Genomic DNA, 60948 nt, shown 5'->3' on the forward strand with positions numbered 1-60948 from the left:
AAGCTAAGAAGCAGAAGATAGCAATTTGCACACAAGAGAAGCACCGTATTTCCAAAAGCATGGCTGCTAAGTCTTCAGTTTACAAAGCACTCTGTTTGTGTGTCGTTCTGCACAGCTAATTAAAACAATAATAGCTAGAAAATACATTTTCCCTTCAGCAGAACGTGCTCTCACTCTGCTGTTGTCAGGTAATCCTGTGGACAGCTATTACCACTAAAAGAAACTACTTCAAAGGCATATTAATGAACACAGTGCAGTAATGAAGGAGTCTTCCTTTGGGAGAGTCTAAGAATGCTGAAGTAGTTTGAACAGTCTCATGCCTGTGCTGCTGCTGAGGGGGGTGAATAACTTAGGCTTCTCCATTTCATTCCAGATTAATGCTGATAAATGATTAGGATGTTGCCTGCTGTTAAGCAGCACATTGGTGATTGTGGGTTGCATGGAGCATAGCTGCGCCAGGGGAAGTTTAGGCTGAGGTGAGGAGAAAGTTCTTCCCAGAGAGAGTTGTTAGCCATTGGAATGTGCTGCCCAGGGAGGTGGTGGAGTCACCATCCCCGGAGGTGTTCAGGAGGGGATTGGATGTGACACTTGGTGCCATGGTCTAGCAGTCATGAGGTCATGGGTGATAGGTTGGACTTGAGGATCTTTGAGTCTTTTCCAGCCTTGTTGATTCTATGATTTTATGATTCTATAGCTTGGCTGGGTGTGGTTCTAGGACTAACAGTGAATGAACTCACAATTTGTGGCCAGGAGATTCCTGGCTCAGTCTCTCAGTTTTAACCTCAAGAAATTAAAAAATAGGTACTGCTGCTCCATGAAAAGTTTAAGGTTTAAGAACCTTAGTTCAATCAGGTAGTTCTTTGCATATGCTGAAGATGAAAGTGACACCCAAATTATGAACCCAAGTGACATGATAACATGACAAGAAAGTCTAGCAAGAATAAAAGTTTTGTCGAGGGAGGAGGAAGTTGTTTCTGTCAGATTAAGCTGCTGGTGATTCCATCCCTCAGTGGGAAACTGGGTTCAGCAAGATGAGGAACTGAAATATGGTCTAGAAAGCTGTAGGCTAAACAGAGAACTTTGTGGTATTTTTAGAAAGATCATAGAATCATAGAATCAATAAGGTTGGAAAAGACCTCAAAGATCATCAAGTCCAAACTGTCACCACAGACCTCATGACTACTTAGACCATAGCACCAAGTGCCATGTCCAATCCCCTCTTGAACGCCTCCAGGGATGGTGACACCACCACCTCCCTGGGCAGCACATTCCAATGGCTAACAACTCTCTCTGGGAAGAACTTTCTCCTCACCTCCAGCCTAAATTTCCCCTGGCACAGTTTGAGACTGCGTCCACTTGTTCTGGTGCTGGCTGCCTGGGAGAAGTGACCAACCCCCTCCTGGCTACAATCTCCCTTCAGGTAGTTGTGGACAGCAATAAGGTCTCCCCTGAGCCTCCTCTTCTTCAGGCTAAACAACCCCAGCTCCCTCACCCTCTCTTCATAGGGCTTGTGCTCAAGGCCTCTCCCCAGCCCTTCTCTGGACACGTTCAAGTGTCTCAATGTCCTTCTTCAATTGAGGGGCCCAGAACTGGACACAGTACTCAACGTGTGGCCTAACCAGTGCTGAGCACAGATGTGACAGATGAAAAAAAAATAAGAGAAAGAGGGAGAGAGAGAGAGAGAGAGAAAGACACTCAAAACTGGTGATGCAGGCAGGAAACTATGGGAAAAAACCACCCCAGTGTCACAGGTGTAAATAAGGATTTTGAAAAGTGTGTAGGATGCATCATTCCACAACAAAAGAAGCACTAAGGAGGATTAACTGAGGGTGTGGATGCCCTTGGAAGATGCCTTGAAGCGTCACTAAGATTGCAAAGATCCGAAGATTTCAGTAAAGCATTTTCTCTCCCTAGCCCAGGTGTGGATAGTGAGCACACAAACGGTACAAAAGCTTTGATGGTCCAAAAGTTTGATTGATTCAGGCCATGCTTTTTCTGCTTGAAGAACCTCAGCCATGAATTTGAGCAGTTGAACTTGATGATCAAAGGTCCCTTCCAAACACAGCAGTTCTATGATCCCACAAAAATCCCTATCTTGTCATTCCAGTGGTGTACCAATGGCTGAGCTCTCCCAAAGCCTTCTCATGAAAACCTGTAAAAGCTGTTTATTGGAATTACTGGAGGTACTGTCAAGAGACACAGTTATATTTTGAAGGTTGTTTCCATAGCACTAGATAAAAATAATGGTACAGACTGTTTGCAAAATAAATACTGTAACAATTAAACTAGGCACACAGTCATTCTTCCTGATTTAATAAGGATGCTCATAAAAAAAAAATATCATTCTAGGGCAAGCCTTTTTCTGCCTTACACTTTGTAGAACATAAATGATTTCTTCACCTCACAAGATGAACAGAAGCCCAAAGAGGGAACTATGCACTATTTTTTCTAGCTGCAAAAGCATAGTATAATATCACAGAATCAGTCAGGGTTGGAAGGGACCACAAGGATCATCTAGTTCCAACCCCCCTGCCATGGGCAGGGACACCCCACACTACATCAGGCTGGCCAGAGCCTCATCTAGCCTGGGCTTAAACACCTCCAGGGACGGCACCTCAACCACCTCGCTGGACAACCCATTCCAGGGCTTCACCACTCTCATGGTGAAGAACTTCCTCCTCACCTCCAGCCTGAATCTCCCCACCTCCAGCTTCATTTCATTCCCCCTAGTCCTATCACTACTTGAGATCTTGAGCAGTCCCTCCCCAGCCTTCTTGTAGCCCCCTTCAGATACTGGAAGGCCACAATTAGGTCACCTCGGAGCCTTCTCTTCTCCAGACTGAACAGCCCCTTTTTGGTTAAAGACAATCCATAAAATACTCAGAACATGTTTCAAATGAATATTTGAAACACCCCCCACACACTTAATTGCAAAGTTAAAGAAAGAATCCCCTCCAAAAGAGTAAATTCTGCACCAAATGACCCACTAGCACGACACCAGTTACTTACTGCTGTACATTGGAAAACAACTCTTCAAATTTCCTCAGAGGCCATCAGCACAAGCCCAGAAGAATAAAGGTTAATTACTCATCCTAGAAAGATTAATTATTTTTAACAGAAGTAATTTCATGAAGTCTCAAGACTAGAGCCTTGGGAAATTGAGTCCTCCTTTTATAAATGTCTCTGCATGCATAGATATATATGGAGAGAGTCATAGAATTGTTTTGGTTGGTGAGGCCTTCTAAGAGCACCCTTTGACCTAACACCGCCATAGCCATTAAACCACATCCCAAAGTCCCATGCCCACACATTTCTTGAACACCTCCAGGCATGGTGGCTCTACCACCTCCTTGGGCAGCCTGTTCCAGTGCATGGTAGTTGGCACAGGCTGCAAAATGTATCCCATCAGTTTGTAAGTTCACCTTAGAACTGCTTCAGGGATTGTGTGTAATAAAGATCTCTGCTTAAAGACTGCATAGCCCAGAACTTCTTTTTATTGCTGTAGTTTTATGTAAGCTTCTGCCCTTTGATTAAAGGCAATGAAGAAAGAAGGAAGAGAAGGGAAATTGTAATTGTCCCAACTGGGAGAAATTTAATCCACTCATGCAATAGCCACCCCAACTCCTGTGAATAAAATAACCCAGCTTTAAATTCAGACATGATCAGAATTGTGGCATTCAATGACATTTACTGTTTGAAAATACAAGTGCCTGCCCTGGATCTTAGCTGTGGAATTTAGAAATAAGACAGGAGTAAAAGGATCACCTTTTAAGCACACCTGCTCAACCCAAACTCTCCAATAGCTTTAGCAAAGAAGAAAAGAACAGTGGATTTTGCTTCACTCCCAGAGGGAAGCAAATCCAGGTTCTGGTGGCCAAGGGGACAGATTCATGGAGCTGCTCTGAGTCTTACGGGGCCTGCATGAGCCTGAGCTAGAAAGCTCAATGAGGTTGAGGTGACAGCATGCAGGCATCCTTGGTATTCCCCACTGTCATCTACTTCAGACCTTCTCTTCATCTAGCCCAGTCCTAAACCCTCTCAAGCACTGGAAAAGGCTGCTCAGAGAAGTGACCGAGTCACCACCTCTGGAGGTGTTTGCAAGACATGTAGATGCGATGCTGGTGAACTTGGCACTTCTGGGTTAAAGGTTGGACTCAATGAACTTAAAGGTCTTTTCCAAGCTAAACAATTCTGATTCTACAAGCAGAGCCACTGAACAACTTCTGACTAGCACTGTAGACAAAGTTCGGGCTGGAAACGCAACAGTTAAGTTACTGGTTAAGTTAAGTTACTTGGTTGCTGCGGGATCACTTCCATGACATCTACCCTACGTGATGACATAACTGATGATGTCAAGGTCTGGAGATAGTACCTTCAGGCAGAGGCACTGGCATACTGTCAGACTCTCAGAGCACCAAGTGCAGATGTTCCTCTAATCCTCCTTTTGGACCTAAGTCAGATGGATTTAGTAGTTTACGTTAATGTTGTGACTCTCACTATCACCTGTTTTCAGTGCACAGCTCTTACAGCAGCGCTACCTCTGCTCGCTGCGACTCGTCTTCCTTGGGGATGATGTTTAACTGGATGCTCACAGTTTGTTCGTGGGACATTACTCAACGTCTGTGGCCCCCTCCTATATTCCTCTCCCCGAGGAAAGGCGCAGAAGCGGGGCAGAGCCGAGGCGGGCACGCCGGCAAGCAGTGACTGTTTACGGGTGAATGAGGGGCGAGACCAAGGGACGCGGCGTCAGAGCGGGGCGGAGGCAGGCGGCAGGCAGGGGCGGGGCGGCCGCCGTAGGCCGGGGGCGGTGCGGGGCGGGCCGGGGCGGCTGCGAGGCGCGGCGGGGCGCGCTGCCCCCGCGGCACCAGGGGCGGCTGCCCGCGTCCTGCCCGGCATGGGGGTCTGGCTCCGGCCGAGCCCCCAGGGGCGCTGCTGACCTGACCGGCACCCGCCGCTCCCACAGCTCCGCGGGGAGGAGGAGGAGGAGGAGAGACGGTGGTCGTTGCCCGCGGGCGGGCGGCGCGGATCTCGGCTCGGCGGACCGCGGGGCTCGGGACCCGGAAGCAGAAGCGGGGCCGAGAGGCAGCTGGATGGGAAGGAGCGGCGGCGGCGGCGGGCGGCGATGGGGGAGCAGCAGAGCTCGCTGAGCGCCCCGCGGGCGGTCGCCACCGCCGCTCCGCCGAGCCCAGCCGGGAGCCCGCGGGAGCCCGGCCCAGACGAACCGCCTCCGCTGAGAGAGGCGGCTCCGGGCGGTGGGGCTGCCGGGCCGGGGCGAAGCGACGGGGAGCCTCCGCCGCCGGCAGCCGCCAGCCCCGAGCGACGAGGGGCCGAAGAGGAGGAGAAGGAAGAGGCGGCGGGCGGGCCGGAGCAGCAGCCGGCTGCGGAGGAACCAGCGGCCCTGGCGGAGGAGGGGCCGGGGCTGGAGGGAGGCAACGGCCGCCGCCGCCCCCCGCGGCGGCACGTGTACTGCACCGTCTATTGCGTGGAGAACGACCGGCCGGCCGAGGCCCCCGCCTCCCCCAGCGGCGGCGGCCCGGCAGCGGGACAGCCTCCGGCGCGGCGCGGGGTGCCGGTGGGCAGCGACCCGCTATCGGCGGGCGGCAGCATCGAGGTGGTGGACTTGTACCTCCTGCCCGAGCCCTTCTCCGGGCTGATCGCGGGGGAGTTCGGGCCGCTGCTAGTGCTGAGCTGCCGTGTGTGCCTGGAGGAGAAGCCCATCAAGCCCCTGTCCTGCTGCAAGAAGGCGGTGTGCGAGGAGTGCCTCAAGCGGTACCTCAGCTCCCAGGTACGGCCCGGCGGGCGCTGCTGGCGGGGCGTAGTGATAGGCGGGACAGCCCTCTGAGGACAGGCTGAAGGAGCTGGAGCTGTTAGCCTGGGGTTCTCGTTAATGCTGATCGATATCTAAAGGGCCAGTGTCAGGAGGATGGAGTCAGGCTCTTCGCAGAGGTGTCCAGTGGCAGGACAAGGAGCATTAGGCACAAACTGGAACACGGGAGGTGCTACATAAACATAAGGAAAAGACGATTCCCTATGACTGTGGCAAAGCCCTAGACCGGGCTGCCCAGAGAGGTTGTGGAGTCTCGTTCTTTGGAGGCGTTCTAAACCCGCCTGGACGTGCTCCTGTGTGATTTATTCTGGGTGATCCTGTTCTAGCAGGGGGTTGGACTCGGTATTCTGAGGTCCCTTCCAGCCCCTGCCGTGCGGTGATTCAGAGGAGCGGGGCAGTGGCCGGAGCATCGCTGCGGACCCGGCTTCGCGGGCTGCGTGCCTGGCCAGCCGAGCTCCGGTGGGGAGATGTGGGGTAGGAACCCGTCCCGTCCTGAACAGCCGCCTGCGTGTGTGCTGCTGACTTAATGACTGCTCCCCAAGTATGTGTTTAGTTGTTGTTACACTTTAATGTTTTCGGCCTCTTCTCATCTTGTAGAGGATCTTATCTTAGAATTCTCCAACGCTTACTGCTAAGTGGCTGGCACCAGTTTCCTTTAAAGAGGAGTGCAGAGGATGGTGAGGAGGGTTTGGGAGCGTTGCCAGCTGCCCCTGAGGTGACTCCTGGAGTCAGGAAGATGGGATGCTGCGGTGCTGGGATGCTTGCTTGCGTTCCCTTACACCACTTGGTGCTGATGCTGCCATGTCTGCGGGTGGGCGTTAGGTGCACCCCGGGTGGGGACACTCAGCACGAGAATACATCAGGTTTGGTATTCTGTCAGTTATATAAGGTTAAAATAGTGTGTGAAGCGGGGGGGTCTGTTGGCCTGTTTTCAAGGAATCACAGTTAAAACAGTAAACATAAACTTGGGAGGGAGAGGAGGTGGGAACTCAAATGCTACAACTTTTCCATCCTGGCTCGATAGCTGCTCACCCTGAGGAAGAACACCTACCCTACCCATTTATAGGCTGCTTATATCTTCATCTCTGTTTTGCTAATCAGAGCTGTTGCTTCAAACCAAAATCAGCAGCTTGAAAGGAAAGCTCTGTCTTCCAAAGTGTTTTTAGTTTAGCATCACAAAACACTTGTGCATTGTTTCTGCTGCTAGTGTAGGCATGCCCTAAACCCTGAGAGCAATGAGACAAATATGGGTGGGAAAAACAAAGCCAAATAAACCCTTTCCTTACCACTTTCCTGTTTGGTTTTTTTTTGTTGTTGTTGTTACTATTCAGCAGAAACTTTTGGGATGTGCTTGGTGGATATGTGGTGGTAGAATTAATTTTTCCACCTGCTGGGGCTGGGAGCCTTACTGAGGCTGCCTCTGGCCTGTGTGCATAGGGATGGGATGGATAGCTACAGCTACCCCCACACGCTATAAATAGTCATTGGCCTTTTTCTGACCAGGGAACGTTTCAGTGCTTGGAAATTTCACGTGCTGGCTGAAGTGAAGCATGTTGTTCTCCTCCTCTCTGGTAACCTATGTAACGTTTACTAGGTGGTAGCATTTGTTCTGGCTAATAGTAAACTCGTTAGTGGTTTTGTGCACCACCTTTGTTATGTTTCGGTAACAGAGAAAGGCTTAATGTGGGAGCTGATGGACATGGGAGAAGCAGAGTTGTGCTTTCTATGTTCTTGTAGCACTGAAACTCAGGAACACTTAATAAGCTTTCTAGAGACTTTGTGCCCAGAGCCCTGAATGGTTTGGTTTGTAGTTCAATGGTGGACTGGAAACTCTCAGGAAGTTTTTAGGGCATGTTGCCAGTGCACATTTGTGCCACTTCCATGTTTGAAAGTGAGGTCATGTGTCAGAATACTGCTTAGAAGCTGCAAAGTGGTGTGATGTCAGGGTGGTCGTCTTTAGCTTCTGCAGATGCCTGCACCTTATGGTCATCTAATGGAGGTTATGTGATTGGGTTGCTAAAGCCATTCCAAAGAACTCCTCTGCCTAGTTTAGGCTGGCCTCTTGGAGGATGATCCAGCATCTTGGTGGCTGGCCTGGGAACCAGGTGTATGCCCCATGAAGCGGGCTTAGCCCTGCCCAGCTGTTGGATGTGTGTACAGGGATGCCCTTTTCAAGGAAGCCACTTCTGTTGTTGGGCACTCTGCAAAGCTTATCCCAGCAGCTATTAAAAGGTGTGCTTGGCAGACAGCCATATGGGTACTTAATCCTGTACGTAAAAGATGGGACAGGGATGCAGATGCAGAGGAAGGAATGTCTGCAGCAGGAATGCTGCTCTTGTGAAGGGCAACTCACAGAGCAGTCCTGTGGGCATGTTGTTGCAGATGCTGCTGTTGGGACCAGGCAGAGCTTTAGCTGCTTGATAAATTTGTTTGGGGAAAAAGGAAACAAAATGCCCTCAGATACAGACCAGTGTGTTCTTCCTGTATCTTCCCTTTTTGAAAAGAACAAGAAAGTGATATTTCTTTGGGAAGAACAAGAAGTGATGTATCTTTCCTTTGTCCTGTGGAAGGCCCCCGTGACTCATCCCCAGGAGAAAGAAAAGGCTCCTCCATGTCAGTTACATTAGACGACTTTCTGGGAAGGATGAATGGAAAGGCAGCACAGGATAGCAATAAAGTTGCCTTTCTTCGTTGAGACTTCACACTTCATGTCGCAAAGATAAAGACGAAATTTACCACGAGTTCAGAAGGAGTGGATGTTGAAAAGCTGTTTCCGTTTACAAACGTTAGCAGAGTACAGCCAGGTTGATTTAGGAATGGACCTGAAGCTGAAAACAAGAAGAAACAACTGAAGACCGAAGCCTTAAGCAGCAATGTGGATTGTTTAGATCTGGTTTCCTTGTCAGAGAAGTAGCAATCTGTGCCCTTTGTTTGAGAGGACACTGGCTGACTTTTAAGTCTTTGAAGGATTACTCATGAAAATGAACCTGCAGGGTGGTTGTGGCCAGGTGGGGGTTGGTCTCTTCTCCCAGGCAACCAGCACCAGAACAAGAGGACACAGTCTCAAGCTGCTCCAGGGGAAGTTTAGGCTAGAGGTGAGGAGAAAGTTCTTCGCTGAGGGAGTTAGCAGCTATTGGAATGTGCTGCCCAGGGAGGTGGTGGAGTCCCCATCCCTGGAGGTGTTCAAGAGGGGATTGGATGTGGCACTTGGTGCCATGGCTTAGTCATGAGGTCTGTGGTGACAGGTTGGGCTTGATGATCTTTGAGGTCTCTTCCAACCTTGGTGATTCTGTGACTCTGAGTGGTCTTGCATGCTGAAAATGTGGAGTATGTTGGTAGAAATACAACACTTAAGATAATTCATATTACCTTTAGTGTCTGTGTGTTTTCCCACAGAAGGAAGCTGGATTCTCGATGGTGGTTTCATTATGATTTCTGGAATGAGGCTTAATGAAGTAGCAGAATGAAATCCCAGTTAATGCACGCTGCCCTTTTCTATGCAAACATGTAACAGCATCAAAACTTCTGCCTTGGAGCCCTTTATAGATCAGAAAGCCGACTGAAGTCTTAGACATTGTTGAAAAAGATGATTACCCAAATGAAAATGCACCGACTGCAGCAGAGTTCACTCCTAGTGTTAGTGGCAGGCTGGAAAATCAGGGTAATTGATTGGGGAATGTTGCATCTGAAGGGCCTTAGAGATCGAATCTAGTCCTTTTTATCAGCAGCACCTTGCTGCATAATCCCTTTCAAAGATTTAATGGCTGGAGCAGAAGCTTAGCAGGCAAGCCTGGAGCACCCAGGCTCATCTGGAGCCTGACTTTTAGTAAATTGCCTAACTTTATCTCTGCTTCAGTTTAGCTGTTCTTTGTCCCAGCCTAATTCTCACAGGCACCTCAGGGCTTTTCAGGATCTGGCTACAGTTTATCTACTAGTCACAAAAAAAATAAATATTCTGTGACTTTATTCTCTTTTGGACCCAGAGAAGTTAAGGAAGGGTAGGCTTAGCCTGAAAGTTGTCTCTTGCACCTCAGGACCTAGTGTGGCTCCCTCAGAGCCTGGATCAGGTCCCAAGAAGCCAGTCTCTAGGAATCAATGTAGCCCGAAGCTGTTCTTTGTTGATATGATTACTCATGAAAACAAACCTGAAGGGTGGTTGTGGCCAGGAGGGGGTTGGTCTCTTCTCCCAGGCAACCAGCACCAGAACAAGAGGACACAGTCTCAAGCTGCACCAGGGGAAGTTTAGGCTGGAGGTGAAGAGAAAGTTCTTCACTGAGGGAGTTGTTAGCCATTGGAATGTGCTGCCCAGGGAGGTGGTGGAGTCCCCATCCCTGGAGGTGTTCAAGAGGGGATTGGATGTGGCACTTGGTGCCATGGTTCAGTCATGAGGTCTGTGGTGACAGGTTGGACTTGATGATCTTGGAGGTCTTTTCCAACCTTGGTGATTCTGTAAAACATGAGGGTGACTATCTGAGATACCAATGCTCTTCTAGGACCATGATGCTTATGGAGGCAATCTCCATGGGCTCTTAGCTATGTGCCAAATGAGGTCTGGGTCAGAAAGGTGGATGAACCATTTCCACTTTAGCTGGGAGCTGTGGGCTTCTACCCTTGTGGATCCAGCATAAAAACTGGGGCTGGTAGGGCAGAGAACCAGGGCATTCTTGTCTTGCAGATGCAATACTCACATCTTCACTCCCCATCTTCCTCTCCATTCACCATGGCACCCAACCCAGGCTATTCCAGAAGCGGTGTGCGCACATAGGTTTGCTAAGTCGGTGATTCACTTCCTAACCTTTCCCAGCTGCTTGGATGTCTGAGTCAGAGGGAGCATTTATGCCTGGCTTTGCTTTTTGTCCATTTGTGTCCAGCTTGGGGGGGGATTGTTTGGAAATTCTATTTCAAAAGAAACAAAGTTTAACTAGGTTTTTATATTAAACTTATCCCAGACCAGCAGAGAGGCAAACATTTATATGTGTGCTTTCATCTCCCTAGTCTGTAAACCTGGCAAGTGCTGCTCAGAGCAGTCCCACTCTTCTTGGTGGCAAGTATTGACTGGACCAAAATAGCATTTTGCTGTTCTCTAACTTCTCCAAAGTACAGTGTGCCCTCTGATACATAGTTGAAGAGGTATGTGCATCATTATACCTGTTTCACTTTATAGGAAGAAAGTGGCTGTAAAAGTTTTATGGAAGTTTTGGGGGGTTGACTGCCTGCTTTTTCTACATGCAAATGAGGGAACCTGATAATCCAGTTTGGATCCCATGCTCATTAGCAATGCTTGCTTTTGTAAATCTTGTAATTCTCTTGGAGCAGTCATCTTAAAGGGCTTGGGGTGAGTCAATTTAAACAGCGTGTTGTATTGTCTGTCAGATATTATGGTGCTTTAATTATAGGAGCTCTAATGAGATTAGTGGCTGTGAGTACATCAGAAGGGATTGTTGGGGGTGGGAAGGGGCCACATTCAGCAGGGTTTTGTGCATGGCTGGTTTTGGTGGGGCTAAAATCCTGCTCTCCTCTCCTGAGCGTGAAATGTGGAGATTGTCTTTGCCCTGCCTGAGACCTGTTTCCAGTCTTGCTCTCTCTGTGACTTATAATCATGGTTTTGGCCCTTCTGTTTTCTGTGCATGATCTCTTTCTGAAAGACCTGGAGAAAAAGGCAGGAGACTGTCACACTCAGGACTTTTGTGGGATTGCAAAGCCACATAGCAAAGAGGTGAATTTCAAAGCAGGCTGTTGCCTAGAAGTAGTGCAGGCTTGGAGCCAGAGGGACTTGACACCTGTGTGCCTCTTCAGGTGTCTGATGGTATCATATAAATGATACTCCTTCAAGCTCTAGTCTGCTTGCTGATGAAAACCAGCCAGCATAAACACAGGCACCAAGTGCTGAATCATCTGATGGTTAATGAGCTGCTTGTGCCCTGAGTCAAACCAGAGCTCTGAAGGGCCACTCATTCAATTGGAGAGAAGCTCTGTGTCTGCAAGGATTATTAATGCAAAGCCATGCTCAGATGCATCCTAGTGATTTGCTAGGATGGCTGCAGACTGGCTACCAGCAGGCTGTGGCCAGCTGAGCAGCCACCCTCCAGCTGAAGGGGCAAAACAGAAGTACCAAAGGAGGAAGAGATGCATAGGAGAAGAGAATACCTTACCTGCTAGGTTATAGGCTTTCTAAACCAAACCACTGTAAGGTGGCTGTGCTCATGAGGAGGCAGATAGACCTGGTCATTCAGCTGAGAGCAGCCTATAAGCTGCAGGGGCACCTGAAATTCTTCACTCTCATTTTCAGCAAACAGCTTCTGAAAGCCTCCTGATCCTGATGCGTCATGTGCAGTACCAGTGTTGAAATGCTGCTGCCTGGCCAGCTGCCCAAGGGTTGCTCCCAGAGCTCAGGATGACACCCAAATACCTTTAAGATTGTAAAGCATTGAAGTTTGACTAGGCATATAGCTGGGTTTTAGTCCCTCTTGAATGCTTGTTGATGGATTCAGTTTGGGCCAATACTGGAGACGGTGTCACCTCTTGATGAGTTGCAGGAAGGGTTTTGCTAATGGAGGAAGGCCTGAACGGCTGGGTTGAGGATAAATGGTGCCATGAGTTGTTTGGTGTTGGTAGCAAGAGGTTATGGTGCATGGCAAGTCCTACAGTAGCGCTGTGAATGTGTTAGCATTGATAAGTAAAGCTGAAAGACTTCCTGTGGAAGTGCAGTGGGAGCTGAAGGAGAAGTGGTTTAAATCTAGCTTGGCTTCAAATCTGAATTTTGAAAATGTAGATTTTCTGTGAAGCAGAAGCTGTGTGTGTCAGCTGCCTCCTATAGAGGGGTGCACCTTGCTGGTCTGGTGGTGGTGTTGGCATTGGCACCATAGGCAGGCTGAGCCATGAGGAGATTGTCTGCCACGTGCCTGCCTTCCTATTGCTACCACCAGGAGCTACCAGGACAGGTAGGGACTCAGTCCAGGACCTTTAAAGTGACTCAGTCCAGGACCTTTAAAGTGAGATGAGTGAAAAACTGAACTCTTGGCATTTTAATAGCCATAACAAAGAGAAATGAAGGAGTTAAACAGGGGCTGGAAAGGCCTTCAGCTCACCCCTGCCCCACTCCCCTATTTCTCTACTCAGAACACCATTCTTCCAACTGCTCTGGGGCCTCTTGGCCCTTCATTCCTCTCTTCTTGTACAAATATCTTGTTTCCTGCTGTCTAAACCAGCCAGGCTTGTGGAAAGAAGATATCTTGCAAGGCCAGGATGTAAGGACGTTGTCAAAATGATTTAAGAGTTGTAAGGGATGTCATGTCTTCAAAAGAATTTGAAGCAGTGGAGATGGACATCACCTCCCTACCCTGTTGCACTGCTTTAGCTGTCTTTCAGTGTGCTTTTGCTGCTGGCACTTCTGCTTCTCCTGTGTTTGGTTGGGTATTTTTAATGCTTTCTTTATGAGTTAAGTGGTTTGTTTTTAAAGACCACATTGTCTGTAAGATTTCTGTTAGCCAATTCCCCATGACTTCCTCTAGGATAGGAAGCTGACAAATCTGTCTGGTGGTGAAGAGGCTGTTTAACTGCTGGGCCCTTGAAGAATTGTGAGTAAGGCAAATGAATTTCATTTGGAAGTTCACATGAACCCAAACCCAGCATTGCCTGTTGAATAGCTTGTCCTTAAATGGGTTTATTTTGCTGCTATGGCACACCTACATTTGCTGTGTAGGTAAATGAGCTTGGAGGTCTTTTCCAGCCTTATTGATTCTCTGATTCTAAATGAGACTTGTGAGAGCAGTTGCTTAGTATAAGTGAAACAAGGGGGGAAAGTCAGGATGAAGAACAAATTCAGGACTTTACTTGCAGGGAAGAAAACCTTACAGATTTCAGAAGTTTAAGAGTAGTTTAAGCCAGGTATGGAACTGAGCCTGAAAAGCTTTAGAGTGCACATGGACCTTAGTAGTTGCCTCAGTGCATCAGTTTGAGATTGGTGTATATTTTCATTGGCAAGCCTCTTGGGATGTCCAGTTGCTTCTGTTTATTTACTTGTGAGAAGGGCAGAAAGGCTGTGCACTTCCTCCAGCACAATCTCATGAAAAGATTAGTTTCTAGAGCCATCTCACTTTCTTTTCCTTATGAGCTTGCACAGGCATCCCTTTTGGAAGGAGTATCAGGTTGGAATAATAACAACAACAACAATAATTCCTTCTCCCTCTCTGTGGACTTCTTTTGCCCCAATATTGTTTGTATTAAGTGCAGTACAAACTGTGTTGGACATGGTAGTGGAGAAGAGAAGGAGCAGCTTTCTTCAGCCCAGTCATGCTGATGTCATTGTGTATTGTTTTCTATCACTGAGAACAAACGGAGGTACCTCTCTAGCTTGATTGTTTTGCCTCCCTGATCTCCTAGCAGTGGTGGCTTATCAGCTCAGGGGTGTAGGATGGGGCTCTGAATGACTCTTTCTCTTTAGCTTCTAGGAAAGGGAAGTCCTATCCAAACTGCTTCAGCAGTGGGGGTTGCTCACACAATACAAGGAAGGAAGAAGAGAGAGAAGATGATTGCCAGGCTGGGAAGTGCTTGATGATGTTGTAAGAATCAGTTTACCCCAGAAGGTAGGCTTGCTCATGATAAGCTTTCAAGAAAGAAAAGGAAATCATGAAGGCTGGTGGCCCTCTTGCAAGGTAGATCTTTGGCCTCTGTTCCAACTTGCAGGTTAATGACTGGCCAGTTATTCTGGTAAGTGGTGGCCAGAAAGTGAAATGGGACTAGCTCTGTTTCTAGGTTCCTAGTGGATGGGGGCAGACAGGAAATCTAACCTTAAAAAAGGAAGAAAACAAACAAACAAAAAAGGTAATGGATTTTAAGCACAGTTTGAAGTATGTAACTCCCAGGACAGTAATGGGTTAGTCTTTTACTGGACTGCTGGAAGACTCTTATAGGATCTGGGCAGTAGAGGGAGGTGAAGTGGGTAGGTGCAGGATGTCATCTGTGACAGAGTGCTGTGAGAAGTGTCCCTTTCCTGACCAAGCAAAAAGCAGTGCTTCACTCTTGGCAGTCCCATTGCTGCTGTGGGGCAGCAGAGAAGTGGGGGGAGGGCTTCTTAATGCTTTCAGCTCTTCTAATCTTGCTTGCTGTATTGAGTGTGCTTTGGGGAGAGGACACCTAGCACCTTCCCATTCCAGCATACCTCTGCAGTGCTGGGTATAATTTGTCTGCTCAGCAATGAGAGTGGTAAAACACTGGGACAGGCTGCCCAGGGATTGGGTTGAGGTCCCATCCCTGGAGACATTCAAGATCAAGTTCCGTGTGGCCCTGGGCAGCCTGATCTAGTTGGAGGTGTCCCTGCTAACTGCAGGGGGGTTGCACAAGATGATCCTTGAGGGTCTCTTCCAAACCAGTGCATTCTGTGAACATGCAGAAATGTTCCTTTTAACATGAGAACTGGGAGGAGAATTGACAAAGGGGCTAGGTTGGATGGGCACACCTTACATGAGCCTCTTAGTTTAGAAGAGAGGGACCTAGGAGTGTTCTTTCAGCTTTTGAGTTTGGGAAGCAGGGCACAGATCTGAGCTCTTCTCAAAGCCAGCACCTTTGATGCTGTCACAAAGCTGCCCAGGGAGGTGGTGGAGTCCCCATTCCTGGAGGTGTTCAAGAGGGGACTGGATGTGGCACTTGGTGCCATGGTTTAGTCATGAGGTCTGTGGTGACAGGCTGGACTTGATGATCTTTGAGGTCTCTTCCAACCTTGGTGGTGGTGATTCTGTGACACTATTATGTGCTGAATTTGGATGGAAGGGCTGCCCATGATTCTCTGTGTTCTGCTGAGAAGCTTGAGTCCACTGAGGAAGTGACAGAAGAGTTTCATTGTCTGATGTTAACTTTTTTTTCAACCATTGTAAACAGTAAAGGATTTTCTAAAGCCCAATGTGTGCCTGCAGTCAGTGCACTTCAAACCACGCTGCCTGACATGCTTTGGTCTCTAAGGAATCTGGAATCCAATATCTCAGGCTGTTGTTAGAAGTGACTTAAATTTCAGCCCTCTCTTTTGGAGACTGTTTTGGGTTAGACTGAATCAGAGCAATTTCCACGTGGTCCCTTCCATCTGCTGATGGAGGAGAGACTGCACTGCTGTTACCTGAGGTGACCTGGGTGTTGAGGATGCCTTTGTGAATTACACCTCCAAGGAAATTCACACAGGCTGTGGTATAAAGAAACTTAAGGGAGAGAGAGACAGAGAGACAACCCATTTGCAAAACCCAGTGATTGTTTGGTTTAGTTGCCACAGATGGTTTTTGCATGAAAGCAGGGAGCAGAACAGATGGTCAAGGTGCCAAAGGGAAAAATCTATGCAGCATTGAAAAATGGTCTCTGAAATTGGATGGTTTAGGTGTGGAGTTTGGTTTTATTCCCCCCCCCCCCCCCCCCCCCTTATATTTCTTTTTCTGTGTGTGAAACTACAGCTTCCAGCTGTAAATGACTGGAAGATGGTAGCTGGTGGCTGTCTTTCTGTTAGGCTTTGGTTTGGCAGTATGCATCACTTGGCAGCCTGCAGCAGCAGCAGCCTGCTGGATTTAGCTCCTGATGTCTCATTCTAAGGGCTTTTTTTTTTCCTTCCAGTTTTTGATACCATCATCTGAGAAGTGTTATGGAAGGGTTTGAAGCATCCTCAAAGTACTTACACTAGCTGCTGTGTAGTCTTCTGGTGGCTCAAGCTGGTTGCAAGTTGCTTTATTGGGGATTCTGGTGAAATCCAGCCTGGCTCAGTGCCTGGCTTAGCGTGCACAGGGGAGGGCTTTGCTGCTGAGGTGCAATCAGTGTTGAATTTTTGTGTTCATCACAAAGTACACCTGCAAGGCTTGAATGGCCTTGCTGAAACTGTTGTGCTCCTCTGTGCAGAAGCTGGATCCACAAGGAAAAATCAAAAAGCCTGGCACAGAGGTAGGGACTGGGTAGCCAAGGCCATGTGTCTTATGTCTTTCATGTCCTGTGTGTGCTTGCACCTGTGTAGCATTAAAGACTAGTTTTATTCCATTCTTGTGAAGGTAGGTTTATATCAGACTAAACAGATCTTCTGCAGGGCTTTAATTTTTCATAGTGTTTGAGCTCCCCAGTTAAGTCCATCTAGAAAGCTAAATTTTGGTTGGACTTGATGATCTTTGAGGTCTTTTCCAACCTTGGTGATTCTGTGATTTCAGTTTTGGCTCAGGAGGCAGTGTCAGGGACTGATGTGGTCACAACAAGCCTACTTCTGATCTGAGCAAACCTTCATAGTATCGTTCAGGGTTGGAAGGGACCACAAGGATCATCTAGTTCCAACCCCCCTGCCATGGGCAGGGACACCTCACACTAGATCAGCCTGGCCAGAGCCTCATCCAGCCTGGGCTTAAACACCTCCAGGGACGGGGCCCCAGCCACCTCCCTGAACAACCCATTCCAGGGTTTCACCACTCTCATGGGGAAGAACCTCCTCCTCACCTCCAGCCTGAATCTCCCCACCTCCAGCTTCATTCCGTTCCTCCTAGTCCTATCACTACTTGAGATCCTGAGCAGTCCCTCTCCAGCCTTCTTGTAGGCCCTTACACAAAGGTGAATACTGAAGACATACTGACACCAGCAGGCATTGAAACATTGCATGGATTTTTAATGGATTACTTCACATGTGTACACCAGGGTGGAAAACCTGATGAGAGCTGTCTCTGGAATGTATAAAATAATAGGATATCTTCTGTGATGGTCTGCTGAGACACTTGAAAAAAGCAGAATACTGCCCAAGGAATAAGAAAAGAAATAAGTGGCTGGCTGATAAGTATTTTGAATGGGTTATAAAGCCTTTATTTATGGCAGGAAGCTGAGCTTCTTCAAAAGGTATATGCTTATCTGAGTGCTGCGAAGGTCCTGGAGAGTGACCTCTGTTCTCACCAGCTTCCAACTTGTCCTCTCTCCTTCCCTTTCCTGGATGAGCTTCCTTTCCACTGCCAGGAGTTCTTTCTTTAATGGTATTTCCTTTTCCTAGGGATGCTTTTGCTTACAGTCCTGCTCTGAAAAGGTAGAGGTTTATACAGCTGAAGACTGACTTGGTCGTGTTATAGGTGATTCATCAATGCCACTGAAGTGATAGCTTTGTACTTTGTTGTATGCTGTTTGACTCTGGATGCAGAAATTGTTACTCAGCCATGTTATCGTCTTCATCATATTGTTGGAGTGTCTGTCTTGTTTTTCTTCCTGACAATGTATAATTGACCAAGAGAGAGAGAACTCCTTGCAGGAGGATCTTTGTGACCAGATGCCACATCCTTTTGACTGTTCATCTGCTTTTGAGCACGTGTGACCTGTGTAACAAGAATAAAGAATAAACCAAACCAGGTTGGAAGAGACCTTCAAGCTCATCGTGTCCAACCCATCAACCAATCCAACCCACCTAAACAACTAACCCATGGCACCAAGCAACCCATCAAGTCTCCTCCTGAACACCTCCAATGACAGCGACTCCACCATCTCCTTGGGCAGCCCATTCCAATGGGCAATCACTCTCTCTGTATAGAACGTCTTCCTAAACTCCAACCTAAACCTCCCCTGGTGCAGCCTGAGACTGTGTCCTCTTGTTCTGGTACTGGCTGCCTGGGAGAAGAGACCAACATCCACCTGTCTACAACCTCCCTTCAGGTAGTTGTAGAGAGCAATGAGGTCACCCCTGAGCCTCCTCTTCTCCAGGCTAAGCAACCCCAGCTCCCTCAGCCTCTCCTCACAGGGCTGTGCTCCAAACCCCTCACCAACTTCATTGCCCTTCTCTGGACTCGTTCCAGCAAGTCAACCTCCTTCCTAAACTGAGGAGCCCAGAACTGGAGACAGGACTCAAGGTGTGGCCTAACCAGTGCAGTGTACAGGGGCAGAATGACCTCCCTGCTCCTGCTGGCCACACTGTTCCTGATGCAGGCCAGGATGCCATTGGCCCTCTTGGCTGCCTGGGCACACTGCAGGCTCATGTTCAGCCTACCATCGACCAGCACCCCCAGGTCCCTCTCTGCCTGGCCACTCTCCAGCCACTCTGACCCCAGCCTGTAGCACTGCATGGGGTTGCTGTGGCCAGTGTAGAACCTGGCACTTGGATGTGTTAAATCTCATGCCCTTGGACTCTTCTCCACACTTCTCACGCTTCTCCAAGAGCTGGCTGTATTTTGCACTGGTGCTGTCACTTTGTAGTTTAGACTAAGACACTGAAACCAAGGCTGAGCTTTCTTGATCAGTTAGAGCTGGATTAAGAAGCTATTCACTGTTCCTTACCATCCCTGTCCACCTCTGGAAAGGGAGGTAACAACATTCACAGCTATGAAAGGACAATTTCCCCCCCTGCCCTTACTGCAGGGTCAGGGGAAGCGTTGTTACTTGTGGCTTGGAGCTGTGGATTGTTGTGTGGTACTCTGTTGCTCAACTGTTTTCAGCACACTGGTTAGGAAGATCAAGCTCAACAGCATTGTGCCTCTATTACACAGATATTTTTGGTGGTAAAGTGGAGCAGTTGTGAAATGTGGAGGTATAAAATCATAAAAGCTTGTGACAGAAGACTCTCTTATTTTTGCCTTGATGGTTTCAAGAAGTTTTTTCAGGGCACTGCTCTTCCCTGAACCAGAACAAAAGTTACTGATTTTGTTCTTCCTTTGCTGGCCAGTTTCTCAAGACCTACAGATGAGAAGAGGGTGGAGTAGCCATGAGATTAAGACTTCATTTGTCTGCTTTCCCTTCATTTTTCACCTTCTCTCTTTCTGTTGGGAAACAATTAGGGTATTGGTAAAAGGGGCAGAGTTCTCTGAAGCTGTAGATGTCCTGTCCAGAGTGTTTTGCAGGTGACATCCATCTGTGTGGTGACACAGGGGACAGGTTTGCTCAGCTGCAATATTCGTGTTAAACCTCTGTACTGTGATGGATGTAAGTGGAGGTGTTTTGATTCCATGTGCTGGTGCAGGAAGTGACTAACACTGCTGGGTAGGTAGGGCTGCACTAATGAGACCAGAAAGAAAATGAGCTTTATTTAAAACAGAGCAGCTGCCACCACCCAGTTTAGAGAACACATCACATGGCAGCAGGAAATTGAGTGTTGATTTAGCATCCTGGTGCTTTGAGCACTTACATTTTAGAAATGATATTTTGGGGGGTTAGGATTTTGAGAAGTTATCTGTATGTCACATCTTAGAATCATAGAATTGTCAGGGTTGGAAGGGACCTCAAGGATCAGCCAGTTCCAACCCCACGGCCATGGGCAGGGACACCTCACACTACAGCAGGCTGCTCACAGCCACATCCAGCCTGGCTGCAAACACCTCCAGGCATGAGGCTTCCACCACCTCCCTGGGCAACCTGTGCCAGGCTCTCACCACCCTCATGGGGATGAAATTCTTCCTAACATCCAGTCTGAATCTACCCATTTCTTTTTTCCATCCCCCCCCCAGTCCTATCACTCCCTGACACCCTCAAGAGTCCCTCCCCAGCTTTCTTGTAGCCCCCTTCAGATACTGGAAGGCCACAATGAGGCCTCCTCGGAGCCTTCTCTTGGTATCTACAGTTGTACAACAGAGATATTCATTATGCTAATACAGTCTGTTGCTAATCCTCTGTGGTGCAAGCAAGGAGTTGCTCATAGCTTTTAGTTTCTTTGATTTTTAAACTGGAAAATGACAGAATTAGGATGGTTGGTCAGGCTTAGATGTTCTGTAGTATCCACTGTGCAAAAAACCTTGGAATCATCCCTACTTGTAATTCCAGCTTACCTTCAACACCAAGTTTTGGCTCAGCTTCTAGGGTTTGGGGTTGTGTGTGATTTTATCTGAAACTAGTTCCAAACTTGTAGCATTCTTGAAGTGTTGTGTGTGTTTGGTTTTGTTTTGTTTTCATAGTATCAGTCAGGGTTGGAAGGGACCACAAGGATCATCTAATTACAACCCCCCTGCCATGGGCAGGGACACCCCACACTAGATCAGCCTGGCCAGAGCCTCATCCAGCCTGGGCTTAAACACCTCCAGGGCTGGGGTCTCAACCACCTCCCTGGACAACCCATTCCAGGGCTTCACCACTCTCATGGGGAAGAACTTCCTCCTCACCTCCAGCCTGAATCTCCCCACCTCCAGCTTCATTCCATTCCCCCTAGTCCTATCACTCCCTGAGATTCTGACTGTAAACTTGGGCAAGTAGCACCTAACTCTATGGATTTCCTTCCATCTGTAAATGGTGTGGTGAATAACACTGACCACCTTGACAGTGTAAATATCTGTAATGATAATTCAACCTTCAAACTGAAGTTAATCATACCATAGAATGGCTTAGGCTGGAAGGGACCTCAGAGGTCATTTACTCCAACCCCTCTGTCATGGGCAGGGATGCCTCTCAACTAGACTCAGCTGCTCAAGACCTTGTCCAACTTGGCCTTGAATACCTCCATAGAGGAGGCATCCACAAGCACTCTATGCAACCTATTCCAGAGTCTTACCACCCCGGTAGTGATGAATTTAGAATAGAATAGAATTAACCAGGTTGGAAAAGAACTTTGAGATCATCAAGTCCAAGCTATCACCCAACACCATCTAATCAACCAAACCATGGCACTAAGTGCCTCATCCAGTCTCTTCTTAAACACCTCCACTGATGGTAACTCTACCACCTCCCTGGGCAGCACATTCCAATGGCCAATCACTCTTTCTATGAAGAACTTCTTCCTAACATCCAGCCTAATCCTCCCCTGGCACAGCTTGAGACTGTGTCCTCTTGTTCTGTCACAGGTTGCCTGGGAGAAGAGACCAACCCCCACCTGATTACAACCTCCCTTCAGGTAGTTGTAGAAAACAATTTCTTCCTAAGATCCAGTCTAAATCTACTCTCCCTCAGCTTAAAACCATTCCCCCTTGTCCTGTTGCTAGATACCCTCATTGAAAGTCCCTCTCCAGCTTTTTTAATGGATCATTCCATTAATAAGTGTGTGTGTGTATGTGTGTGTGTGTGTATATATATATATATCATAGCTTCCTTTCTCCTTGCACATTTCACAGTATCATAGTACATTAGAGATTGGAAGGGGCTTCCAGAGATCACCAAGTCCAACTCCCCTGGCCTGCATCCTAGCCTGCATTAGGAATAGTGTGGCCAGCAGGAGCAGGGAAGTCATTGTGCCCTGTACTCAGCACTGGTTAGGCCACACCTTGAGTCCTGTGTCCAGTTCTGGGCCCCTCAGTTTAGGAAGGACATCGAGACTCTTGAATGTGTCCAGAGAAAGGCAACGAGGCTGGGGAGAGGCCTTGAGCACAGGAGGAGAGGCTGAGGGAGCTGGGGTTGTTTAGCCTGGAGGAGGCTCAGGGGAGACCTTATTGCTCTCTACAACTACCTGAAGGGAGGTTGTAGCCAGGAGGGGGTTGGTCTCTTCTCTCAAGCAACCAGCACCAGAACAAGAGGACATAGTCTCAAACTATGCCAGGGGAAGTTTAGGCTGGAGGTGAGGAGAAAGTTCTTCGTGGAGAGAGTCATTCATCATTGGAATGTGCTGCCCAGGGAGGTGGTGGAGTCTCTGTCCTGGTAGTGTTCAAGAGGGGATTGGATGTGGCTCTTGGTGCCATGGTTTAGTCATGAGGTCTGTGGTGGCAGGTTGGAGTTGATGATCTTTGAGGTCTCTTCCAACTTTGGTGATACTGTGATTTTTGTGTTTGGACTCTTGCTATTATTTTCCTTCTGAATTTGCACAAGTCAGGAGATTCTAATACTCCTGGAATAGAGACAGAATTGGAATGCTCCTATCTTAGTGGCAGTTAACCAGCCTTCTCTTCTCCCTTTTCTTGGCCTTTCCACTCCATAGCTTTTGTGCAGAGTAGTTTGTGTTTGGTTTTGTTTTTCAATTGTTTGGGGTTTTTTGGTTTTGCTGTTGTTCCACTTTCCTGGTTAGGTCTCTTGAGCAGTTTCTTCCTGTAGGCCATGTTTTCTTTGATGTGCAGCACTTGAATTGGTGACTCAGTGGTTTTTCCTTTCCAAGTGTCTCTTAAAAGCACTTTGGTTGTGTGGCAGTCAATACTGCACAGATGCACTTTGTCTAGTCCCATGCAGGGCATGAATCCATCACCTTCCATCCTAAGATATTTCTCTGCTGTCATAGCTAAGGAGGAATGTCACTGAAGTCCCACTTGCTCTTGAGGTGAATTGCCCTGTTCCCAGGTGTTGTTTGATGAAAAAAATGAATCATGAGCAGTTTCAGCCATCTCCACTGTCACCTTCAGTTTACATGGGGAATCTGTAGAGCGTGGTAGGAAGGAAAGGCAAAGAGTGGCTTTCAGTCATGCTCTCTGCATGTTAATATGATTAGCCACTGAAAGTTTGGTGAGGCTGTGTGGAAGCGATGGAGTTGCACATGCACTCAGCAGGGCATCAGCTGATGGTACTGAGCAGGGAGGAGTGCCAAGGACTGGCTCTTCCACCACCCCTCCATATCCAGATTGGACTAAGGAGGTGGGGAAAATCTCAGAGCCTGATCTCTTTCCACCAAGGCAAGTGCTGCAACACCTTCTAACAAGTACTAGAAATTTTAACTGTTGGGGAAAGTGTCTTTGGGAGGACTGCCAAGCTGCTGCTCTGTCACACTGGTGCTGCCAGAAATTCTCAGCTTTTCTGATACTTCTGGTTCAGAAACCTAAAGCATGTTGGAGTGGTGGTGGGGAATCAAAAGGAGGCACATGTGGCCAGAAATTCCAAAATTGCTGTGTTGGCTAGGAAATTAACAGGGCCATATTTGGTTTTTCCTGCAGCTCTCTTTTGATTCTTTTAGAGAAATGCCAGTACAGCTCAGAGCTTTGCTCTGCAGCAGGCTGCCACCCTCTTCCCTCACTGCAGGCACTCTTGGGGTGAAAAGTATCTCACACATCGCTTATCTTGGTGGTTGGATCTGCTCCCAAAACCACAGTAGTCACAAATACAAGCAGTGCTGCCTTCCTTTTGCATGGTGCAGCAATGTGCTTTGGGGCAGCAGTTTCCTGGGCAGCAGCAACAGCAGTTTTCAGCAGCAGCTTCTGCTCTTTGGTAGAGGTGCAGCTTAAAAGGAGCCTTAGCAAGTGTGGAGCCTTCCTTGGACTGGAGGTGTGGAGCCTTCCTTGGACTGGAGGTGTGGAGCCTTCCTTGGACTGGAGGTGTGGAGCCTTCCTTGGACTGGAGGTGTGGAGCCTTCCTTGGACTGGAGGTGTGGGGCAGCAGGAGAAGTTCAGAGGGCAGCCAGCCTCTCTGTGTGTTATTAAAATGAGGGGAACTTGGTGGCTTTGGAAAGTTTTGAAGAGTAGACTTCTTATCTTGTATGGCAGGCAAGAGGACATTATGTTCCAGGGAAGAACTGCAGGAGAGAAAAGATTTGACTTGTGGGAAAGGTAGGCACTTCCTAGGAAAAGCTGAAGTGGATGCTGCTTCTCTCTTTTTCCTGAATTTTCACTTCTTGTCTCCTCCAGCTGCAAGAATATTTTTTTTTGCTACTCTAACCAATTTTTAGTTGAAGGTGATATCTTCCAACCTGGTTTATCCTATCCTATCCTATCCTATCCTATCCTATCCTATCCTATCCTATCCTATCCTATCCTATCCTATCCTATCCTATCCTATCCTATCCTATCCTATCCTATCCCTACTCTTGGAGCAGAACAATGAAATGTATCTAGTAAAAAATGATTGCAATTTATGTCAAGTTAATGAGGCTTCATTTTCATAGTATTTTGAATGACAATTTTTTGAGTGCTGCACTTTGGCTACGGCAATCCCATGCAGAGCTACAGGCTGGGGTCGGAATGGATGGAGAGCTCCCAAACAGAGAGGAACCTGGGGGTGCTGATCGACAGCCACCTGAACATGAGCCAGCAGTGTGCCCAGGTGGCCAAGAGGGCCAATGGCATCCTGGCCTGCATTAGGAATAGTGTGGCCAGCAGGAGCAGGGAAGTCATTGTGCCCTGTACTCTGCTTTGGTTAGGCCGCACCTTGAGTACTGTGTCCAGTTCTGGGCCCCTCAGTTTGAAGGACATTGAAATACTTGAGTGTGTCCAGAGAAGGGCAACAAGGCTGGGGAGAGGCCTTGAGCACAGCCCTGTGAGGAGAGGCTGAGGGAGCTGGGGTTGTTTAGCCTGGAGAAGAGGAGGCTCAGGGGAGACCTCATTGCCCTCTACAACTACCTGAAAGGTGGTTGTAGCCAGGAAGGGGTTGGTCTGTTCTCCCAGGCAACCAGCACCAGAACAAGGGGACACAGTCTCAAGCTGCACCAGGGGAGGTTTAGACTGGAGGTGAGGAGGAAGTTCTTCACCTAGCGAGTCATTCGTCATTGGAATGTGCTGCCCAGGGAGGTGGTTGAGTCATGGACCCTGGAGGCGTTCAAGAGGGGATTGGATGTGGCACTTGGTGCCATGGTCTAGTCATGAGGTCTGTGTTGATAGGTTGGACTTGATGATCCTCGAGGTCATTTCCAACCTTAGTTATACTGTGATACTGTGACAATATTTTCATTCTTCTAGCCAGCTGCTTCACAGTGGTTTGCTGCACGTGTGGCAGTTGGTGGTGGAGTTTCCTCCCTGCTTCTTTGTCTGAAGTTGGTGAAGATACCTGTGAAGTTAGTTGTCTTGTTGCAAGTAATGCATTTCTTCATCTGAAAAAGCCTAGTAACTGCCCCCTTTCCTTCAGCTTCACAGATAAGACCTGTATCCTTCAGGGAAACAGCTGAGAGGAGAGCAGAAATAGAGCCAACAGCAAGTGGAAAGTATGAAGACCATCTGAAGGGCCACAGGGCAGGTGTCAGGGCAGATGCCAGACCTGAAGCTCAGTGAAGGGTTTCCATGCATGCTGTTGAGTGTTTGAAGTACTCTTCCAGAATAGGAAAATGCACATTAGGACTCATAAGCCTGAGAATCAGCTATGCCAAAACACAGGCTGCTTGCTGCAGAGTGGTTTAGAACATGGTGCAGAAAACACTGATGCATAGACTCACGTGGAGAAGGGGTTGGGTACAGCCCTCCAACCCTTCTGCTGGAGTTGCCATTAACTCTCTTTCCTGAGGGCAGCTGCTGAACATATTTCAGGCTTGTAGCTTTCTAAAGGTAAACAAAGTTAACATGAGAAGTACCTGGTACATGATCTGAAGGTGTAAATTGACATGACAGGTAAAATGACTGGTGGCCAGAGAGAGCCTCTTTCCTCAGCCATGCACTTCCCACTTTTTCTCTTGGGTTGCAAACCAGTGATCATGTGTCACAGGGAGAATTAATTCAGCTGCCTGATCAATTGGAAAACTAATTTTAAAAGCACTTCAGTCTCCTGTGTTAGCCAGTTGAAGCTTCTCTCCTTGCAGCCTCATGAGCACTCTCTGAAGCAGAGGGAGAAGGGAAAGCTGCAGTGACTTCTTCCATGAGTTTTAGATGGTTAGGCAGGGTGCAATCTGAGGCAATGGCAATCTTGGCCAACCTGTGACCTGATGGAATGGCTGAAGGGCTTTGAGACCTGAACCAGCTGGGATGTGAGAGGTCTGGCTGAACCTGCACCCCAAAGCTTTCAGGCCCTTGTGTTTCATCATGTAGCTGGATAGGCTACGTGCAAGGGCAATGAAGTTGGTGAGGGGTTTGGAACACAAGCTCTATGGGGAGAGGCTGAGGGAGCTGGGACTGCTTAGCCTGGAGAGGATGAGACTCAGGGGTGACCTTATTGCTCTCTACAACTACCTGAAGGGAGGTTGTAGACAGGCAGAGGTTGGTCTCTTCTCCCAGGCAGCCAGTACCAGAACAAGAGGACACAGTCTCAGGCTGCTCCAGGGGAGGTTTAGGTTGGATGTCAGGAAGAAGTTCTACACAGAGAGAGTGATTGGCCATTGGAATGGGCTGCCTGGGGAGGTGGTAGAGTCACCATCATTGGAGGTGTTCAGGAGGAGACTTGATGGGGTGCTTGGTGCCATGGGTTAGTTGTTTAGGTGGGCTGGATTGGTTGATGGGTTGGACACGATGATCTTGAAGGTCTCTTCCAATCTGGTCTATTCTATTCTATCTTCATAATGGATCTTCATAGAGAGAGTGATTGCCCATTGGAATGTGCTGCCCGGGGAGGTGGTGGAGTCACCATCACTGGAGGTGTTTAGGAGGAGACTTGATGGGGTGCTTGGTGCCATGGTTTGGTTGATTAGGTGGTGTTGAATGATGGGTTGGATGTGATCATCTCGAAGGTCTTTTCCAACCTGGTCTGGTCTATTCTATTCTATTCTATTCCATTTTGAGCTAAACTGGTGGTGCAGAGTGAGCCTGAAGTAGCGTCCAGAAAGAAAAGTCTGTGTGGGTAGAAGGTTTCCTTTGTCTTTCTATTCCAAACCAGTCAAACCCTCCAAAAACAATGGCTGCAGAGAACTGAATGCAGGGATTACAACAATGATATCCACTTTTTCTTCCTATTCAGGCCCTTGCTGGGACTGGGGTTATCCTCAAAGGAGCAAAAGTGATTACAAACGTGACGAAGCAGGGAAGGGAAGCCTTATTTTACTTTGGGTTTTTTCTCCTTCATGCAAGTGTTTCCACAGCCTCCTCAGATCATAACAGTATTTCTGCAAGAATCAAATCTCTTCCTTGCTGTTAACTCTGAAATTTTAGCCAGGAGCCTAAGCTGGGGCATTCTGACTTCACCCTACCTCTGTTCTTCACTTGTGCTAAGGAACAAAAGCAGGCTGTCAGAGCACACCACTATATGTAGCTGAGCTAGTTAAAGGATTTGTAGTAAAGCTTTTATGTTGTTATACTTTTCTTTTTTATCCTTTATTTTTTCCTTTGGACAGACTTACATAGATAAACAGCAGGTGAATAAATAATAGTGGTTTGGTTTGGTTTGGTTCTTCAACCAATTAGAAACACATGGGAAGTTGTTATCTCTTCTCTCGTGGCAAACCTGATGTGAAAGTGAGTGTTTAACAGACTGGGGGAACTGGGGCTGTTTAGTCTTGAGTAAAGAAGTCTGAGAGAGGATCTTATTAATGCCTCTAACTATCTGAGGTATGGGTGTCAAGATGAAGGTGCCAGCTGTTTTTAATAGTGCCCAGTAATAGGACAAGGAGAAACAGGTACAAGCTGGAACACAGGAAGTTTTAACTCAATATGAACACAATCTTCTATACTTTGGGGGGTGCTGGAGTGCTGGAGCAGGCTGCCCAGAGGGGTTGTGGAGTCTCCATCTCTGGAGACTTTCAAAACCCACCTGGATGTGTTCTTGTGTGACCTGCCCTAGGTGATCCTGCTTTGGCAGGGAGGTTGGACTCAATGATCTCTATGGATCTCTTCCAACCTCTAACATTCTGTGATGGAACAGCTTATTGGTGTGAACTTTTTGTCCATGTTTAAGAAAGGCCTGGGAAAGGATTTGGTTGTGGTACTAACTATTGTGAATAGTTAACAGTATGATCCATTGGAGTTGATCTGAGTCTGGGTTCATCCAGTCTGAACCTGGTTGAGGTTGGAGCTTGACTGTTCAGGACTATGTTTTGAGCTGGGGAAACAGCTCTGTACCTTTTACAGCATTGTTCCTGTAGGGGAGCAACACATACATCAAAATTACCTGTTGAAGAAACCAAACACACTTGGCTTTAGTCTTCTTAATTGGAGTCTAGGTGTATTCTGAAGAATATCTTGCTAGGAGAGTCTGTATGTGACTGTGGAGGGGAAAAGAAGAGTCTAAGTGGGAAACACATGCAGTGGTTTGGGGTTTCACTCCAGGCCACGGAAGCTAGGGGTCTTTCAGTTATGGTTTTGGTTGGTTTCTGGGGCTGCAGCCACTCTGGTTGCTGCCTGTGCAGTGGTGCCAGCTGTGTCCCTGGCTGGTGTGTGGCTGCACCATCCCACAGCACCCCCGTGGATGTGGGTTTGTGTGAGTGCTCTCCCAAAAGCAATCCTCAGCGTTAGTGGCAAAGCTGGAATCCAGCCTGTGGCTGAGGGTGTGAGCGCTAGAGGAGCTTGGAGAATTTAAATTGATACCACATTTAAATGCATGTTGTAAAGCATTCAAGAGACATGTTTTTGGAGCAGGGAGGTCAAACCTTTGATGTGCTGCTGGTGGCTGGGTTGCAGCTATGTATGCTGCAATTCCCTCCCAGCTTCTTGCCTTTGAGTGCCCTTCTGCTGAAGGATGAGATACTGACGTGTTCTTCAGAGGCCCCAGGACCTTACTTCTTTTTGTGGCTTATTTTTAGTGTTAATGTGACTAGAAGGGGTGGTGTCTGCTCATGCCTGCAACATTTGAGCCCAAGTGACACTCTCTTTCTGAATGGCACACAGAGCAGGAACCACCACATCATTGTCATGGCTTCACCCAGATGTGTGGTACCAGTGTGAAAGGAAAACAAAGACTTGTGTCCACAGAGGGTTTGTGAAGGAAGACATCCTGATGGACCCTTTCAGAGTTGGTCTGTGTGAGTGTGTGACACAACAGAACTCTGATTTTCATGTTTTTTGTAATGGAAGTCTGGTTGTACTTAATTGGGCATTTGAAATGCAACTTGCATGGACATCTGTCATGAATATATAGAGGAATTCATTGCATTATTTTGTCTATGAATACCTGTCAAGCATTGATGATGGGAGAAGTTATTTTTCTTGGACTAATTTTAGTCCCTGAGGTGGGGAAAAGTGAGCTTTTTCCCTTTTCATAGTATCATAGTATCATTCAGGGTTGGAAGGGACCACAAGGATCAGCTAGTTCCAACCCCCCTGCCACGGGCAGGGACACCCCACACTAGATCAGGCTGCCCAGAGCCTCATCCAGCCTGCTCTTAAACACCTTCAGGGACGGGGCCTCGACCACCTCCCTGGACAACCCATTGCAGGGCTTCACCACTCTCATGGGGAAGAACTTCCTCCTCACATCCAACCTGAATCTCCCCACCTCCAGCTTCATTCCATTCCCCCTAGTCCTATCACTACCTGAGATCCTGAGAAGTCCTTCCCCAGCCTTCCTGTAGGCCCCCTTCAGATACTGGAAGGCCACAATTAGGTCACCTCAGAGCTTTCTCCTCTCCAGACTGAACAGCCCTAACTCCTTCAGTCTGTCCTCATAGGAGAGGTGCTCCAGCCCTCTGATCATCCTTGTGGCCCTTCTCTGGACACATTCCAGCACCTCCACATCCCTCTTGTAATAGGGGCTCCAGAACTGGAGGCAGTACTCCAGGTGGGGTCTCACCAGGGCTGAGTAGAGGGGGAGGATCACCTCCCTTGACCTGCTAGCCACACTTCTCCTGATGCAGCCCTTCTTTTTCCTCTCCTAGACATCCTAAAGGTGCTATTGACATTTTCCACCTTCTTTGAATGGCCTCAGTCACCTTCCTCATTCTCCACCACCTATGAAGAGAGTCTGGTCATTCTGGTTGTGTTGGTGGTCACTTGGCTGTTTTCCTGGCACAGCAGAAAAGATGAATTAAAGGAGGTGGCACACAAGCAACCCAGTCTGTTTTCCTGTTTAATGGAGACACTGCTTAAGCAGCCTCTTATCTAATTACTGATAGTGCTAGCTGATCATTCTTGCTTGCTTTGCAGCACTGAGGGTTTGTAACCTTTTCACAGTAAGGAGGGATGGACTGAGAACACATTTCATAGTTTGGTTTTCTTTTGAGGTGTAAAAGGAGTTGGATGGAGGATGGCAGATCATCACTGGCACAAATCTCAGGCAGGGTATCTGGACCGCTGAAGTTAAGACTAAAACCCCCAGAAATGGTCGTGGAACCTCAATCTCGAAGGAGGACCAAAAAGCTTAATAAAAGTTTGCACTGTCCTTAGTTTGCATTTTTGAATCATGTCTACTTGGATTTGATTTGTTGGCACTTCAGATTTGTTTGCCCCTCAGTTTAGGAAAGATGTTGAGTTGCTGGAATGTGTCCAGAGAAGGGCAACAAAGCTGGGGAGAGGTTTGGAGCACAAGCCCTATAAGGAGAGGCTGAGGAAGCTGGGGTTGTTTAGCCTGGAGAAGAGGAGGCTCAGGGGAGACCTTATTGCTCTCTACAACTACCTGAAGGGAGGTTGTAGCTAGGTGGGGATTGGTCTCTTGTCCCAGGCAACCAGAACAAGAGGACACAGTCTCAAGCTGTGCCAGGGGAGGTTTGGGCTGAGGTGAGGAGGAAGTTCTTCACAGAAAGAGAGATTGGCCATTGGAATGTGCTGCCCAGGGAGGTGATGGAGTCACCATCACTGGAGGTGTTTAAGATGCCTGGATAAGGCACTCAATGCCATAGTTTAGTTGATTAGATGGCATTGGATGATAGATTGGACTTGATGATCTCAAAGGTCTTTTCCAACATGGTTAATTCTCTTCACCTACCACTGTGGGATCATGAAGCATGGTGAGCCCTTCAAGTATTTTCCAGTTACTTTGGTTGGGGGGTTTTGTGTGTTTTGTTGTGAGGTTTGTTTGGTTGGTTTGGGTTTGTTTATTTAGGGTTTTTTGTGGGTTTTTGTTGTTGTTTGGGGGGGGGGGGTGTTTGTTCTGTTGTTGGCTTTTGGGTGGTTGGTTTTGGTTTGTGGGTTTCTTTGATTGCTTTTTTTTTCAATATAGTTTGGTTTGGGCTTTTTTCTGCTGCTGTTTAAAGAAAACAAATTCCAAGTGGCACTTTCTGCAAATCAGTTCTTCACTGATTTGCAAGTTAGCAGCAAAAATGGAAGAGCAATGTTTCCAGTGAACTGGAAAGCAATGGGGTTTTGTGCACAACTGTAGAGCAGACTGTCCCTTCACTTGCATCTGTGGATATCCAGAGTATATATTTATTAGTTGGGTGTTCTGCATAACATCCTTGGTATTTAGAGGGGGGAATTTGGTAGAAATAGTTTCTCTGTTTCTCTGCAGAGCTACAGATTAGACTTTTGCTCAGTTTTGGTATTCAGAGATGAGAAGCAAGAACAATTTCCTGGTTGATTTAGCACATGCATCTCCGAACTAAGAGCAAAAGTTGGAGATGATGATCTTGAAGGTCTCTTCCAACCTGTCTATTCTATTCTATTCTCAAAGTTTCAGTTAGAAGATGCTCCTTTCTGTGTCACTTTGAAAGTAGAATAGCCCCTTCTGTAAGCATGGGGTTGTTTAGCCTGGAGAAGAGGGGGCTCAGGAGAGACCTTACTGCTGTCTACAACTCCCTGAAGGGAGGTTGTAGCCAGGAGGGGGTTGGTCTCTTCTCCCAGGCAACCTGTGACAGAACAAGAGGACACAGTCTCAAGCTGTGCCAGGGGAGGTTTAGGCTGGATGTTAGGAAGAAGTTCTTCCTAGAAAGAGAGATTGGCCATTGGAATGTGCTGCCCAGGGAGGTGGTGGAGTCACCATCACTGGAGGTGTTTAGGAAGAGACTGGATGAGGCACTTGGTGCCATGGTTTAGTTGATTAGATGGTGTTTGGTGATAGGTTGGACTGGATGATCTTGAAGGTCTTTTCCAATCTGGTTATTCTTATATTACCACATGACATTTGTAACATAGCTGCCCAAGTACAGCCTGCACACCTTACATTACATCCAGCTTGGGCCAGGCTAAGTGACAGCTGTAAATCAGTGTTTCTCTGGTGTAGTTTGAACTTTGCTTTCTGTGTAGCTGACAAGGAGTTCTTTTTAACAGAATGCTCAAGGGAGCAGAAATAATTTTCTGCCCTGGAGTTCCATGCTGTATGTTTCTAGTTTTGCTAGTCCCACTGCATTTTAGGCCAGGAAGTGGGCCACTGGAGAGTCTGGTTGACCTGGGGAGGAGAGCACAGGGACCTTTTCAGATGAAATGTCAAGGAGTGTTTGTGTGGCAGGCATGTGTGGCCCTCCTGATAGTTTAAATGTTACCTTTCTGCAGGAAGAAAGTCACAGGAGTGTGCTCTCTTCTGATGAGCTGTAAGCAGAGCTAGCCCCTCCTGAGATGCCTTACAGAAAGGAAGCACAGCTGGGCGGAAGAACTGGATGCTGCCTGGCATGTTTCAGCTGCTTTAGATGTATCTGAGGTGTTCCCCATGCTGTGAGAATGCACCATGCTGTTGTCTATGCTGAGAGTTCTGAAGTTCTTAGCATGCAGTGGCATTTTGAGATTTAAAGACTTCTCAGAACTCAGGTGTTTGGCATTGTGACAAGCTGATAGTAAAGCATAAGGCTCTTCCAAAGAATAATAAGGATTAAAAAAATCAAGAAGAATAAAGCCAGTTATTTTTATCTATGTTATCAGAGCTTTTTGAGATTTTCTCCTTTCCTCCCTCTCCTTTCCTCCCTCTCCTTTCCTCCCTCTCCTTTCCTCCCTCTCCTTTCCTCCCTCTCCTTTCCTCCCTCTCCTTTCCTCCCTCTCCTTTCCTCCCTCTCCTTTCCTCCCTCTCCTTTCCTCCCTCTCCTTTCCTCCCTCTCCTTTCCTCCCTCTCCTTTCCTCCCTCTCCTTTCCTCCCTCTCCTTTCCTCCCTCTCCTTTCCTCCCTCTCCTTTCCTCCCTCTCCTTTCCTCCCTCTCCTTTCCTCCCTCTCCTTTCCTCCCTCTCCTTTCCTCCCTCTCCTTTCCTCCCTCTCCTTTCCTCCCTCTCCTTTCCTCCCTCTCCTTTCCTCCCTCTCCTTTCCTCCCTCTCCTTTCCTCCCTCTCCTTTCCTCCCTCTCCTTTCCTCCCTCTCCTTTCCTCCCTCTCCTTTCCTCCCTCTCCTTTCCTCCCTCTCCTTTCCTCCCTCTCCTTTCCTCCCTCTCCTTTCCTCCCTCTCCCTAGCACCTCCTGGGTTTGCAGCAGCTGCTGGCTTAACAGGCTGCATCTCGAGCTGTACTTACATCAATTGCTGATGCTAGTGCACAAACAAAGATGGACTGTTTTGGTAAGACAAGGCTTCATTGAAGTTACTACTAATAAGCAAACCAGCTCTGTTCACTTCAGTCCCATTCAGAACACAGGAAAAGAATTCATCTTTGCCAAACTTGAAAGGCTGAAACTGTTAGGGAGGATAAAAATGATTTACTTCAAGTGGGTGTAAAATATATTTTCCAAACAAACCCTGGAACCACTCTTGACTCTCACCACATATTAATCCTATTCTGTGTGGGCATGAAAAGTGAAAGTGCTCAGCTTTATGGGTTTTTATGTTGTATCAATGCAGGTGTGTTCTAGCTGGCATTTCATGTAAGCAGTACTTCTTTAGTGCAGGCCTAGGTGCCACACACAATGTGCCTTCTCACTGTGAAGGGCTTCCCTTGTAGTGTTTCCCTAACAAGGCCAAGTGCTGGGTCCTGCACTTAGGTCACAAGAACCCCATGAATGCTCCAGGCTTGAGGTAAAGTGGCTGGAAAGTGGCCTGGTGGAAAATGACCTGGGTGGTGTTGATTGACAGCTGGCTGAACATGAGCCAGTGTGTACCCAGGTGACCAAGAAGGTCACCAACATCCTGGTCAAGATCAGCAGTGGTGTGACCAGCAGGACCAGGGAATGTGATTGCCTGCCTGTACTGGGAACTGGTAAGGCTGCACCTTGAATACTCATTTAGTTTTGGGCCCCTCACTACAGTGAGGAGCTGGAGTGTGTCCAGAGAAGGGCAATGAAGCTTGTGCAGGATCTGGAGAACAGGGCTGGGGAGGAGCAGCTGAGGGAACTGGGGGTGTTCAGTGTGGAGAAGAGGAGGTTGAGGGGAGACCTCATTGCTCTCTACAACTCCCTGAGCGGGGGTTGGAGTGAGGTGGGAGTTGGTCACTTCTCCCTAGTGTCATGTGATAAAATGAGAGCAAGTGGACTGAAAGTGTGGCAGGAGAGGTTTAGATTGGATATTAGGAAAAAATGATTCCCTGTAAGAGTGGTTGGGCATTGGAACAGGCTGCCCAAGGAGGTGGTGGAGTCACTATCCCTGGAGGAGTTCAACAAACATGTGGCCATGGCACTTGTGACATGGTTGAATAGAATAGAATAGAATAGAATAGAATAGAATAGAATAGAATAGAATAGAAAAGAAATAGCCATGGTGGTGTTAGCCTGGTGGTTGGACTTGATGATCTTAGAGGTCTTTTCCAACTGAAACAATTCTTGGCTGTCTTGCTGGGAGAACTGCATCTCTCCTCTGTACCAGAGGTAGATCTGCCTCCATCCTGACCTGTCTGCTCCTGAGCTGAGGGTGCTGAGGGCACTGGCAGCAATTGTTTGCTGAGGTGTTCTCAGCTCTGATGTGTGATGGGCTGCCACCATTCTTACTCTGCTTTTCTCTCTCTGACATATACCTAACCCCTCCGTTTGGCTTAGGTTTAGCTGCAGTGCTGAGGCAAAGGGATATTTTGAAGTCACTATGAACAACTCTCTCAGTCCTCTGACTCCTGACTGCATTAATTATCAGTCAGGTAGAGGCAGTGTGGCTGCAGTGTTGAGGCTGGAATAACAGAGCTGTGTTGTGTTGGTTTGGAGGTTTTTACCTTCCTTTCTTAGCTGAAATACTGAATCAGTGGAGTCTCTGACATGTGTTCTGATGCTGCTATGCAGCAGTGAGATCTGAATCCAGACCTGAGGTGTTCCTAGCATATTTAGTGGCTTGTTTGGAAGATCCCTGTAGTGGAGTGTGTTAAAGAACAAGCAGTCTAGGGAAACCAAACGTGCCAGCTTGAAACAGTAATTCCTAGAAAGAGGGGCTGGTTTGCTCTGCAGGGAGGTGGTCAGGAGGGAGCTGGGCTGGTGGTCAGCTCTGCTTGTGCAGTCAGCACTTCTCGGGCAAGATGGCTTGAGGCAGACACAAACATGCTCAAGCTGGGTCCTTGCAGGCTCTCAAAACCCAGCAGGGTTTATTAACTCGGGCTCAGCGCCAAGCAAATGCAACTCTGCTGCTCCCAGACCAAGTAGGATCTGCTGGTTTGGCACAGAGTCCAAGCTGTTAGAGCCTGCCAAGCGTGAAGGGTGCAGGCCTGGGCCCAGGCGCTCTGGAAAGGTGCTGTGGGCGTCTGAGCAGATGGATCAGCATCACACCACCAGGGCTCATTGCACCAACAGCACTGCAGCCCTATTCACCTTGAGCTTGCTTCTCTGCTTTTGTTTTGGTCGTCTTTTGAGGTGGCTTATTTAAAGGCTTTGTGAGGGATTGTTTTAAACTCTGAGTACTGGGAAAATTTATTAGTTTGAGCAGCCCTGGGCTCAGCCAGCACTTTCTGTGCCTCATGTGTGGCATCTATGGAGCTCCTTGGAAGCAGACTTGCAGAGGCACTGAGCCTGCTGAGCAGGAACCAGCTTGGGGCTATCACTGAGTTGGAGCTGCTGGACTCTGGTGATCCTAAATTGACCTCCATTTCTTTGTGCTGCAATTCCCAGCAGGTTTTGCAGTGAAGTACTTTACAAATGTGTCCACTGCCTACCTTCCCATAGCCTGTATGAGCCCTGATAGCGAAGTGCTGACCGTTACAACCAAAACACAGGGTGCTGGATGAGTGATGCTTCTTAGGATGTGTGGTTTGGTGTCTCAGAGTATGTAGCTGAGACTATCCATACAGTAGCTGTAGCTCTCATGAGTGTAATTACCTTTTCTGTCAAGGTCACACCTTGAGTCCTGTGTCCAGTTCTGGGCTTCTCAATTTAAGAAGGACATTGAGACACTTGAATGTGTCCAGAGAAGGGCAAGGAGGCTGGGGAGGGGTCTGGAGCACAGCCCTGTGAGGAGAGGCTGAGGGAGCTGGGGTTGCTTAGCCTGGAGAAAAGGAGGCTCAGGGGAGACCTTGCTCTCTACAACTACCTGAAGGTAGGTTATAGCCAGGTGGAGGTTGGTCTCTTCTCCCAAGCAATCAGCACCAGAACAAGAGGACACAGTCTCAAGCTGCGCCAGGGGAAGTTTAGGCTGGAGGTGAGGAGAAAGAATAGTTGGCTGCTGGAATGTGCTGCCCAGGGAGGTGGTGGACTCTCTGTCCGTGGAGGTGTTCAAAAGGGGATTGGATGTGGCACTTGAAGCCACGGTTTAGTTAGTCATGAGGTGTTGGGTGACAGGTTGGCCTTGATGATCTCTGAGGTCTTTTCCAACCTTATTGATTCTGTGATTTGAAAGCAGTTGCAGACTGCAGCGAGGGTGGACTAAATCAGAATGATTTTAAGACAATATGCTTGATGGTCTGTGCCTTGTTAACAGCATTTGAAACAAAGTTTCCTCACAGAATCCACAACTGCTTGCTTAACTTGCCCAAGCAAAAGGTCACACAGCTCTCCTGGGTTGTTTTTCTCACGTGCAGGTGCAGCTGGGACAAGCGGATATCAAATGCCCGATCACGGAGTGCAGCGAACACCTGGACGAAACAACTGTCCTCTATAACCTGCCCCATGACGACATCATCAAGTATAAATACTTCCTGGAACTCAGCCGCATTGACTCCAGCACCAAGCCATGCCCTCAGTGCAAGCACTTTACAACGTTCCGGAGGAGAGGCCACATTCCTACCCCTGCCAAATTGGAGAACAAATACAAAGTGAGCACGCTCGCCAGGGCCCCGCGTTAGATGGCACCACAAAAGTAGGGCAGCGTTTGGTGGGCATTAAATGAGGGGCTGTTCTTTTTCTGCCAGCTCTGATGAGGAGTACAAATCTGTAGTACCTCGTTGATTAACTACTTAATTGATGTCCTGATGGTTCAAACAGTTGAAGGTCAGCCCTTTATTTTCTTTGGCATCTTTGTTGCCACCTGTGGCAATTTGGACACAGATTTTAACATTGAAGAGATTTTTGTCTCTGAAATGCCAGCAGTGTTGCTTGTGATCAGAAGAGACTGGGGAAGGGGAGTTAGCACTGTCACCAATGATTTTAGACATACAGCTGTGGCAAAGATAAGTTTGCTCTGAAACCTGGGGCAAATGAATTCTGGGCATTTAGGGTTCTAGGTTGTTGGCCTGTTCCTCCCTTAGAAATAGAGCTGTCCTGCTTCTTGCCTTTGAGGTCTTCAGTTCCTTATCACAGTTCCTTATCACATTAATGTATATATTCATATTAATTATAGATTCTTATACCATCAATACTGTATTAATTATATACTTAATATACTATATTAATATACATTAATGTAGTCTCTCTTAATACAGAAAACTGTGAGAAACAGGAGGAAAAACCCACTTCTGCAGCATTTCTTTTAGTAGAAGCTTTGCTTGGACTGTGATTGCAGTCAGAGTTGATCTCTTGCTTATTATAGTTAGAAGAAGCTTTGAGCTACTGAAGATCTTTCTCACTTCGAAGCTTCTGTCTGCAGCATCATGCTCTCTGTTGGTTTTCCATCCGGTTATTACATTTGTTGTGGTTAATTTCATGTTTAAGCTGGCTTTTCCTGGACAAACCAGTTCTTCTCAGGCAGGAGTTTAGATGACTGTTTAGATAGCCCTAATTACACAACACAAGATGCAGCCCAGTATGGAGATTAAAAGGTAGGAGGTTGTTTTACCCGGTGGAGTTGAAACCTTGGTAAAGCCAGCTCTGAGTTAGGAGCTACTGAGGTGTCTCTGTGCAGGGCATGGATTCCATGCCACACTGTCTGGACTCAGCATTTTCAGGTGTTTTTGGTTTTGACATCTTGTATGGAGGTGGAGAAAATGGAACTGCAGGTAAAATTCCTTCTGCCCACAGCCAGTCTCCTTTTCCATTTCACTCAGCACTTCCTCAGGTGTAGACAGGATGTAGCCTGCCAGTGTGGGTTGTGGGTGGTGTAGATGTAGTATCATGGACATGCCAACTCTGAGAGCATTCCTCGAGGCACAGAATGAGTTGCTCAGCCCACTGGTGTGCCATTATGTGTTAAAATACTACAGTTAAAGTGTTCCCTTCAATTCCTTATTAAGCATAATCAGAAGGAATGGGAGGCTGTGTGGTACAGGAAATATTGCATCCAGAAGCAGTTTTCAGGTCCTGTGGCAATGCATTAGGTCTGGCTCTGATCTGCTGAGCTCAAGTCTCCTCTTGGGAGTAGACTCTGGGAAGATGTGGCTTTTGAGCTGTACCCAAACCTGCAGCCTAGAAGAATATGCAGCAGATGTTGGTCAGAAATATTACTGGGAAAGTGCTAGCACACAGTGTGGGTGATGAGGGCTTCAGCCTCCTGCCTGAACCTGAGTTGCTTTCTGGCAATAGTACAGTTTCAGTGATTTATTTTAAGCTTAGTACAAGGAAGAACTTTTCTGCAGGGAGAAGATTTTAAAGGAGAACTATAGATGACATTTGTGTATTTGTGAGTAACTACATGTGTGTGTAGCTGTGAACCATTATCTCAGTTTTCTTAGGGCCTCATGTGATTGCTTGCATGTATCTTGACTTAGGGGTTCTTGGAGAGAAAGGCTTCTTTTTCTTCTGCATATAGCATGAGAGGCATCTGGCTGGAGACTGGGAAGCTCACAGATTCACATGCAAGCAATAGAAACAGCAACTGCAGCAGATGAGTTCTGCAGCAGTACTGAAAGTGCTGCCTTCAGAAGATCTGAGTCATGTGTGGGGAGAGTCTACGTAGAAGCCTACTTGGATCACTGCACACCAGGGCTCGGTGCCAGTACCCTCTCTCTCCTACACGCTGCAACAGGAAAGCACTCTGCAATCCAAGAGCACTTTTGAACAGATACTTATAAAAAAGCATTAATGGTATTCCTAAAATTTCATGCACTGTTTAAAATTATAAATGACATCCAAATCTAAAGAGGCAGCAAAGTTATTAGATTGGTTTTCCTCATTATACCTCTCTTATGTCAACTGAACTGATTTCAGCCCAGCAGTTCAATTTGCTGCTGGTTATTTGTCAGTTATGAGATCAAAGTCTTGGTGTCCTAAGCCTAGAAAGTTAGCTGGGGCATGCACCTTGAGAAGAGAAGGAGGGGAAGAAAGGGCAGCTTGCTATCCAAACCTTTCTTATCCCATTAGTGCCCATTAGGACAGCACGGTACAGCAGTGTGACTATTTTGTCCACTACATCAAATATTTCTGTCACAGATGGATCCAGTTTGAAGTGAGGAAATACCTCTTCCTTGCCACCTCACTTATGATAACCTGCCTTGGGAGTATAAGACTTGGTTGTAGTCAAGATCCTAACAAACCTTGGGTAAAAACTGGTGTGCAAAGGAATTGGGAATACCTGGAAGACAGGTAGTGGAGTTGCTGTGCAAGGAACAGATGCAGGTGTCACAAGGGTGAGTGTGCTCAGTTGTTCTCTGAGGAGTCTGAGAGGGTTGGATTTTTTTCTTTCCCCCTTCCTAGGCCCTTGGTTTCTTCTGTTGTTTTAATGCTAGTTCTGTGACCTCCCACACAGCAGCAATTCTTGATTCACGGTCTCTTTCTGCCTTATCAGCCTGTGAGGTTCATAATGAAGTTCCATTTCTATCAGGAGAAGAAACATCACCTAAAAGAAGGGCTTGAGTGCTTGGCTTTGGAAATGTGAATGTTTTTGCAGTGCAGTTGTTATAGGAACTATCTTTTGTTTGAACTGCTTAAGAGTTTCAGAAACTCTTGCTCTAGAACTAGTGGGGATCTGTATCTGCAAAGATGCCGTGATAAAGCAGATCTCTGTAGTTTCCATCCATCTGTTCTCAGCTTCTTGGATCAGATATTAATGTTGAGCAGCAGGTATCTTCATGGCTACACCTCACTGCAGTGTGCCTTCAGTCTGAGCTGCTACAGCTGTGGTGGTTTTGCTGTGATCGGTCTCTTGGCTCTCTACCGTTCTTCCCTGCCAGCTTGCTTTCGCTTGTGTTGATGTTTTGGTGTCACACTGGCAGCTTGATCAAAGATCAGCTCCAATGGCATACAAGATGTGTTTTTGTTGTTACTTATTTTCAGCTGGTACAAGAGAGGGGCCGTGTTGGTGACAGGGAGGTGGCAGCTGTTTTGGCAGGAGCCCGTGTTTATTTTGGAGTGAAGTGCCTGTGTAGCTGTAGCTAGAGATTGTAATTCACGTAATCAGTTGGTTGCATGATTAATTTGGCCATCCTGTTTCATAGCTGGCATTCTCCTAAGCAGCAGAAAATCCCACTAAGCTTTTTGCAGCTTCAGGCCCTCAGAATATTTTTAATGGGAAGTCAAATATGCTGCCGTCACGGCACACTGAGCAGAGTTTTGTGTTGAAGTTACCTACCAATTTGGAGAGGCCCTTTCCTGGGAGGTGAGGAAAATGATAGACTGGCTTGCAGGAAGGAGGCTAGCTAGGAAAATGGAAAATGTTAGCCTGAGAGGTCAGTGTTTCAGAAAGCTGAGAACCAAAAGGGTTGGTATGAGAAGGTGTGTAATCTTTTCTGTTTCAGGGGAGGGTGACCTCCAGCTGGCAGTTTGTGTGTGGATCCATCCTCTCAGCTCTGCTTGACTGAAGTTGTAAAATAAATGGGAAAGTGTTTCTCTGAAGAAAATAATACTTTAACAAAACCAGACTAATGTTTTGGGGAGTTTTTTTCCAGGTATAGTTTGTCTGCTTGGCTGGGCAAACTGCTTTAAATTATATGTAGATAGCATTGCTTTGCCCTTGTTATGATAATCTCATGCCCCAGTGCTGAAGCATAAAGCAAATCATACTTGACTTCTCTTTCAGAAAGGCAGAGAAAGAATGGAATAAGAATATGAAAGACTGCTGTAATTGCCCCATTGTGCTCCTGTTTCTCAAGCATGCTGCATCCAAGTTTGAATACGTTTAGAGTTCTGTTTTGTGGCCACTATTTCCAACAAAAGATTCATAAATACTTCAAAGAGCAAACTGTTCATTGCCTGCCATGTCCAGAGAGCATTGAACAGCAGAGAAGTCAAGTGGCCCATTCAAAACAGGAAAGTGTTTAGCAGTTCAGTTTTGAGAAAGGTGCTGTCAAGGGTGGCAGCTGGAAGAGGAAACCAGCAGCTCCAAACCTAATGATGGAGTTGATGGTTCCCACTAGTTTACTTTGGGTAGTCAGGGTCATTCATGGCAACAAGGCTTTGAGGTTCAAGCAGTTGTAGTCTCAGTACTTTCTGAGCAAAGTATTTGGAAACATCTGAGATCTGTGTGAGTGGGTGAGGTGAGTGTGGGGAGGTTTAGACTCGAGGTGAGGAGAAAGTTCTTCACCGAGCGAGTCATTCATCATTGGAATGTGCTGCCCAGGGAGGTGGTGGAGTCCCCATCCCTGGAGGTGTTCAAGAGGGGATTGGATGTGGCACTTGGTGCCATGGTTTAGTCATGTGGTCTGTGTTGATAGGTTGGACTCGATCCTCAAGGTCTCTTCCAACCTTAGTTATACTGTGATACTCTAAATACCAGTCTTGGTGGCTGCTGTGTTTCCTTCAATTCTACACATGCTATAATAGAAAGGTAGAGCATGCAATGAATTTGTGTTAGATGTGCACCAAATAAACCCTCACCAAACCAACCCTAAACCCAAACGTGCAGAGCTTATGTCTTAAATTTCCTTGGCATTTTGCTTAAGCCAAAAAGCTTTAACTTGCTGCCTCCCAGAGTGCTTTTTAGCACTCCCATTCTATCTCACAAGTCTGAGTGCTGTGACTGATGAAAGCTTTCGGGTTGCAGAGCACTTTAATTGTGGCTACAAGCTGCATCTTTGGCCGAGGTGAAGCAGATTCTGAGTAATGCAGCGTGTGGTGCTGGCTAGAGTCTGTCTGCCCAGCAGCAGGGCACCGTGGCATGCGTCATTGGGAAACGTAAATTCAAAGCCTGGAGGCTGTGAGTGGAACACAAAAGATGCAGAGGGATTGAGCAGGGTAGTTGCTAATAATCCAACCCATCTTGTGCAGATTGGAAATGTGGATCAGTGCTCTGTATTGGCTTGGTGTAGCAGGAATCAATATGCTATCCTTTAGGTCCTTCAGAGTGGGAATTGTCCTCTTTTCTGTTCAGCTGTTTTTGTGAGGAGAATTCACCTGGGAAGCAGAGATGAAGGACAATGTATTTCCTTTGGCTTAGCATCTGGGCCAGTAAGCCAACACACAGTTGTATTTTGTATTACTTCTGTGTTGCCTTTTGTCTTGGCTTTAGGCATCACTGTGTTTTTGTGGGGAAAGTAATCGTGTTTCTAACCCACACCTTTCAGCTGGAAGATGTCATTCCCCTACAAACATGCTTCATTTGTTCTTCTTTCCTGGGTTTGTGCTGCCTCTGTCTTCAAGAACTTATGTCATTGACAGGAAGCATGTGATCAGGGCAGTATTCACCTACTAAGGGAGTGCCTTAGCAAAAACCCATCACTTTGTAGCTACAGAAAGCAGTAAGGGCATTCTTGTACCAGGTACAGGATATCAGAATTTAATGCATTTTAATATTGCACTCCCTTAAAGTTGCTTGATATGAAGGAAATGTGTGAATTTTAACGCTAACAGGAGGAGTGGTTTGTTTATTCTTGCAAGGACAATGCCTAGTACCTGGTAACCAAGATGTTAATAGGTTGCAATAAGAAGGCAATCTGTCAATGTCTTGCTGCTGCCTTTCTGTGCACTTTAGGCTTGTGCCCAGGCAGAGGATCCTGGAGGGGAAAAGCTGTCTTGTGGGTAGTGGGAAAATTGTGACTTCTCTTAACCATTAGCTGCCAGTCTTGCACTGTTGATGTGTAGCTGTGAATTGGCAGGTAGAGCTGAGCTAAAGCAATGCACTGGGTCCATTATTAAAGGTAAAATACTTGGTGCTGCAGACAGAGCTGCATCACTTCATGCAGCTGACTGCTGCACACTGCAGTGTGTAAAAAAGAAAGGAAAAGCTCTCTGCAGGTGAAGTCTCAAACACTCCAAGAAAAATGGATCAGCTAGGGTCATAAAAATGCTCAGCTTGAGCTGTTGTGTCAGTGAAGTTTGCAATGTGGAGCATTAAAGGCAAAAAAAAACCCTTAAATGTTATCTCTGTGTAGAACTTGAGTAGCATTAAGGGCAGCAGACAGCTCCATGCAGCTCTGGCAGGTCTGGCTCAGGTCAGCTTTGTCTTAACATGCTGTTAGTGATGGAGCTAGGGATTGCACATATAAATAATAATTTTGGCTGCCCCCCAGCAAAAAGCTTAAGGGAGATCAAAGCCCCTGATTTGGACTCTTAGCTGGAGCCAAGGCAGCATGCCACCAGTCAGTCTGCTTAGGCAGAGAGCACAGCAACCAGTGGGAGCAAGGACGTTCTGGGGGCTTCACGTGTGACTGCACTCAAGGATGAGTGCTCTGAGCAGAACCCCTGCACCATGCATTTCCAGCACTGACCCAGGCCCATGGCTCAGGGTGTAAACCAGGTCTGGACATGGATACAATCAAAAAACTGTGTCTGGTTTTTGGGCTAGTTGAATTCTTCAGTCCTGTCCATCAGCTGGTGCAAAACCAGGGCAGTACCAGGCTTGGGCTGCAACTGGAGCTGGTGGACAGGGCTCAGCAGTCACTTGAGTGATGTCTTTTCCTGTCTTTCAGTCTGAGACATTTGGCTGCCAAACACAGCAGAAGTGAAGATACTGTAGGAGCCTGGATGTACCTGTGTCTAGATGTGGGTTTTTGGTCTTGCTTTCCTTAGTCACCATCCAGACAGGAGGCCTGGCTTTCATCAGAGAAACACCTGCAATGTGCCTCTGTTTATTCCTTTTAGAAATACAGCAGCTGCCATGGCTTTAAAAAACAAACAAAAAAGAGAAGCCAAGCTCTGGAGGAAGACATGATGATGATGGTACCTGTTTGATGCAATGATTTAGGGAGTGGGAAGAATAGTTCCTTCCTCATTTTAAGGAGCTTGGTTTGTGGGGTTTGTGGTTAGGTGTGGGCTGTGGCAAGTGGGCTGTTGGGCACAGCCTCAGCTCACCCTTTATCAAGAGCAAAAGGAGGTGCCCAGCTTCCAGGTAATAGTTGTGGCCTTGTGGCTGAGGCTTTTGCTTGTGGCTCCTTTTCCCAGGACCTTTTTCTAGCAGAAGCTTCATAATCATTGTAAGTTCTGTAAAGCCTCTTCAGAAGACCAGGTACTCTCTGGTAGTAACCTTCACAGTGAAGTTTATTACTAGAAGACTAAGATCCACCACATTAAAACCTGGCTGCTAATATTTGGTGATCTCCAATCAGCAATTGAAAAAGCTTCCTGGCTTTTGCCTTTTGGCACTTAAGCCTAGATGCTGAATTCAGGAAGCAGTTCCTCTGCCCAAACCAAACTCCTTGTGCTTTGGCAATTAGTTGTGTATTTTCTCTCTTTGAAGGAGACCAAGTTAGCTTCCACAACTTCTTGTGTTTTAATAAGAGACCCTTCAAAAGACCTTAGACCTTTGGGCAGCTCCTCGCTTAACTGAAGAGCAATGGGCTTAAAACGAGCTTTCCAGTTGGGTCAGCACCTAGCTTGCAAACATGTGGTGTTTTCTCATTTGTACAGATCCAGTGTCCATCTTGCCAATTTGTCTGGTGTTTCAAGTGCCACTCTCCCTGGCATGAAGGTGTTAACTGCAAAGAATACAAGAAGGGAGACAAGCTGTTGCGTCACTGGGCCAATGAAATTGAGCACGGGCAGAGGAATGCCCAGAAGTGTCCAAAATGCAAGGTGAGCTGCTCTCCCTTGGCTTGCAGGTAGTGGCTTCCAACTGTTTAAGTAGGTATTTAAAGTAAGTATCTGGAGCTTCTGCAGGGCATTGGAATTGGAATTCACACCTGCCATGCAGGTTCTTGACAGTAACCTGTTGAGAAAAGCAGGTCAGGTGTTTTACTCGCTGCTTCCTGCACTGATTCTGCAGCATCTCTGCGTGTAAATCACAGAATTGTTTTAGTTGGAAAAGACCTCCCAAGGTCATCAAGTCCAACCTTCAACCTAACACCACCATGGCCACTAAACCATGTCCTCAAGTGCCATGCCATGTCTACACATTCGTTGAACACCTTCAGGGACAGTGACTTCACCACCTCCCTGGGCAGCCTGTTCCAATGCCTGGCAAGAAGCGTTGTGGAAATCGTAAGAGGGGGCTTTGATGTACATTCATAATGAATGCATGCTACAGAATAAATTGCTCCTCAAATAAAGCTTTTAAGAAATGTAAAGCTTTAGAGGAATACAGTGCCCTTTGTCAGGTTTTCATGGAATCACAGAATGACTTAGGTTGGAAGGGAACTCGGAGATCATCAACCTCCCCACCATGGGCAGAGACACCTCTCAGCTAGATTCAGTTGCTCAAGGCCTGATCCAGCCTGGCCTTGAACACCTCCAGGGAGGAGGCATCCACAGCCTCCCTGGGCAACCTGTTCCAGAGTCTCACCACCCTTGTGCTGAAGAACTTCTCCCTAAGATCCAGTCTAAACCGACTCTCCATTGGCTTCAAACCATTCACCCTTGTCCTATTGCTAGATACCCTAATGAAAACTCCCTCTCCAGCCTTCCTGTAGGATCCTTTCAGATATTGGAAAGCAGCTCTAAGATACTTCTGGAGTCTTCTCCAGGCTGAACAACTCCAGCTCCTTCAGTCTATCCTTATAACAGAGGTGTTTCAGCCCTTTTATCATCTTCCAGCCCTTGGATCATCAAAGATTGCCAAAGAGCTTGGGTGAATGCAGTTTTGAAGCAAGGCAGAAAGCACTCTGTCAACAAGGTAACCAAGGGACACTTGAAAATTTGTCCAAACCCAGGACTTTTCAATGATGACATGTCAGTTCTTCACAAGCCTTTCTCATTAATTCATTTTCAATACTGATGTGCAGTCCCACACCCTAAAGATACCATTAACCTCTTGCAGGAGAGGAAATATTTCCCACTGCTCTGATGAGGTGCAGCAGCCCTGCACACCCCTGCCTGGCTGCCCCTGGGGAAGGTGGCTGTTATGTTTGCTCTCTTGTTTTTTCACAACACTGCTTTCCAGCAGTAGTAAGTCCAAACCCCAAGAGCACCATGGTGATTAGAAACTGTTCTTTATTTGGGAAGGGAGCACCTAATCTGAACCTATCTATTGCTCATGGAGAGGACAAAGTAAGGAAATGAGAACTATTTGGTAGGAAATAAATGCTGAATGGGAAGATTGGCTTCTAACTGTCCAAAGTATCATTTTGTCACACTTGGAGCCTTACACAGTATCACAGTATAACTTAGGTTGGAAAGGACCTCGAGGATCATCGAGTCCAACCTATCAACACAGACCCCATGACTAGACCATGGCACCAAGTGCCACATTCAATCTCCTCTTGAACGCCTCCAGGGACGATGACTCAACCACCTCCCTGGGCAGCACATTCCAATGACGAATGACTCGCTAGGTGAAGAACTTCCTCCTCACCTCGAGTCTAAACCTCCCCTGGCGCAGCTTGAGACTGTGTCCTCTTATTCTGGTGCTGGGTGCCTGGGAGAAGAGACCAACCCCTTCTTGGCCACAACCACCCCTCAGGTAGTTGTAGAGGGCAATGAGGTCACCCCTGAGCCTCCTCTTCTCCAGGCTAAGCAATCCCAGCTCCCTCAGCCTCTCTTCATAGGGCTTGTGTTCAAGGCCTCTCCCCAGCCTTGTTGCCCTTCTCTGGACACATTCAAGTGTCTCAATGTCCTTCTTAAACTGAGGGGCCCAGAACTGGACACAGTACTCAAGGTGCGGCCTAACCAAAGCAGAGTACAGGGCACAATGACTTCCCAGCTCCTGCTGGCCACACTATTCCTAATGCAGGCCTGTGCCAATTAAGACAATGTTGATCAGCTTGGTTAGTATTTTAGTTTGGTCTTGGGAAAAGAAATGCCCATGCTGCCATAGCTGGAAATGAGAAGACTGCAACACACAGAGCAGAATTCAGAAGGCTCTGAATTCATCAGCTGGTTGTTTACCCTGCCTCCTGCACAGGGGGGATATTTTAACAGAGTTTTAACAGCTTGCTGGTTAGTCAGAGCTGATAGGCTTGAGCCAGTTCTAAAAATGTTCGCTTTCTGGGAAGACTTACAGTAAAATACAGACTTTGTTCCTTTGGGAGTGGGAAGAAGTAAGTGTTTTGCTTTTTAGTCTTTGACTTGTGTCCAGATACAGATTTTTTTTTATGATGATGCAAATGATGCAATTACTGAAATAAGTTGTCCCCCATAAAAAGACAACAACAACAAAACCACAACACCCACAAAAAAACCACCAAAAGAAGAAAAGAAAATGCATTAAGCAGAAAGGAATGAATGTGGAAAAGCAGGGGGAAGAGGGCTGCTGAGCTGGAAATGAACCAAAACTGCTTACTCTAACACACCAGAACAAGAGGACACAGTCTCAGGCTGTGCCAGGGGAAGTTCAGACTGGATGTTAGGAAGAAATTCTACATAGAGAGAGTGATTGCCCATTAGAATGGGCTGCCCAGGGAGGTGGTGGAGTCACCATCATTGGAGGTGTTTAGGAGGAGACTTGATAGGGTGCTTGGTGCCATGGGTTAGTTGATTAGGTGGTGTTGGATGCCAAGTTGGACGTGATGATCTTGAAGGTCTTTTCCAACCTATTCTATTCTATTCTATTCTATACTATACTATACTATTCTATTCTATACTATACTATTCTATACCATTCTATTCCATACCATTCTATTCCATACCATTCTATTCCATACCATTCTATTCCATACCATTCTATTCCATACCATTCTATTCCATACCATTCTATTCCATACCATTCTATTCCATACCATTCTGTTCCATACCATTCTATTCCATACCATTCTGTTCCATACCATTCTGTTCCATACCATTCTGTTCCATACCATTCCGTTCCATTCCGTTCCATTCCGTTCCATTCCATTCCATTCCATTCCATTCCATTCCATTCCATTCCATTCCATTCCACTCCATTCCATTCCACTCCATACTATTCTACTCTCTTTATCCTTTATAAGTTTTACATTGAGCATGCCAGGTGTAAAACTGTTTTTCCTGGCTTCAAAAGAGAAGGCTGCATGCTGAAAACATCTGCAGGTCAAGGCACTAATTTTGAAGCCTGAAGCAGCATGATTTTGACTATTGATTTCAGGAGGGCTTTTGAAGTTTCTTAATCAAAAGAAAACAGAACTTGCTGCATGGTGGGAGAGGCAGTATGGACAGTTAGGAAAGTAGCCCAGCAAAAGAACCTGTGTTAATGAGTCCTTTCTGGAAATGTGGTATCCTAAGTGAATATTGAAGAGGGGAATTCAAGCTTTTCATAAACCTGTGGTGCTACTCCCACTCCTGATATCCATTTGTTTTTATTTAGAGGTGAAGAAAATTCATCCTGCCTATGACCTTCATAATGTTTGTATCAACACAAGGGGAACTTCTTTACTGTAAGGGTCACAGAGCACTGGAACAGGCTTCCCTATGGAGTCTCCTTCCCTGGAGACTTTCAAGGCCTGTTTGGATGCATTCCTCTGTGATCTGAGCTAGATTGTATGGTCCTGCTCTGACAGAGGGGTTGGACTCAGTGATCTCTTTGGGTCCCTTCCAACCCCTGACATCCTGTGAGCCTGTGAACACTTGGTTTAGAAATCAAATCTGTAACTAGGAGGTAATCATAGAATGGCTTAGGTTGAAAGAGACCTCAGAAGTCATCTGCTCCAACCTCTCCTCCATGGGCAGGAATGCCACTCAACTGGACTTGGCTGCTCAGGGCCTCATCCAGCCTGGCCTTAAACCCCCAGGGAGGAGGCATCCACAGCCTCCCTGGGCAACCAACCTATTCCAGAGTCTCACCACGCTCACACTGAAGAACTTCCTTCCTAAGATCCAGTCTAACCTTACTCTCCCTCAGCTTCAAACTATTCTCCCTTGTCTTATTGCTAGACACCCTCATGAAAAGTCCCTCTGCACCCTTCCTGTAGGATCCCTTCAGGTATTGGAAGGCAGCTCTAAGGTCCCCCCCAGTGTCTTCTCTTCTCCAGGCTGAACAACCCCAGCTCCCTCAGCCTACCCTCATAGCAGAGGTGCTCCAGCCCTTGGATCATCTTTCTGGCCCTACTCCAAACTTGCTGCAACAAGTCTGTGTCTGTTTTTGCTGGGGACACCAGAACTGGACACAGTGGTACTGCTATTTTTCTTTTTTCTGTCCTAATAAATTATTGAGTTGCTATTAAAAAAAAATCCATCTTTGTGAGGCATTCTTCATCAAAGTCTTAATAGCTGTCTGGGCACATGAGCATAAATATGCCAATAGTTAATAACTGGACCTCAGTGGGGTTGGAGCTAATGCTTTCTCTCCAGCAATCCCTCCAAAACCTTTATATAAACTAACATTGAGCCAGGTGCCTGTCGTAGTTCCACATAATGTAAAGACTGACAGAGAAAACACTATTGGTAACACACTATTTCATCCTTGTTTTAGGTCCCCATTGGTCATGTTTTGAGTGACATCATTTTTTATTCTGATAGGTGCATGCAATCAACTTAATTTCTATCATAGAATCAGTCAGGGTTGGAAGGGACCACAAGGATCAGCTAGTTCCAACCCCCCTGCCATGGGCAGGGGCACCCCACACTAGATCAGGCTGCCCAGAGCCTCATCCAGCCTGCTCTTAAACACCTCCAGGGACAGGGCCTCAACCACCTCCCTGGACAACCCATTCCTGGGCTTCACCACTCATGGGGAAGAACTTCCTCCTCACCTCCAGCCTGAATCTCCCCACCTCCAGCTTCATTCCATTCCCCCTAGTCCTATCACTACCTGAGATCCTGAGCAGTCCCTCCCCAGCCTTCTTGTAGCCCCCTTCAGATACTGGAAGGCCACAATGAGGTCACCTCAGAGCCTTCTCTTCTCCAGACTGAACAGCCCCAACTCCTTCAGTCTGTCCTCATAGGAGAGGTGCTCCAGCCCTCTGCTCATCCTTGTGGCCCTTCTCTGGACACCTTCCAGCACCTCCAGATCCCTCTTGCAATAGGGGCTCCAGAACTGGAGGCAGTACTCCAGGTGGGGTCTCCCCAGAGATGAGCAGAGGGGGAGGATCACCTCCCTTGACCTGCCAGCCACACGTAACACACTATTTGATTTATCCTGTTCTAGGTCCCCATTGGTCATGTTCTGAGTGACAGCATTTTTTATTCTGATAGGTGCATGCAATCAACTTAATTTCTTTCATAATTACTGTTAAGTTTGCAGTAGCCCAAACTAAGAACTAGGTTGAGGAAAAGTCAAGATTAAATTGCAGGTATCAGGATGGGATATCTGCAATAGCTAATTGTGACCTTCCTGTATCTGAAGGGGGCTACAAGAAAGCTGGGGAGGGACTTTTGAGGGTGTCAGGGAGTGATAGACCTGAGGGGGAAAGGAGCAAAACTAGAAGTGGGTAGATTGAGATTGGATGTTAGGAAGAAGTTCTTCCCCATGCGGGTGGAGAGACGCTGGAACAGGTTGCCCAGGGAGGTGGTGGAAGCCTCATCCCTGGTGGTTTTTAAGGCCAGTTTGGATGTGGCTCTGAGCAGCCTGATCTAGTGTGAAGTGTCCCTGCCTATGGCAGGGGGGTTGGAGCTAGATGATCCTTGAGGTCCCTTCCAACCTTAACAATTCTATGATATGTTGCTCAAAGACCATGACATGCCCATACTTGGAAATGTTTTAAATGTAGTGGGATGAGCTCTGGAGCCATCTGATCTGACTTTGAAGTTGGCCCAGCTCGGGGCTAAACCAGATGACCTCCAAGGGTCACTTCCAGCCTCAGTTATTAGGTAATTTTATCTGCCATCTCACTGTGGAATTCTGTCTCATTAGCTGTATTTTCAGTTGGCAAGATTTGGAATCAGCTGTCAGAGTGAACTACTCAGAGTGAGCTACTTAGTCCTAGGACTAGCCTCTCATCTAAGGCTCCCAGAGCTATTAACTTAAACCTGAAGCTTTACCAATCCATGTCAAATAGGGCAGTGTACCAGTTTTGCTGAAGATGGCAGGCAGTGTCCAAGAGGTGAGTGTTTCTGAAAGGTATTGAAGATGCAGGATCCATGAAGTTACAGGAATGGAGCTGTTTATGCAGGCAATCAGCAGAAAGATGGATGCCAAACCTGAGCAGCCCAGCTTCAGGCTGTGTTGTGGGCAGTTCTGAAAGCTTGATGTTACTCTTCTATATGGGTTGTGGAATCCTGCTCTTTTAACAACAAAAAAAGCCCAGCCATAAAATTCAATACTTTCCAAACCATTCACTCTTGACAGCTGAGCCTTGCTGGTGCTTATCACAAAATGCCAAATCAATTTGTGATGGTGGTGGGAAAAGGGGTAGGGCCACAGGTGGCATCTGTGGAAGGGTCAAACAGAGTTCAGAACTATATTTACTGGGCTGCTTGTATTTTTAATCAAGTTTGGTGCTAACGTGTCTACTTCAGTAATAAAAACAGATTGCCAGTAAAGGCAGGGATCACTCAGATTCTCACCTTATACAAAGAGTGTTCAAACAAAGGATTATGTAGAATGAGGTGCATTGGAAGAGTGGGGCCAGCAGGTTGAGGTTCTCCTCCCTGTCTGCTCTGCCCTGGTGAGGCCTCATCTGGAGTACTGTGTTCAGTTCTGAGCTCCCTATTTCAAGACAGACAGAGAGCTACTGGAGAGAATCCAGTGGAGGACCACAGGATGATTTGGAGCCTGGAGCTTCTCTTTGCCAGAAGAGGCTGAGAGAACTGGGGCTGTTCAGCTTGGAGAAGAGCAGCCTGAGAAGGTATCTCATTAATGCTGATCGATACCTATAAGGTGACTGTCAGGAGGCTGGAGCCAGACTCTTCTCACTGGTGTCCAGTGACAGGACGAGGGGCAATGGACACAAACTGGAACACAGGAGGTTCCACATAAATATAAAGGAAAAAATTCTTCCCTTTCAGGATGGTGGAGCCCTGGGTCAGGCTGCCCAGAGAGGTTGTAGGATCTCCATCTCTGGAGGCATTCCAAACCCACCTGGAGCGTTCTGCGATTTGCTCTGGGGGTTGGACTGGATGATCTCCAGAGGCTCCTTCCAACTCCCACCACTCTGTGATAATGAAAATTATGCCTGGAAAGCCATAACCAGCTGTACCTCACATCCAGTGCTTTGAAACATGCCTTAGAACACCTTGTTTGTCTTAGCACAGCTGCAGCATTAACGCAGGTGCTGAGCTGGGCAGGGGGCTGCTTGCAGTGTTGGACTGCCCCAGGTAGTGCCCACTGCCCTGTGCTGTGGGAGAAGAGGGGGGCAAAATAACCTTTTTCTGTTCTTCTGCTGATACAGATCCACATCCAGAGAACAGAAGGGTGTGACCACATGACCTGCTCCCAGTGTAACACTAACTTCTGTTACCGTTGTGGGGAGAGATACCGCCAGCTCCGCTTCTTCGGAGATCACACCTCAAACCTCAGTATCTTTGGATGCAAATACCGCTACCTCCCCGAGAGACCACACCTAAGGAGATTAGTGCGAGGCTCTGTCTGTGGTGAGTGCAGAAGTGTGCCCTGTGGTGAGTGCAGAAGCGTGCCTTGTGGTGAGTGCAGAAGCGTGCCCTGTGGAGAGCTGCGGAGCCAGGCGATTGGAGCTGGGCAGGTCTAGAATCACACAATCGTTAGGGTTGGAAGGGACCTCAAAGGTCATCTGGTTCCAAATCGCCTGCCATGGGCAGGGACACCTCACACTACAGCAGGTTGTTCACAGTCACATCCAAACTGGCCTTAAAAACCTCCAGGAATGAGGCTTCCACAACCTTTCTGGGCAACTTGTGCCAGTGTCTCATCACCCTCACAGTGAAGAACTTCTTCCTAGCATCCAATCTGAATCTACCCATTGCTGGTTTTGTTCCATTCCCCCCAGTCCTGTCACTACCTGACACCCTAATTACATCAGGGCCTGTTTAGTCGTGCACAAGGTGATCTCTAAGTGCATTTGTAGTTTTTCTTTCGGCAGACTGTTCAAATAAGTATGGTATTCTCTTTTGAAAGCTGCTCTTTCCTAACCCTTGTTAATAGCATATAAGCAACCTGGAGAGAGCATAGAATCATAGTTTGTGTTGGGAGGGACTTCAGGAGTCTTCTCCAAGCTGAACAACTCCAGCTCCCTTAGTCTATCCTTATAACCGAGGTGTTTCAGGCCCTTTTATCATCTTCCAGCCCTTGTATCATCAAAGATTGCCAAAGAGCTTGGGTGAATGCACTTTTGAAGCAAGGCAGAAAGTACTCTGTCAACAAGGTAACCAAGGGACACTTGAAAATCTGTCCTGTGTCCAATTCTGGGCCCCTCAGTTTAGGAAAGATGTTGACTTGCTGGAACGTGTCCAGAGAAGGGCAACAAAGCTGGGGAGGGGTTTGGAGCACAGCCCTGTGAGGAGAGGCTGAGGGAGCTGGGGTTGCTTAGCCTGGAGAAGAGGAGGCTCAGAGGAGACCTTCATTGCCATCTACAACTACCTGAAGGGAGGTTGTAGCCAGGTGGGGGTTGATCTCTTCTCCCAGTCAACCAGCACCACAACGAGAGGACACAGTCTCAAGCTGTGCCAGAAGAGGTTTAGGCTGGATGTTAGGAAGAAATTCTTCAGAGAGAGATTGGCCATTGGAATGTGCTGCCCAGGGAGGTGGTGGAGTCACCATCACTGGAGGTGTTTAGGAAGAGACTGGATGGGGTGCTTGGTGCCATGGTTTAGTTGATTAGATGGTGTTGGGTGATAGGTTGGACTCGATGATCTCAAAGGTCTCTTCCAACCTGGTTTATTCTATTCTATTCTTTTTAGTGATGAAATGTCAGCTGTTGTTGTGCTGGAAGAGACCTTAAAGATCATCTACGTCCAACTGCCCTGCCATGGGCAAGGACACCTCCTTTTAGGCCAGGTTGCTCAAGGCTCCATCCAGCCCAGTTGTCCTTAAAAACTACCTTTGAGCATGACCACAGCGGCTGTCAGAACCTACTGCTGAGTTCACCACATGGATTAAATGTCCCAATACTTTATTCAGGTCTGAGGCAGGTTTTACATTTGCTTGCTCTGCCAGCAGTCTTGGAGCTGACAGACATAGGACAGAGGAGCTTTGGGGAGTTGAGTGTCCTTGGTCTCAGTGGCGTTTTCGAGCGTGTCGTGATTTCAGTGGCGTTTTTTGACGTGTGATGATTCCCCCTGATTTTAGAGCCTCATAATCCTTCACACTGACAAATAATGTGTGAATGTGGAGCTTGGTATAAATGTTCAATGCAGATGTGTAGAAAGGAGGATGGATGACATGGGGTTTGGAGATGTTCCCTGGGGAACAGAATCATGGGGTGCTTTGGGTTGGAAGGAACCTTTAAACTGCATGGTTCACTTTGATGCTGAGGGACATGGTTTAGCACCAGACTTGGCAGAGTTACACAGTGGTTGGACTTGAAGCTGTTTTTCAACCAAAATAATTCTGATCATTATTCCATCCAATGCTGATAGAGATAATTGAAGTGAGAGATAAATATCTGCTGTTTTGCTGCTGTTGCTGCTTGTACTCTTGCTGCAGCTTGTGCAAGCCTCGTTCATCTTGTTTTAACTTGTTCCTTACTTTTAGTTTACAAAGATAAGGAAAGATAAAGGGTTCAAATGTGGGAGCTGTATAAGAAGAAAAGGTATGCTGTTATGATTTTAAATAGTCTTTAGACTGCCCTGGTTAACCATAAGCAGATTCTGTCCAGTGATGCTGAAAGGTCTTTTTGTTTTCCCCTGTAAGATCTTGGAACTGCACAATACATGGGTTGGGCTCGATGATCCTCGAGGTCCTTTCCAACCTAAGTTACACTGTGATACTGTGAAATAATATTCACAGGCAGAAGGAAAAAAAGCACTTATGCATGCTTTGTTTCAGCTCTGAGTTAGTTTGTCAAAGGTAAACAAGTTTTTAAACTGAGTTTGATTAGGAAACATTCTTTGTGTCTGCAAAGAAATTACCCCAGTTGAAAGCTAGCTTGGCCCTTTCTGCAGGCTCTGCTTCCACATACTTGGTGCCCAGTTCAGTGGTTCAAGTTTTGAATAATTTTGATGCCAAACAACCTAATTTTCTAACATTTTAATTGCAGGGCTGTTAATAAAGAGTGTTCATGGCTTGAAACAATCTTTTATAGGTTTTACTTCACCAGAGCCTTTAACAATCTCAGTGTTTTTAATCACTCATAGCGTTTTCTTGAGGTTTTCCATCACTCCACATTCCTTTTCCTGCCTACACTTAGGTAATTCCTTTGACAGCTCCTGTGTGTATAGAATGCAGTGCAGGGGAGTCCCAAGAAAGCCTGCCATTAGGATGCCTAGCAACTAGAGTAATGCTAATAGTATTTGCCAATATTTTTCCTTCTAGGAATTCATATTTGCCACCTACAACCCTTAGGAAACTTGAAAAGCAATTGAATCACAGCATGGAAAACACCAATCCGTGTAACTGCTGTAAATACTTCCAAAGTATCTCACTTTTCCTTCAGACTGTCCAAATCAGTGGCTTAGGTTATGGAGAGGCTTACATCATTATTAAATGAAGTCATCCATTGACTGAAATCAGATACAAGTGGCTTGAGAGAGGGAAGGACAGGGAAGAGAGAAACAACCAACTCACTTTTCCTCCCTTCCTTGAGGTGATCCTTCAAACACAGGCTTAACTTACAGTTTCATAGTTTCATTCAGGGTTGGAAGGGACCACAAGGATCAGCTAGTTCCAACCCCCCTGCCATGGGCAGGGACACCCCACACTAGATCAGGCTGCCCAGAGCCTCATCCAGCCTGCTCTTAAACACCCCCAGGGACGGGGCCTCGACCACCTCCCTGGACAACCCATTCCAGGGTCTCACCACTCTCATGGGGAAGAACCTCCTCCTCACATCTAGCCTGAATCTCCCCACCTCCAGCTTCATTCCATTCCCCCTAGTCCTATCACTCCCTGAGATCCTGAGAAGTCCTTCCCCAGCCTTCCTGTAGGCCCCCTTCAGATACTGGAAGGCCACAATTAGGTCACCTCGGAGCCTTCTCTTCTCCAGACTGAACAGCCCCAACTCCTTCAGTCTGTCCTCATAGGAGAGGTGCTCCAGCCCTCTGATCATCCTCGTGGCCCTTCTCTGGACATGTTCCAGCACCTCCACATCCCTCTTGTAATAGGGGCTCCAGAACTGGAGGCAGTACTCCAGGTGGGGTCTCACCAGGGCTGAGTAGAGGGGGAGGATCACCTCCCTCGACCTGCTAGCCACACTTCTCCTGATGCAGCCGAGGATCTGGTTGGCTTTGTGGGCTGCAAGTGCACACTGAGAGCTCATGTTGAGCTTTTTGTCCACCAGCACCCCCAAGTCTCTCTCCTCAGGGCTGCTTTCCAGCCAGTCACTGCCCAGCCTGGATTTGTGCCTGGGATTGCCTCGACCCAGCTGCAGGACCCTGCACTTGCTCTTATTGAACTTCATGAGGTTGGCTTGTGCCCACCTCTCCAGCCTGTCAAGGTCCCTCTGGATGGCCTCCCTTCCCTCCAGCTGTCTGCTGCACCACACAGCTTGGTGTCATCAGCAAACTTAGAATCATAGAATCATTTAGGATGGAAAAGAGCTTTAAGATCTTCAAGTCCAACCGTTCTCTAACTCTGCAAAGTCTGGGGCTAAACCATGTCCCTCAGCACCACATCTCTGCCTCATTGAAACACCTCCAGGGGTGGGAACTCAACCAGTTTCAACTTAAGTGTTCCAGAATGACCCTTGCCTTCCCTCCATGCATTTGTACAGATCATGAACTCAGCAGAAAAGAAGAATATGAACATGTTTTACTTCTGCTTACTCTGTTCTAGTCAGTGCACTGCACAACCTTGCTGCCTTACTCCTGTAAGAGCAGCAACATATCCTCTTAAATGCTGATCCAAAATAGACTTGGCTGTGGTTTGACTTAGACCTAAACCACAACTGCACAAGAGGACTTCACCACAGCCTTTTAAAGCAAGCAGAAGCATATTTCCAGGCGATGCTCTCATCGCCTTCAGCTAACCTAAACTCTCAAAGATGCAGGTTTCCTTGGCTTCATTCCAGGGTGGTTGCTGTACAGTAGGAATCTGGAGAAGCCAAGTGATAGTGGCTTTATAGCTATCATGTGCCTGAAGGATTCCAGTGCCTGAAGGATTTCAGAATGGAAGCTGAAGTAAATGCAAGCTAACCATTCACGTACAAAATGAGCTGTGCTGGGAGAGCTGTGAGGGGGAGTGAAAAGGGCAATGTTTGCAGGGAGCTGGCTGGGTGGTGAGAGCTCCTAGCTGGATTTGTAAGATGGGTTTGTAAGTGGGAGTCCTGATGGAGCATTAAAAGAAAACAAAATCAACCAGCTTTGGGGAGTCTGATGTCAAGATACAAATGGTTGGAAAGGGGAAAATGCCTGCTTTGAACTGTTTAATGAATTTTGCATTGCAGCTGGAAAATTACTCATCACACCCCTAATACTGGTTCTGGGACTGGCACTGGGAGCCATAGCTGTTGTAATAGGTAAGAGCTACCTATGTGAATGATGATTTTGCAGCTCTTTCTGTATGGTGTCTCAGTATTTGCATCTCAAGAAGATGCACACAAAGTCCAGCTTTCATTTCAGTGCAGAGGACATGACATGACTTCTTGCTAAAAAAACTTGTTTCTTTAGTGTCTTTCTTTTTTTCTTACTTGCATTTTATGCCTGTTAGCTTCCCCCCTCACAGTCACTTGGTTTTCTGCAACAAAATCTTTTAACTAGTACAATTAAACTGGTAAAAGGGCCAGAGTAATTTAAACATAGTCCCTGGGGCTGGCTGACATGGACCCTCCCTTTAATCACCCCAGTGGATCAGGCATTTAAGGGGGCACATGCATGGCAAGACCTTTTGGGGCACTAGGCTTAGGCCCAAGAGCCCTTGAGCTTGAAGGTACACCACCAACAAAAGAGCAAATTAGAATGAGTCAATCTCAAATTGGGATCAATCAAATTCAGCACATGGGCTGCCAAATTGGGGTCCATCACAAAACCCACTCCTGTGAACTCACCTGATATGGTCTGAGGGCTCTGGTGAGGTGGTTGTATTCATGTGGATGCAGTTATTCTAGCAAATCTGCCCTTTGCCTGGCTTCACTGGATTCTCCTGCAGAGATGAAATGAGCCCTAGTGATAGCTGTGTCATTTTGCTCATGTGAGTGCACAGCCACCGTTTTTATTGGTAGTAACGTGTCAACTGGGGATCATGCTGCTCCACAGCTCTTCACCAAAATGCTTACTCCATGGAAGATTGGCAGTGTATGCCCAGCTCTGAAGCATGCTCACAGAATGGTTGGAAGGGACCTTAAAGATCATCTACTTCCACCCTCCCCTCCATAGGCAGCAGCACTTCTCGCTAGCCCAGATTGCTCAAGGCCTCATCCACCACGGCTGTGAACACCTTCAGGGAGGGGGCATCCACAAACCCTAGGAAACCTGTTCCAGTGCCTCACCACCCTCACTGGCAAGAATTTCTTCCTAATGTCTAGTCTAATAAAGTCAAAATATTCCAGGAGAGTTACACTTAGAGGATTGTACATAACCAATCAGCACATAACCCAAATGCTGCGACAGCTTTCTAAACTGCAGCTGGCTAAGGAAGAAATCCTGCTGATAATTTCAGCCTTTAGGCTAAAAGTATACATCTTTTTTCCCCTGCATCAGTGTTCTTAGTTGGATTCACTAAAGATAGATCTGTGGAATCATAGAGTTGTTTTGGTTGGAAAAGTCCTCTAAGATCCTCCAGACCAGCCATCAACCCAACATCACCAAGGCCATCAAACCATGTCCCAAACTGCCATGTCCACACATTTCCTGAACACCTCCAGGGATGGGAACACCACCGCCTCCCTGGGCAGCCTAGTCCCAATGCCTGACCACACTTGCAGCAAAGAATTTTTTCCTGACCTCCCCTGTTGCAACCTGAAGCCATTTCCTCTCATTCTTTCACCTTGTATGAGAGAGAAGAGACCAAACCCTACCTCACTCCCACCTCCTTTCAGGGAGCTGTGGAGAGCCACGAAAGCCACATCTGAATACTCTTATGTTCGCTGCAGGAGCAGTGCCACACACAATGGACTGCATTTACTCATGGTTTTGTTCTTCCTCTCTTCTCTTTTGGCAGGTTTATTTGTGTTTCCTATCTATTGCCTTTGTAAAAAGCAGAGGAAAAGGTCACGGACAGGTATGCGCTGGTAAGGATGGGCCTTACTCAGCAGAACTGAGCTGGTCCTGCAAGGGCTATATGCACTTTGAGCAGCAGAGCAATACAGTGCTGGTAAAGCCACCACCCTGGAAGAATGCAGCATCTCCTGCCACCTTCCCTTGGCCGAAAACACTACTGCAGACCAGAAAGCCTCTTTGCTCTGGTGCGCTCTGAACAAGATGGGCCCCCCTTGACTGCTGCTTTGTAGATGTTTCGGGGTTTGGTGGTTGGTGGTTGTTGGTTTGGTTTGGGGTTTTTTTTTTCCCCTTCTTTTTTTTTTGGTGTTTTTTGTTTGTTTCATTATTATTTACTTTGGAGGGGGGGTTTTGAGTCTAAGTTTCTGAGCTAGACAATCAAAGTCTGTATTGTAGCCACAACTCTTACTACCGACTTGGCCTGTGAAGAAAGCGTTTTAACTGCTAACCATGTGCTCTGTTTAACTTCAGTGTTGGCCTTTAAGGGGGAAATGCTTAGAAGTGTTTGCACTCTTACTGTATACTGAGCATACTACTTTTGGTATTAAAAACTACTTCTGTAAATAACTTCCATCACACAGCATTCTGTTCAGCATACCGAAACCCCGTCACATGCCAGAGCACGACAGCTGGTTAGCTTCTGAGTCCTCCTGCTCCTGGGCAAAGAGTGTGGATTGCCACCACCAAACTGCAGTGCCTCTGAGGGAGAAATACCCTTAGTGCTGAAGCTTTGTGATACTTACAAATATGCTGATTGGTATCTAATTTCTATTCATGTGGATTGGGATTATTTTGGGGTTTGGTGGTGTTGTTTCTTTTTGGAAGAGCAAAATCTCCCAGTACAGGAAAAAAAAGCCTTGAGGTTTAGGTAACAAGAAGTGTCAGTGGCCTGTTCTGTCCCAGGATAGCCCTGAAGTGGGTTTGCAGGCATGCTGGAAACCTGCTCTTCTGTAAAGACTTGTGTGGTAGTTTTTTACACCCAGTAGTGATTTATTTACACTTTACTACTTTTCTGTTCAAGGTCTGTGGACAATTTTAAAGGCATAGCCTCAAACTACCACAGCTTGGCATACAATAGAGATGTTACACACCAGTTGTGTGAGGATTGGCTTAGAAGTTCTATAACCTAAACAGCACATTGTGTTTAAATAGACTACAAAGACCTTAGAGCATCCACTGGATGTCTCATGAGGAAAAATCTGTGAATTTTGCGTGAGGGGAGGGTTCACAAATTCTTAAGAAAACATTTCATTCTTGCTCTC

The 60948-nt window shown here is 47.1% G+C and overlaps 1 protein-coding gene across 2 annotated transcripts; it reads left to right on the forward strand.

Moving 5' to 3' along the window:
- Positions 1–4827: 4827 nt before the first annotated feature.
- RNF217 (ring finger protein 217) lies at positions 4828–60253 on the forward strand. 2 transcript variants are annotated; one of them, XM_068162343.1, is made up of 6 exons: positions 4830–5785; positions 36961–37194; positions 45032–45196; positions 52795–52996; positions 57919–57990; positions 59631–60253. In XM_068162343.1, exons 1-6 carry the CDS (start codon positions 5123–5125, stop codon positions 59702–59704), a joined length of 1410 nt encoding a protein of 469 aa, XP_068018444.1. In that variant the 5' UTR covers positions 4830–5122; the 3' UTR covers positions 59705–60253. The 2 variants fall into 2 exon arrangements, with proteins under 2 accessions (XP_068018445.1, XP_068018444.1); XM_068162344.1 differs by lacking the exon at positions 45032–45196 and having other exon boundaries at positions 4828–5785.
- The last annotated feature ends 695 nt before the right edge of the window (positions 60254–60948 follow it).

The sequence above is a fragment of the Melanerpes formicivorus genome, unplaced genomic scaffold, assembly GCF_026170545.1.
Source record: "Melanerpes formicivorus ecotype bairdi unplaced genomic scaffold, bMelFor1.0.p_v2 SCAF_63, whole genome shotgun sequence".
NCBI lineage: Eukaryota > Metazoa > Chordata > Aves > Piciformes > Picidae > Melanerpes > Melanerpes formicivorus.

Bases quoted from the DNA above. Each gene is read 5' to 3' on its own strand.
- RNF217 (XM_068162343.1), top strand. From the start codon at position 5,123: ATGGGGGAGCAGCAGAGCTCGCTGAGCGCCCCGCGGGCGGTCGCCACC. The intron at 37,195-45,031 runs GTGAGCACGCTC...TCATTTGTACAG, and splicing joins AATTGGAGAACAAATACAAA to ATCCAGTGTCCATCTTGCCA. The intron at 45,197-52,794 runs GTGAGCTGCTCT...CTGCTGATACAG, and splicing joins AGAAGTGTCCAAAATGCAAG to ATCCACATCCAGAGAACAGA.